Consider the following 72,089-nt stretch of genomic DNA (forward strand, 5'->3'; position numbering starts at 1 on the left):
CGATTGTCTCCTCAAAATTGAAACAAAAATATGCCCCCCTCAAAAGCAATGTTGGAAAAGAAATGAGACTAGAACAAATTTTCCAAAATTAATTTATGTTTGTCATATAATTTAAAAACATTTACCGAGTACGAAATGTAAGAACCTTTGCTGATGATGTTATTGTTTGTTTCTAAAACATTCTTCAGAAAATTGTGAGGATCATTTTTGAGACGATGGGGTTGCAATATATTTCCTGAGACATGTGCCCCCTTAGAAATAATACTCTGGCGATGCCCCTGATCACTTTAGAAGTAGAAATGTACGAGTTTCCCAATTGTATAGGCCATAGACGGTGTAAATATTTGAACCAGAAGAACTAGTATCCCTTAGTCAAACTATTGGAGGCTATATGTGGATATACAAACATCATTAACAACAATCACTCTCTTTGGTAAATAATGAGCTTTTGTCGGTATAAATTAAAGGAATTGTCTACTATTTGCGACGCTTGAACTGGGCTACTGATGAAGGGATTCTTAAACCATTAAATACAAAAACAACTAGACATCTACATCTTTGCATCAGATTTTAAAAAAAATGATATTGGTACATCCATTATTCTTTCTTTCATTTTTTCGAAATGTTGTAATGGAAACACGCGGTGTAGCAGTGTAGCCCATGGAAACGTGCTCCTGTCGATTGGCGAGGAAAAGAAGATAGGGGGAAGGATAGTGAAATGGCAAGATGGTAGGACATCTTAATTACAATCCCTACCGTTGTAGAAATGTAGAAAGTGTACATTTATAGGGATGGCTTTGTTAGTTAGCAATTAACACGACAGCCCAACCCCCCCCCCGTGTTACCAGTGGAAATACGCTACGCCAACGAGATTACGTGCCCCCCCCCCCCCGAAGCTTCCCCACTGGTCATTCCCGTTTTAGGGCTGTAAAGATCTCATTGCTTTCATTTCGGCCACTGTGTCATCATCTTAAAAAGCTTTTCCTCCCTAATAGTTTACGACACCAACGAAAACCCTGGAATGAACAAACATACGTTATAAAGGCGTTACCAGGAGGAAGAAAAACCCGAGTATGACGTCACACAAGGCCTTCGTGCTTTCGTTGCATGCACTTGATTTCCCGGCGTGACGTCATAAGATAGTTTCGCTTTGCTGGAGTCCTTCACGAATACTACTTCGACTGCGAGAGAAAGGGGTCAAGAAAGAGAGAAAGTTAGAGCGATAAGTAGACAGATACACATTAAGCACATAATATTATGCGCACGTCTATATGCTTGAGCCAAGAAAGGTGAAAGTGATTCTGTGGATGGTGGGTATATATAGATGGGAGAGGGAGAAAGAAAGAGAGAGAGAGGGGGAGGGAGAGAGAGAGGGGGAAAGAGAGAGAGAGAAGTGGAGAGAGGGAGAGAGGGGGGTAGAGACAATATTGAGAGAAAGTCACAGAGAGAATGGAAGAGGTAGTGTCAGAGAGAGAAAGAGAGGGGGTATAGAAGGTAGAGACAGATAGGAAAAATCGGGGAGAGATGAAGAGGGAAAAGAGAGAGAGAGAGAGAGAGAGAGAGAGAAAGCAAAAAGGGAATACAGAGAGGGGAGAAGGAAGAGGGAGAGGTAAAGAGAGAGAGAGGGAGAGAGAAGGGGGGGGGCAAAACAAAAAGATATACATTTAAGAACACGATGTTGGCACTAATTCATTACAAATTATGTCGATAGAGAAAATAGAAATATAATATGTGACTAGGGATTACCCCAAGTAAAAAAAAGGAACAAAACAAGAACATGAAACTGTCCTAATACAACAGAAATCAAAATAGTGGAAATAAAGAATAATAAAGAAAGAAAATAAAGTTACTATGGTTACGGAAGCATACACGGATATTGTAGCATATAGGGAAAGAGGAAATGGAGAAAGAAATTAAATATGACGCATAACTAACAAGCAGTAAGACGTATGGCAGACAGATAACAGACCAAAAGAAAGAAAAACATGTTTAAAGATGATTGTGAAGTTTTCAGAAGGAAATGTAACTATTATTGTAAAATGTTAAAACGGTTCAAATACCTGACGAACTTTTGGCAGCTTATAGGGCATCGATGGTAAAGTGTCATTCGCTTCAACAAGTTTTTATATTTGTATTACATTACATTCAGTTTGTCTATGCATAATTATACATGTATTTACATAATGTGTAATTTAAGCCCATCATTTTAAAGAAATTTGGAGAATGAGCACAAATAAAACTTTGAATAATCTCTCGACTTTTTATGCGACAACATTCGCAAAACTAGTTGCTTGCATGAGGCACATTTTGTCATCATTCTCAGCAATTCTAAAGCGCTGTCCAATAGATCAAAAGTCTATGAGACTGACAAAAATGATCATGCACATTGTAATTATCTATCAAAATGTCCATGAGACCGAAACGCTCACTTTTCGCGGGCGTCTGTATTTTTTTCAGGGGAGAGCGGTCTTTTTAATGTGAAATAAGTGACAGTATTTCAAACATACAGAATTCTAATTCATATATCTAATATGAAACTTAAAGTCTTCATAATCAAAACATAAGAAAACAATGCATCTCATGATGTACTACTAGAGAATTGATCTAGGTTTATGTATAATTATAATATAATAATAATGATACTAGTAATAATAATGATAATAATGATAGTCACATTTGTATAGCGTTTAATACTTATAAATGCTTTACATTGCAATTGTTATCATCCTGGTCATTGGATTCAATTGCAAATAAGGCACATGATAGTATGCACGCTCTGCTACATGGGGAGTATTCCGGCCAGGCGCCATTTTACAAGCACACACATGCCAATCCATGACCGCAGGGGCGTTCACATCCTATCGGGTACCCATTTGACAAGAGGGTGGGCAAACAACATTAGTGACGCGGAAGGACTCGAACCGCGAACCATGTGCTTCACAGTCCGGTGACGTATCCCCTACCGCCAGACCATGACGCCTCTGCGAAAATTGCTTCAGATGGTTTTGACATTGGCCATGTGTATCATGCACTAAGTAATGTGCATACTTCAGAATAGTCAAAGGGGACGGGACAGGAGAAACACTGGGGCTCCTAGCAAGTATATAAATAACCCCACCCCCTGCCCCCCCCCATAACAAATAATGATGGATATTTTTATATTTCGTCAGCACACAGAACAAATCTTTCGTAACATTTGATATTCTGTTGTCGAAAAATGATACTAAAATCTTGTTCATTTTGGGGGTACATTCGCTTGGACAGCCCCTATATTTATGCAAATCCTGGCTACGCCAATCAGCTAATGATGACTGCCATTCTTGCAGCTTACTCGTTCATCTGCAAGCTGTTACAGATAAACTCCCGTTATGAGTCACTCTTACGAATTAATTTCAGATGACGACTCTCTCTCTCTCTCTCTCTCTCAATAAAAAAAAAGGAAAACAAAATATGGAGAGAATGTGTTCTTGATTAGACCCATCGAATAATCAGTGAAACATAATATTTCTGATGAGAGCTGACGGAGTTCAAATGCAGTCATGTACCAGCCAAGACATATCACATGCTTGTGACGTCATCATTTCCATCTCAATTTACGTCCGACTTCCCCCGCTCTTTTGAAGCAAAAAAAAAAGGGGGGGGGGAAATGTCGGTCGACGTAATTAATGTACGTCCATGTGTAGCTTCCGCCTCTGTGAATACCAAGGTGAAATTGACTGTTCCGAATAAAATGTAAGACACCTGTAAACTATGTCTGGCCCGTGGACGGTGTGCTTGTTCCTGATAGTGGTGTTCTAGTGGCGTGTTCAGGGATTGGAGAAGGGCGTAGCCCGAGGGGAGGGGGGGGGTGGGCATTCCACTTTGAGCGATTCCATACCATTTACGCTTAAACACAATCGCAAATATTTTCGAAAAATCAACCTCAGGCAATTCGAATAGCCTGGAGCGTCAGCTATTGAAATGTGCGAACATGGCGATGACGTATTACGTAATCTGAAAATTATTTATTTGGGACTTAGAATAGGATATCGGAATTGCCCTAGAGTTGATTTTTCGAAAATATTTTCGATCGTGTTCCAAGAAAAAGAAAAGAAATCGAAGGAGCACTGCTTGTTTGCCGCCGACCCCTAATTCGAAAGTACGGATCATGTTTTTCTACTGGGGTATAGACCTCCCCCCCCCCCCCCATTTGTGATGAATGTGATAATATTTGGTTATGATTTTCTTTTGATTAAATATAGTACCTTAGTGGCTTTGTGCTCTTCATATTTGTTTAACTAGACATTTTTGTCTTCATTTAATTTATGGCAGTAGGCCCTTCTTCAATTGATTTTTATAATTTTATAATAAAATATTATGAAATATAATAACTTAAAATCTTACTTTAAGAGTACGTCATTCCAGAGACAGCAGACATCCATGAAATATATATGACACATTAGAAATAAATATCTTCTTAAATAATGAAAATTCCATGCTCGAATCTAACATTCTACTTATAAAACGTATCTAGGTACTTCCTTTCACGTAAAACAAAAATATATGATTGCAATATTTCATACTTTTCACAAAAATATTACATATTCGAAAATGTTGAAGCTCAGAATAGTGCATTGCCATCTTGTCCATGAATAACATGTATAAACTAAACAAAATACCTGGGTGTTTGTGTTAGTAGACCTTAAGAAAACATCCTAATTCAGCAATTCAGTGTGACATACAATGCATGACGGCCTTGGCGGATTATTGCCTATTGAAATAAGAACGGAGGAAAATATTATTTCACCAAACATTTTGACATATTCATACTTTTTTGTGATTAATTTTCTATGGAGCAGGAATGTTGGTCATGAAAGCAGTGAAATCGACAATAAACAGCGTGCTCATGAATTCCACAAGGCAGCTATTATATTTTTTGACATTTTACATGACCACTGTCAACCGAATATTTAAAGCTCCTATCAGGGTCTTGTAAGCTGTCAAAAAATGTATCTCAAAATTTACCTGTAGAAGCACGATGAGTTGATGAAAGTATGTGCGAAATTTAAGATCTTAAAGCTTATCTGCCATAGTTTACATGAGGGATTAGAGCGCCCTGCAAGGTCACTGGACAGGTGGCTATCTCATCAACTCAGCTCTCAGTTAACATAAGAAAAAGAGGATCATGGGGGACCAATGGTCACCGATTAGGCATTGTTTGTTATATAGAGGGCGCAAGTAGCTACAAGTAGTGCAGTGGGCCTTTAAGACTGAAGGGATTTCTCTCTATATGAGGGAAAATTGATGCCCTGATTTTGCACACAACTAATGGGGTGAATAAAACGCTGTCAGTTGCGAAATTCAAATTGTTAGAAAAAAAAAAGTAATGAATATTTTGTCACCACACTTTTAGAAAAGTTTTCAATTGTGATTTTTAAACAAATTTTTAAGTTTTGAAAATTTTCACCGTGCAAATCCCAACAACGCCCTGTAAAAGTAATATCAACAATCTTTATACAAGTATATGATGAATACATATATATTTTTTACGCATGGCACATTTAAACATTTCCTCTGTGCCAACAAAAATCAGATTATTTCCCTTACAATATTTCCCCAACAAATTTTTGTTATGCACCCTAAATAAATTTTTGCAAAATATGTTTTTATACATTCCATGTATGAAACAAATCTATTCCGCAATCAATAACTAGGAAAATGAAAGTTTATGGAATAACTGTACAGAGCAAATTGGAGAGGACCTCGCAAAATACGTCACAGTGTTGCCAATTTGCGTTTCACTGATGCCAACTTAAAAACTTCATAACTGCTGTACTTTTAAATCAGACATTGCTCAAACTTTTACTCATTTGTTTCTCTTTCTGGTTCTGCTTTTTACCAGCTCATTACCAGGGTGGACTTCCTCTTTAATAACCCGCCTCTTTAGGCAGGATACCGATTTCAGGGCTGCACATCCTTCAAGGAATTACTTCCTACCCGTGGGGAGTGACAAATGTAGATTAATTCTTGTCAATGACACTAGTGCTGCACCAGGAATCGAACCCACGACCTTGGCATCTCCAATCTCCAGTCAAGTGACTAAACCACTCGACTACGTCACCTTTTAAAATTGTATTTTGCCAGTTTAGGAAAGTCATATTTGACTGATTGATTATTTCGAATTTATTCCATTTCATATAACAATTGTTTGCACGATACAGAACATAGTTGAAAAAGTAAGTTCAAAATTATGAAATGAAACAGGAACCTACTGGAAAGCCTAGCTTGTTTTTGTGAAGGTTCCCAAGAATAAATCATTTTAAAGTGTCTGAATTCATCACACTAAAATAGATATAATATAGTAACATATTTTCATAAACCATATTTCGATTGTGATTCGCTGTTTTTTCTCCGTATTCATAAAGAATGTTAAACAATCTTAAAAATACCGTCCTTATAATAGCTTTCACTAATTTTCCTATAATAAAGAAATTCATAATCTGCTAAATCACAGTTCATTGCAGTTCAGTGGACACAATTTGGTAACTTGGAACGCACCGAAAGAAAAATAATAAAAAATCATGTAATTGTATTTTCTACACCTGCTGTCATCCGTGCTAAAATTAGCCAGAAAAATCTACCCGACACTCCGAAACTTTGACAATATCGACTTTCTTTTCTAAAAACAAATACCACAATCGCCCCTATCTGCGAATCTTGGAGGAAACATAAAACGGACACGGGCTATTTCCCCTCCAGTCCTGGAAAAGGATGAGTAGACAAGAAGCGAAAATTCTTCTCATCCTTTTCATTCATTATCGACACCACCGTCATCGAGAAATTCGGATAAAATGGAGAATACTCCCCCCCCCCCCCCCCCCTCCATGAAAAGCGCAACAATATGGGTCATTTTTAAGCGTTCGTTACCCCTTTTACGGGCTTGGTGACGCATTCAAACCGAGTTGACGGAAAGATGAAAAGTGCATGGTAATAATTTTGATTTCTGGTCTACGCATTCTGCTGGTCCCCGCGACCCATTATCAGGGACATTTCCTGTAGTCATCGTAGTCTTAATGAGCAGACATTATCATGTTATAATTATTGCGAGGAAGCTATACTCTGGCACAGTGGCTCCAACGAAGACTTCAAGAGTTGTCTTCATAAGGTGTCCTCGGTCAATTTCAAGTTCTGAAGTATGTCAGAGGTCGTAATCCTCTTTGTCAGCCAACGCAATTTACTGACTGCTTTCTCATTTATGTCTCGGGCGATTTGAAAAAATAGTTTCAGAAACATTCAGGGTTTCTCATTCTGTAAAAGTGCAAGAATATAATACGTTTGTCATGTTCGTACATGAATAGAACAAGCAAATAAACAAACAAACATACAGACTAGCAAACAAGCAAAACAACTTTCTCTGAAGATCATTGCTTGAATTTAAAAATGTAGTGAACATCGCTACCTTACTCCCTAACCCTCCGCCATCTCTCTCTCTCTCTCTCTCTCTCTCTCTCTCTCTCTCTCTCTCTCTCCCTCTCCCTCTCTCTGTCTGTCTGTCTTATTCTTTTTCTCTCTTTCACTCGCTCTCTCTCTCTCTCTCTCTCTCTTTCACCTCCTCCTCCCCATCCTCCTCCTTCTACTCCTCCTCCCTCTCTTCCTTTCTCCCTCCATCTCCTTATTTCCCTCCCTCGCACTCCACCCTATACTCCACCCTTTAATCGGCGTAAAAAATAATTTCCTGCAGTTACACTTAACTTGCAATAACATTTACCTTTAACACGTTGAAGTTCACCCAGGGTTAACTTCTCGAAGACCTATACATGCTCTCCAAACTTGAACGTCACTTAGATTGAAGTTGAAGTCACAGAAAACAGCTCTTCCCCCGAATTCACGAATTAACCTTTCACAATCAGTTCCAATTCCAAACGAATCGGAAATGTTTGACACGTGTTTTAGATTCACCGGGAGGGCATTTTGTTCCCTTCCAGCCCACGGTGGTTACCCGAGATTTGGTTTATCGGCCGCAGTCAGTCAGGTCTTTAAATATGACGATTTCAAGTTTTTTTAAAGAAGAAAATACAGTAGACCAAAGCAAAAGAAAAAAGAAGAGAGTGGCTAGCGCGGTTTAAGACAAATAATTATTCGGGGGGGGGGGGGGCTTTGGGGCTTAGGGGTACTTGCATTCTTTTTTCTACATGTGCGTCGCTTTAATTCAGTTATAATCGATATTTTCTTTCTTTTTGGAGAAGGGGGGGGGGGCTTGAAGAATTTGTTCTCTTTCTTTCTTTAATGGGGAGTGGGGTTGGTGGTGAGCCCCGAGTCCCCCTCTGAAACCGCTTCTAGAGAGAGAGAGAAAAGGAGGGTGAAAATAGCTATAACTTCGTCAAATAGTAAACTACGTGTACTTGATATTTTATTTGATAAGAAATTATTGGTAAAAGTAAAAAATAAGAAAGCGGAAGCCAAAGGAGGGTAAAATAGCTATAACGTCATAAAATAGTAAGCTATTCGATACTTTATTTGATAAGAAGTTATTGAGGTCGACTATGGGTAACAGATGGGGGTATTCTATTGGGGCGCCAAGTTAGGCAGGAAATAGCTGCAGTATGCATGAAGTAAACCCCCTAGCCATGATTACAATACATTCTATTTCAGGAGAAAATCTGTATTTCGTTACAAATATCGAATTACCTGAGGATAAATGCACTCTCTGAAGGAGAAACGTACACCTTAAACTCAGTTCAATATGGTATTGTTACTTCAATATTTGTTTGAAGTGACTATGGTCTAACTTCTTTGTTCGGTTGAGGATTTGAAGAAAGAAACAAAAAATTCAATATGATGATGTATGTTCCGCCACCATTCCTTGATCTAACCGATTTTTAAAATAAATGTCAACACTCTTGACTCAACGCTTTACCTGACCCTAACCCTAACTCAATGATTTCGACGTAAAAAAGCCCGGACAAAAATGACGTCGGAGAAAATATCGGATCTCCGTGAAGGAAATTAGCTTTAATTACTAAGCCCCTAGAATCCCGGGGGCCTGTGTAGCTTCCATGAGCTCCAGGCAAGTACAAATGATTTTTTAGTTTCTTAAAATTGAATGTACAACCTTTCTTGGCAATGATGTAAGCTCCTTGTTTTCTTAAGACCTATGGAAATATTTTTCTCATTCATATATTAAATACTTACTTTCTGAGGGGGTAACGTACATTATTTACTTTCTTAAACAGGCCCACTTTAAAAAAATATACATATTTGTATACTCAAGCAAAATACTCCTTTGCTTTATTGGCATATTTGAAATATTTTTTCTTAAAAGCCTTTCCTCTTCCCACTTCAAACACTCCGATGAAAATTCTTTCTCTCTTTTCACTACGAGTTATATCAACCAGTCGATCTAGGAAAAAGTAGGCGGTTCAGCACGAGTTCAGAACAAAGTTTGAAATGAAGAAAAAAAATGATTTAAAAATATATTAAGCAAATTCACTGCATGACAAAGTTGTACCTTTGATGACATTTGAATGCAATTTTGGCTCGAAGCGGTGAAATTATTACTGATTCAATTCTGGAATATTTTCCCTCCTGACGAAACCTAAAAGTGCGACGTTTTCAGACGTTTTAAATATCTTTTTCGCAATTTGGGCGCCAATAATCCGCTATCTTTCCTCTGTTTCTCTTTATCCCTAACAAATCTTTACATTTATAACTTGTTTAAGTAACACTTTCTGTTTAGTCACGGTATAGCGGTCTAATCATATAGATACATGAGAGGATACGAAATTGATGAATGTCCATAGTCCTGCCAAAAAAACCCACTGCCCTTAAAGATAATTCAAAAACTATGTTTAAAATCATGTTTTTGGAAATGATGCAGTTGTTGAGAGTCTTCATCGTTAGTCTTTGGCGAGACCCTTCCCGGTCAATCATCGCTTGTTAGGTGAAGGGGAAGAAACACGGAAGTGTCAGGATACTATAGCATGGTCTGCGCACCAGACTCGTGACCTTTCACGCATCGGGGAGGGGGCGACGTAGTCTTTGATCGCAGACACAGAATGGTGTATGGCTACAACCCCGAGCGAGACCGACAGTTTCTGGGGCAGAAGTCGGTGGTATGGGGGCGATGAGGTTGCTTGCTTAATAAAAATAAATATTTCAAAAAAGAAAAACAACAACGGCATCTCCATACTTTGTGTAAGACAATAATCCCAAATAACCAAATCCCTCGGACAAGACGTAAAGCCACGTGTGCCCTCTACCTTTGCTTATTTCCAAACTTTATTTTGCTCTCTTAGTAATTAAATGAACTAAAAATCAGCATCAGCTCTTCAAATTTAGTGATTAAATTCATTCAGTATGATTTTATTCACTGACAATAAAGAGCAACATCTTCCCTCGGGAAGGAATGTTGAAGATCATGCAAGAACCCAGATGGCGAAGCGTTGGACCGGTAGGACGGGGAGAGAGAGAGAGAGAGAGAGAGAGAGAGAGAGAGAGAGAGGGGGGGGGGGCAATAGGTGACCAACTAAGTGGATGAGCGACTGGGATCTATGAGGTGGCTAAGTCCTTTTCCCTTAAGAGTTCTTTTCTCTTTCTGAGGCTTTTAAAATCAAGATCATCGATACAAAATAGTGCAGGAACATGACCTGTGAATCATATAGCCTACACCATCATGACGTCATGAATTCTCACTTATTTAGTTTTCCTGTTTATTGTATTTCCCCTATGACTGCTCAAAATATATTCGACAACATAGTACGGGTCTCGTCGGGGTGGTAGGTGGGGGGGGGGGGGGGTAGCACCGGTTTGACTAGATAGTTGAAAATTAGTGTGTGGTAGGGATCATGCAATTTTCTTCTCGGCAAATTTCCTTTTCTCTTTATTTTCCCCTCTTTCCTTCTCTTTTCATATTTTAAAGGGGGTTGCACATGCCCTCGTCTGCCCACATAGCTACACCACCTGGGGGTGTTTCACAAAGATCCTAAGTTGAACTTATCTCTAAGTTAGACTTAACAGTTATGGAAAGCCTTTAGCATCCTTGAAAATATTAAGTAAAAGTTATTTTAAAAGGCATAAAATGTTGATTCAAATCAGTCACATTTTCTATTATCATGGGAGATTTCATGTTCTTGATGTGGAGTTTATGAAAAGTCTAAAATACTTGAATTTTTGCTTTTGAACATATTTCATTATAAGACTACAAATGGCTCTCCATAATATTTAAGTCCAACTTAGAGTTAAGTTCGACTTAAAATCTTTGTGAAACACCCCCTGTATCTTTTTTTTAAAATGAAATGATAGGCCTACATTATATTTATTAAAATACATATAGCCTACATGTTTTCGAGAAATCGCACGAATAAAGTACATGTAGGTGCTACGTTACATAAACTCTGACCTATGTGACATACACACTGTACCTTTCATTGTGAATCAGTTAGTGAAAGCTATTTTTTCTTCAAATGTTACTAGTCTTTACCACGGTAACCATTTTGAATGATCCGGTATTAATATAGAGTCTGTCTATAAAGACTACAATGACCAGGGGCCTGGGACACACGCACGCGCTCGGGAAATCGCCCATTTTCCAATGCGCCCCAAGAGTATCCGAAACACAACTTTTGAATTAGTTGATGCAGGTAATAAATTATTCACATATTGGGCTATTTAAACCGCTGCCATCGGGGAAGTTCAGACACTTAACGTGATGTGAGAGGTGCCATCACTCTTCGTGAAAAATATTTCAGAACAAAACTGATTTGTTAGCATTCAAAATTATTTATAATAAATTCACAACAGCTACTATCATAGTATTAATTTATTCTTTATTTCTAACTATTCTATGAATCAACATAATAATTATCATTGTGTATGATAGAAATATAATTGATCTTTCCTGAGATTTATCTAAATTGTAATAGGAGGTTGACTTCTGGGAAACCTCCCTTCCAAGCTACCATACGATTTCACATAAGTTTTTCTCCTAATAAATAAATAAACCCTCTAAACATACAGGTACACGACGCCCCCTTGTCTATGCCAGATTGACCTAGGTTGAGTTTATCAACCGAGAAGCGTACGGCGTAACGTAACTCGCTGGGCTGGTAAGAAGGCATCAAAGAAAGGACAGGGCCAGCGTGAGTTGGAACTGTGTGCGGATCGTGGTTTAATTTGAAATAATTTTTTGTTTTTTGTTTTTTGTTTTTTGTAGACTATGACTAATATTATATTAAAATGAGATTGGAAAAAGAAAGAAAAATAACAATTTTACCAAGACATTAAAAGAAAGAGATGCGATGAAATTGATAACAATAGTCAAATTTGACTAATAGCCATTATAATACCAAACGAACAACAACAACAAACAAGATTGTTTTATTTGGAAACATCATGAGTAAACTCACAACATTTTGTCATAAAATTCTTTTAAAATATATACAATCTTCTGTTAGTTATGAATTGAAGACCAAGCCATATCTTCAAGATCTTTATTGTTATTTTCAGTGCAGGTAATTGTTCAACTTCATGAGGTATGTGTCAGCTATCAAACTCTAATGTGATCTAATAAGTAATATACATGAACTTTTTTACTTTTAAACAACACTCACAAATCGAAAGAAAGATAAACAAAGTATAACGACACTTGATGACCAAAAGGATGAAACAAAGAGGAGAAGTAGGCCTCTGACTGCTTTTTCCGGGCCAAGATTTTTTTCTTCTCAAAATACTATAATTTTTAAAGTGATGAACCTGCGATGAGAGACGCATGAACCCTCTTTATATGTCATTATGCCTGTGAATGCGAGGATGCAATAGTTCGCTGGAAAAAGTCCCGGATCGGAAATCGGGCCAGACGCTTGTAAATGAAATTGAGATTGACAGCGGACAAATTGAATCAAATCGATCGGTCGAACTTGGAAATTCCCCTCCAATATCAGAAAGGATAATCCGGATTGCATTGTAATTTGGAACAGAAAGAGAGAAAAAATACAAACTTCCTCTCGGTTTTCGTCGTCTTTTCCCCCTTCATTCTTTATGGCAGTCAACCGTGCGTGCGATACAAAAGGACGGAAAAAGGGGATCTTGGTGAACTCTCTCCATTTATCTGGTTCGAGTTTTAGCTGGTTCGAGATTTATCTGGTTCGAGTTGTTCTTAAAACCTCAGAGGAAATATGGAGAGAAGTAAAACGGTGCTAAAAATAGTCAATATTGTTGTTTCGAAGACATTAGTACAATGTAGGCCTATTAAGTGTTAATATATTGAGTGAAGAGTAACCAGTCTGCAGTACTGTTTTAAACGAAATTTAGTATTTTTTGTATGAACAAAAATGAAAAATTGCTCCATTATACAGCAAAAGTACTGTAACGTTTTAAAAAGCCGGGAGCAATTCAAGCATGAAAAGACATAAAACTTATAAATCCTCAAACATTAATTCTGATCTTACATAATCGTAACAATAAATCAGTCAACCAAATAAATCATGCAATTTAATAACCACTCATTTTTTTAAATCCATAATTTATTTTAGTTTTTACCAAGTAGGCCTATACGAGTAATCCACCATGTTACATTAGCTTTTATAATTAGATTAATTATTGGGGTTTGTATTATCATTACTACTATCACTATTGTTAGTTTTGTTATCATTACAGTCATCATTATTAATATTATTATCATTAATATTATTATCATTATCAATATCATTATTATTGTCATCAGCATTGTTTTTGTCGATATTGGTGATAATGATGATGATAATGATGATGATGATATCACATTGCTCGTATGTTCTTATTATCACTCTGTCTTCTCCAGGCACCCCCACTCCTCTTTCCCCATTTTCGCCATTAGTTGGGGGCACTTGCCATATACCCCCATGCCCCGGCCGCCCATGGCTACCCCAATAGCCATCCGTCATTCATATCGACCAGTGTCACTTACATCGCCAATATGGCCATGGACATTGAGTCAATTTGAGTTTTTATTGTCTTCATGACGGTATCCACCTATACTGACGAGATAGTATTAACTCTTTATCTCCGATATCGCAAGCACATAAGCACCATTGACCTGTTGACAATGTGCGTTGCCATAGTGACAACTAAAACAAAATGATAGTGGTCATTCAAACAAATTGACTGACAGGGTATTATGATCTCATAGTTGACAAATATAAGGACATCATTTTGTCTGACCATGCTAAGACATTGCTCGAAGACGCCAAATGTGCTGACAATGGGAGTTGCGCGTGTCAGTTGTTATATTTCAAAATAATAATTTGGTCTTATTCTTCTGCATATTTCTTAATGAATAATTCTTGATAGTGTGTTGTCAGTTACATTTTTGTTTCAATGTCAACATTAATTATTATCATAATTGTGTACACGATCAAAAAAAAGTTGTTATATTTTGTATAAGTTGTAACTCTGTAATGTAATTTGATTTGTATGTTGCATAAGAATATAAATTCAATTAAATCCCCAGGGTAGCCACAGCAGTATTGATAATCATAATATTGCTCTTCCTATGAGTTCTGCAATTACCATAACCCCAGCATTGTCAGGAACCCATTAAATACACCTGGGTCGAGAGAGACAAATGTGGAAAAACGCCGTGTCCATGCTGTGCAAGTGTGTAAGCACCGGACAAGAATCGAACCCATGACGTCCCGTGTTAGGGTTAAGAGACTTCACCCGTAACCCCCCCCCCCCTTCTCTCCGAATTACCAACAGTGAATTATTAAAGAGGGGTCGGTTTTTTTTCTTCAGCTTTAAATATTAAAAAAATAGTATACTTGAGAATTGAGAATTAAAGAAAATACAAGGATTCTTTTCCTATCAAACGAAGTCTTGTGTCATTAGGAGAACTTTACACTTTGAGTGGTATTTCGCTACCTGCCGGTTGACACGTCCAATCTTTCCGATGACGCTAATCACGGTTGAATTACCTTGAGAATCGAAGACACACCGGACTTCAGACTTAAATATTTGATCGATATCATCCCAATTTACCATAGATACGGAGAGGAATGTGGCCTTAACACAATTACACGAAAGGTAAATAACTAGGGAGATAGACCACAATTAGAACGCCGTGGTGTTTGAACTGGACATTGACGTCATACTACCTGAAGTGGATGGCAAATTTTGAATGCGGTGTGCATGATTATATTGTCTGAAGTCTGGGAGCAATTCTTTGATTTGTTAAATCGGCATGACCTGTAAATGTACATATTTCTTTTACACTCCTCCATTTAAAGCATATTCACCCTTCCGATTGTCTTCTGCTTTTCCAATCTCATCTCATCCTTTCCTTCATTTACCACCGTTCCTCTTCCCCCATCTGTTTCTTCTTCTTCCTTTGCTCATGTCTGTCTACTCCTTTCCGGATTCATTCTCATTACTCTTGTCATTATTCTTCTTCCTCTCTTCTTATTCGTCTCCTTCTTCTTCATCTTCTTCTTCCACTTCTTCTTCTACTTCTTCTTCATCTTCTTCTTCTTCTTCTTCTTCTTCTTCTTCATCTTCTTCTTCCATTTCTTCTTCTACTTCTTCTTCTTCTTCTTCTTCTTCTTCTTCTTCTTCTTCTTCTTCTTCTTCTTCTTCTCCTTCTCCTTCTTCTTCTCCTTCTTCTCCATATTCGTCTTTGTCTTCTTCTTCTTCTTCTTCTTCTTCTTCTTCTTCTTCTTCTTCTTCTTCTTCTTCTTCTTCTTCTTCTTCTTCTTCTTCTTCTTCTTCGCCCTTACCTTTAATGATCATATCCCTAATTTTGTGTTTACACTTGCAACGATAAATACCGACTAATATCTGTTATATACTTTTATCTTATATGGACATATTCGATGAAATGTCTTGCAAATCAAATTTTAACCAACTCGTTATTTCGTAAGAATAAAGAATACTAGATATATCTTCGAATATTTTTTTTTTTTTTTTTTTTGGGGGGGGGGGGTTCTCCATTTCCTGTTTATTAATTTTCTGCTCTCCACATTTTAGACTAAACCTGCATCTTCTTCCACTACATTCACCTTTCCTCTAAAACAAATTATTTAATGTACATTGCAAACATTTTCAAAGTAGCACCGCCCATGGAATGAACTTTGGCATACCACAAGTCACGTGATGGATGGGCGTGGCATCTTCTCCTCAATGTGACGTCAAAAACATATGAAGGTGACCGCTGAACCATTCCTCAACACACGACTTCGAGAGGTTTTTACGGAACGCGTTTTTATTGGTTTCATTTTCATTCCGTTCCATATTTCAAAATTACACAGTTCATTTCTTCATGACTATTCGTTTTTATATGAATATATACATATATAAAATATTAAAACAGCAGTAACATGAGCAACAATAAAATGCTAGGAAAGGAATCATAATTTTATGAATATAATTGAGACATCGATGTACAATGTAGTTGAGGTGATGGGAATAACTTGTCCTTCAAATAAAGATATAAAGATCTGTAAACGTTTTATCCCCCGCCCCCCCCCCCCCCCTCCTCTGGGTATATTTTGAATATGCACATTGGGCTTCAAATTCGGTAGGATAGGAAAACAAAAGTGGAAATTAAATACAATGGGCTTGACATTGGACGAACGATAAAGAGAAACTGGGCGGGGAGAAGGCCTATGGAGAGAGAGAGAGAGAGAGAGAGAGAGAGAGAGAGAGAGAGAGAGAGAGAGAGAGAGAGAGAGAGAGAGAGAGAGAGAGAGAGAGAGAGAGAGAGAGAGAGAGAGACGGAGAGAGCGAGAGAGAGAGAGAGAGAGAGAGAAAGGGAGAGATGAGCAAGTAACGAGGGTAATACATAAAAACGGGAATAGTGCAAAAATTGTCATAGATCTAACTAAATTATAATTTTACTATAAGGCGGTAAAGGTTTCCAAAACTGCAATAATTTTAGAGCATCGACACCTTTTTGTGACGCATAATCTTTATTAAACATGTATATTTATGGTTACTTATTTTTCCGAGACCCGTAAAAATGGAAGTAAACTTGATTTGTGAACTTTGTTCCCGGCTTGCTGGAAGTCTTGCCGGGTGTTTTGACAACGGAAGTGTATCTCAGGACTCGGCACATGTTGACACGTCTAAGTTTGGACAACGTTATAAGAGTACTTTATATGAAATAAATGACGTTAATAAAATTTCGTTCAAAGGTATTTTGACCAGGGCGATATACGAAGCCACTGTGCCAACTTAGTCACATTAGTCGTATGAGGCAAAGGGGTTGGTGGTGGTGGGGGGGGGGGGGGGCTTGGTTCTGCAGCCCTCAAGATTTTGGAAGGCCCCAATTGAATTCGGGAAACATAACTAACTACATGTAGGTAGGAAGTGACAGTGGAGTCTTGCAATTCATTAAACAGATGGAGGAGGAGGAGGAAATGAAATTATTTTGTTTGTTGGTTATTTTGAAACTTTGCAGAAATCTTTACAGTAATGGATCATCCATGGAACTAAAGTGATAATATTTATCAAAATCAAAATAATACAATTAGCCTGAAATGCGCCATTTCACGAGGAAGAGATTCTATAACAACATTTTAGAACCGAGTAAGGACAATTTGGTGACTGATTACAAAAAAAAAGCTAAACCAAGACGTGGTTTATACCAAACCTCTTTAATACGAGCATTTGAATGTTTATTGCATGATTATTTATTTCAACGAACACAAATTGATGTTCTGGTGGCTTCCTTGAACTACCCTCTTAACTTTCATGACCTCTACGATGTCAGGATGTTTAATCATGATAAATAATTTCATATCTGTCTATAATTACGTAGTGCAATAACCGCAAACTTCTTGTTTGTATTATTATGACAACTGCGGCCGACATCGCGAATTTCTTGAAATATCATTGAAGAAAGCCGGTGATTTTTGTTTGCAGTCTCACTATCCGTCGTTCGTTTATCACTGACCAAATTTATATTTGATTAAACATATGCATTGTCATCAGGGTTCAGAAGGTGGATTTTGTTGAAGAATGTATTCGAGGAAAAGAAAAGGAAAGACGAACGTAAATGGGAGCTCAAGTGAGGGAAAGAGAGAGCGAGAGAGAGAGAGAGAGAGAGAGAGAGAGAGAGAGAGAGAGAGAGAGAGAGAGAGAAGAGAGACGGAGAGGAGAAGGGGGAGGGAGACGTGGTGAGGAAGGGAAAGCATGCCATAGCAAGGGATAGGCCTATGTGTCAAAACATAGTCCACACTTAGCTGTAAATATTTTGTAAAATGTACCATTTTCTTCAAGCGCCATCGACAGACGACATTTTATAAAAACCAAGGAAGAGACGAGTAGGTCCATGGTACAAAGTAGGTCCATGGTACAACCTACCAGACATAAATCATGAAAACACCAATGAATTACCAGCTGACAACACATACATGAGCAATTAACAAACAAAACACGAGCAGACAGATGCCAATCAACGACTTACATCTCCAGATCAAATACAAAAGCGGAAATGTCCAATGTAAAGAAGAAAAGATAAATTTATTTTGTCAAGACATTAAAATACATGTGACACCCTGATACGGAGGGAGAGGAGCGTGTTGGTCAAGTCTTTTTCCTTTTTTTTTTGTCTTTCGGTTCAGGCAATCATATCACCGATAATCTAAAACTTAAAGGTATATAATTATGCCTGTGACTCAACTAATAACAAAGGTCATGACTTTATTTATTTTAAACAATCAAGTGGTAAAACACGAATTTATTAAAAAGTTTACATATTTTGTGAATTCTGCTAAGGAAACAAGAACTGGGAATGTATGAAAGGAGTGCAGGAGTAACATTTTTTCCTTCCGATTGTCAATTAAAAAAACTTATCTTTCTGCGTAGCATCATTTTTTTTTGAGGGGGGGGGGGGTAAACTATCTGCAATCCAACGATTACAAGACGACCACGCCCCCCCCCCCCCCCCCACGAAACAAAGAGAGAGAGAGAGAGAGAGAGAGAGAGAGAGAGATTAAAATGGCGTTTTGCAAACCAGGGGTTTAATAGTTCATAGGCATGCACAATTATTTACATCTTATATCTTATTTTGAGTGGGGGGGGGGGGGGGGGGGGGGAGTGCCATCACGTTTTATGGCTCAACGAAAGGGATTATGGACTTTGAAAACATAAGGGAACAAAAAACAAACTGAATGACAGCATTGGGTACCTCCGCAAATTATAGGAAAATTATTTTCTGACAGGGGCGCAATTCTTGGAACTGTTTCAGGTATTTTGTGGTACTTTTTCGAGTCACATGTGTAGGTTTATTACAAAAAATATTGTCTAATTATGTGAACAACAATCATGCCTTGTAAGTATCATGGACCTAAGATAAAATCCATACTTGTACGGAAATGGTAGGAGATGGATTTTTCAGAGGAGCGATTCGACCTTTAATGCTGTTGAAGCACTGAAACTCGTGCGGGGGCTTCCATAAAGTCCTTTTATACAATTTGTTTGCCGAAAAGATTTACAACTCGATTATGCGCAATTAGACATACAGCCTTTCTCAATATGTTGTTCTAACCCCTTGTAAAATAGCAATTATGTCTGGTTCTCGATATCACGAGCAGGAGAGATGGCCCTAACATTTTAAAGGTAAAACATGTATATACAAGATGTTGGAATCCCACATCAATGTGTTTATGTTTCTCCGTTACTACGTAGCAACTATACTCAAGTGTATTGATGACATCACGTTTAGTTCATTCACAAAAATTAGCCCAAATAAAATATTTTTCTTGCAGAAACCGCTGTGTGCTGATTGGCTGAAATCACTGCGCACGCGCAAAGGACTTGTACACACTACAGCACCAGCGAGTGTCGAGTGCATACCTCGATGTTCAGCGGAATATGAAATTGTATGACCGCCCACGTCCAGGCGAGAATACAGGTAGTCAGCCGTGCTGAACTCGCCTAGCTCAACTCATTCTAGCTAGCTACTGGGAACTATTGACAAGTATCACAAACCGTCTGCGGTCTTTCATCCACACAGACGGGGTTAAATACCACGCCATGCTTACTTCGCCTCATGTCATCTAACAGGTGTAAATGGTCGAAAACTCACATTGTTGGACACAACCAGGTTTAGAACCAGGTCGCGATTTTACATGGATATTTCTTCTCCTCGACATTGCTTTGGATTTGATAATACATTAGTTGACGACGCTTAATTTCTTCATGCACCCACAGCAGAGCAGCAGTAGTAGCATGGCCGAGACTGGCGGCATCTTACCAGACTTGTCGCTGTTCGGGAACGATGGTCTTCTCAACGAACTGGAGAAGTCTTCGACCTGCAGCGATTCGGACTTCGTGCTTCCAGCCAGTCCCTTCCTGGAGAACGGCTGGCAGGATCAAGAGGTATGCGATGCTTGCTCAATGTATCATGTGGTTTTGTTGTGTTTGCAAAGAGGTAAAGCCAAGTTTCGGTATGGTGTTCTTAATTTTGTTTTGCGGGGGTGGGCGTTGTCGCGTGAAAGGAGCCACAAAGTCACCCATAACTCCCCGCATATAACGGCATCCAATTCTTGCCTGGAATGTTATGACATCTGATCTGGGCGGTGAGCATGCGTGCCAAATTAGCATATACCTAAGTTACATGATGTATATTTGTGACTTACTTCACCTGTACACTTTACCTGTTTACCAATTCATCGCATATGAATTATTTATAAAGATGGTATGGGCCAGATCATTCAGTATTTGACAGTATAGCCTATATACTGATATAGGCTAGTTTCGGGGAATAACGTGGTTTTTACAATTATGACGATTAATCATGAATATGTACGCTTATTATCGATGGTATTAATTTTTCATTTGAATATATTATCATTTATGTAATGGGGTGACTTTCATTGAAATAAACATAAAGGACTGATTCCAAGTTGTTTTGCTGCCCCATATTAAACATTTTATGAATATGAGCCCGCCCTCTCTCTCTCTATCTCTCTTTCTCCATCTCCATCTCTCCTATTGTCTCACCCTAATGTTTCTCTCTATTTCTCCTCTTGTTTCTCATCTTCTCAGTCTCACCCTGCAGGTCAAGCCCACATTTCTGAGTCTATACATTATACATGGCACTCTTTATCACGTTTTAATGTCTTGTTGTCTTGTGCGTTGTGTCCCCGAACATGCCAAAAACCTCACCTGTCTTAATTATTTATTTTTCTTTACTTACGAATTGAAGAATCAATAGTCACCCATTTTCGTTTTCCAGCAGTTTGCATCTTCATTCTCTCAATAAATTTTCTAGAGATTTGAGTGTATAATTCCTCAGTAAAATTTTAAAAGTCAGTTCTTAGGCTATTGGGCGAATTTACATTGCTGATCTAGATCCAGCATGTTCATTGCCTCGAGAAAATATGTTATCGTTTCTTCAAGTTTACTCAACCTTTTCGGATTTGTAAAGATGACACGGACTTGTTCGTATTATTTCATTTCTTTCTGCATTTTCCTTTTCTCAATCGGCCTTGCCATCGCTTAATACATCCTCCCCATTCGTCCTTTTTGTAATTAAAAATTATATTGAAAATCGGTGATCCGGGCCACCTCTTGTCAAACAAGTATGAGTTTGATAACAAAAATGAGCTTGTTTCATAAACCTGTTTTAAGTGATGTTTACACGCGAATATATCCTGTTCAGCTTAAACGTTATGTACAAAGTTCCGTATGGGTTGTGTTGTATTGTCAAAGCTTACGCAGGCATGCATGCACGCTAAGGGTCCCCAAAAGTGCAAAACGGACATGTCGGATTCTGTGAATTGATATTAATAAATCAGCCACAATTTGTCTTCATTTATTTATTCGTTTTATTTAAACAGGGTAACTTTCTCAGTATGAATACTGTTTTTCTGAGAGGCCCGGTACACAAAAAAGGATTACAAATACATGAAATAACAAACAATGTTAAAAGACGTATACATGATTTTATATATCTCAAGTTCTATGACAAATGATAATTTGCAATACATTACTTTGGTATTCAAAAGCTTCTCTTTTCCATGTTAATTAAATCTTTATTTCTCTTTCTCAAATTAAAAAGAAAAGACAAATACAAATGCATTATTAAGATCTTAAAAAACACGGGAGATGGCTCATTTCAGATGGTTTTACAAGATGTAACTGTTATTCCATGCCCTCAATTTGTTTGCAACCACAAAGCCACTGTAAAACAAAATGGCTTGAAAAATGTTGATACATGTAGGCCTATATGAAATTAAAACGTCATGCCGTATATTGCTGTTGGTTTGCACTTCGTGTTGTCATGGACCATGTGTTTGGATCAATGGTGTTGTAAAGATATTTATAGTCAGTCACTCAACCTTTTTTTGATTGTTCCTAATGACTGTGTTTTGGAGCGGCTTATCATGATTTAGGTAGACATTCAGGCAAATTGATTAAGTTATATTCGCTAAAATGTTTTTAAATCAGTTTAAACCATTATCGTTGTAGTTATATGATCAGTTAATCACCACCAAATGGACTGAGAGAAAATACATACACTCTTACCAGAACTGTACCTAACTGAACATTATTATATGATTGTGATTACAGCTGATAACATTGAATACTAAGTTAAACATTTTTTTTAAAAGAATATAATACATAAGTAGTAAATAAAAGAACACACTAATGAAGTAAATAAACCAGTTTTATATATCAATCAACTTCAAATGAAGAATCGTGAATTTTCATCTCTATGAATGTGTAATATCTTTCGTGTTTATTTAAGGACAGGTATAGTATGCGGTTTTTGATTTATTTACTCTTTTGTCAAAAAAAAAAACGACTCTACAAAAGAACGGCATGTTACACTGACCGTGATAAATGTTTGTATTAAAGTTGCATCCTTTATTATAATGGAAATGCCCTTTAGATAGATACGAAAAATCTGAACCCCATTTCACGGATTGAAAGGAAAGAAAAATTACATCGAAATATGAGGAGAATAGAATAAAAAACCGCTATTGATAATTTATTGTCATCTTTGAATAATAACACAAATCATGAAAGAGAGATCATCCGCCCAGAGATGGGTCACCGCCATTAAACTACTTCGTGCTTGACGCGGTGACGGTCGGGTTCAACCGCCCTTTCATCCACCCCCTTTCATCTATCCCTGCTCTAACACGTTCATATCATGTTTTGGAATGCTATAGATTTGTGGGAAATTGATGTGCCCCGATGTATGTTTCTTGAGAATGTAGATGATAACATTTCACATTTCTACAACTATTAAAGATATTTATCTGCCATACTAAAACAAAATATATTGTCCCAAAACAATCCGTATAGTACTGTCAACGAGGATATATTGTTACACGATTTCGGCAAGTTTAAGTTTAAAAGGCTCGTCAATGTATGTAGTTCAGAATGTGAACGTATTTCCAAAGAGATATCTCTTTGGTATTTCAAAGCTTGAATACATCTCAAAGTTTGAATACATCTCAAAGTTTGAATACATCTCAAAGTATTCCATAAAGACACCAATTCAACCAGTCAACCTTTCATTCTTGAGTTGCAAAAAGAAAAAACACTAAATATCATCAAATTTACAAGGGGTTCGAGTAATTTAGTTATTAACTGAACAACATAAGTACGTGGAAAATTGATTTGTACAGATTTATGCATCTTGGGAATCGATATGTATTTCAAAGTTTACATCTAAAAGTATTCCAGTAATTCAACCAGTCCACAAGACTCCATATATCATTCTTGAGTTACGAAAAACACAAAAACATCATCAAATTTACAAGGGTATGAATGATTTAGTTGTCAGCTGAACATAATATTTTTTTTCTTTTTTCTTCACAATCACTGGTTACTAGCGCGTGTGGAACGTACTTCAAAGCCCAAACACATTATGTGGTTTTGTGTAGTCGGGGGAGTTATGGCATGGTTTTAGAGTGGAAAGTTGTAAGTAATACTGCTTCGGTACTATAGATTTATTTAAATACAATTGCAGTGAATTGCAGTGAATTGCCAAACATCAGTTATATTCGTCACTCAAAAACAATATAGGTTAATGAGGTTGTGATTTATTGTGATTTTCAAAAGAGAATTAAGGATTTTTGTTGTTAGAGCAGTCAATATACATGTAATTATGCCCCTCAAAAAGTTCTGCAATTCAAGTTTTAGCGTTGATATCTCTCTTGCCTGTGTATCATCTTACTTGATGTTGGTATCATTGAAAAGCCTGTTTATTTCCCTTTATGATGATGCCCCATTTGTAATGATTATGTAATAATAGAATGTGCAGTTCACCTAAATATGGGGGCCAAGTCAAAAGTAAAATATTGCAAAAAGCATTGGAATAATTAAATAGTAAATAGTGATCTCTTCATTCGTTAATGGATTCTGTTGTCAAGAAATCTCGAAATGCAACACAAAATTATGGGGTTTATTTCATAATTCATACAAATACTTTAATTGGTGTTGGTGTTAACTACGTTTAACGGAAAATCTTACGTATTTAGAAATCAAATTTTGAAGAAGCTAAACATTCGGAGGACATTAGTATACTGCTTTAAAATCTACACGATCTGTGTTGACTTGCCGCGTGGACCTCTGGAGCGAAAAGCTTACTCACTTTTCGTCATAAATAAATGCTTTCAATTTGTTTTTTTTAGGAGATCTTGTCAATCAAATTATGGAAATGATTTGTATCGAATGATTACAGAGCGTTATTAATATGGGCGTAGTCGTTAAAGGTAAAGATCAGTATTGGAAACGCCCCAATTTCAAAAAATGAAATGGAAGCTCTCATTACCAATCATGTGAAAGAATATGTTTTGACTAATACATGATGATAAAAAATTTGCCGGGAAACCGCCTACTAATTCATATATTTGGTAAATTTGTTTCTCTCATGGTCTGTGAGAGATATAGGGTAGTCCCATATACATCTTTCTGTGTATAGTGCTTGTAACTTTACGAAGAATGGGCCAAATTTCTTATCATTTTGATGATTCCAGAACCTTGCAGATGCTAGATGCTAGATGATCAACCTTTTCTGATCGATTCCACGACGATTCTTTCACCATGCAATTGCATGACCATAACTGGTCTTTACCTTTAAATGAGTGTGTTCAGTTTCAACAAGTGGTTTAGAGAAACTTTTGAGAGCTCCTTGATTCCAGCAGCGAATTGCTGGTGTTTCACAGAGTCACAGGTACATGTAATTTGAAACTCTGTTAGAGGTAGATAATTTATACATGTTGAAAAATCGGCCACAAATCTGGAAATCACTATTTATATTGATAGTGACATCGTTATGGAAGTCCTTTGAAATACACGTTTCTGTTTATGATACAGTATCCATATCGTTTATAAGTTATTCGAACCGCGATATAAATGATTAAAAGCTTTTTATTATCATTGAAAACATAATTCAATTGTCCTTGTGGCACGTTGATTGATTATTTTTGTGACAATTCCGGACAAGTTTTCTTATGTAATTTCTGTCTGAAAAAGATTAATGAATCGAATGGACAATTCGACCAAGTGAAGACATTTCGAGCATGTTAAATTACTGTCAAATGTGTTTGGAAATACATTTAGGCCGAGTGTCTTTAGAAAAACCACACCCAATCTGTCAAATTTAAATGCTTTGATTATTAAGCAATATTTAAAGGAGGAATGATATAGGTCTATAACTTGAATATAACGCCAGTGTGATAACTATAATTTGATATACTTTGAGATGAGATGAACATGATAAATGTAAGAGAAATCTTGGACAATTCATCATTGCATTGGACAAGATTGGTCCTTCCCCTATAATGGCTTTCACATAGATTTGAAATAAGCAAGGTCATGGTCGTCATAATCAGTAAAATTTCGTAACCTTGTTGATATTTGCTCGCTTTTCAAGCCTTGCGTCATCTTGGAAAGACCCCGTGTCAGTCAAACTCCAAAAATACCTCTGAAAAGATTAATCATTCACTGTGACAAGTACAATGCGATCTTATACCCATTTGCATCTCGGTATCACTAATAGAGGGTGAAAGGATCTATTGTTTGACAATGACGCGGAAGGTAAATATAATTCCAAGACATCTGAATCCTAAATAACAAAGGAATTCTGGGCGATTAAGTGCCCTTGAAGGCTCCATCATGAATATTAACTCGAGAAGGTCGCCGAATAATCATAATGATTACAATTATGATGCTCAACGCATTATAACCGTTAACTTTATCGACAGTGATTAATATTTTTCTCCGGCGAACTTTTCGTTTATTCAAGACCGTTAATGCCATTGTTTGCCTATATACACACGCAATCCAAATAAGTCAACAAATTGCTTTCAAGATCCTACAATCTTTTTCTTTCAGACCGATTGTTTTTTTATACAATAACCCCAAGACTAGTAGGATAATGAGACATTGTCATAATTGTTAGGGCCATTGTGGTCAAGTATCATTTGATACGCGATGGGTCGTGCAAGAAACTTATACAAACCAGGAATACTGTTACTAATATCTCTCTATACAAACTGAGCCTTAAGAATGTCAATTTTAAGATTTCATAATCTTTATCAAATTGGTAATTTCATTGACCCCTGCTGGAGGAGAAAATACAACGATGAGATGTAGATTTAGATACATTGTGCTCTAAGATCTGGTTGGTTAGCGATTAGATCAGCCGAACAAATATTTCAATTACGAGGATAATTTTCTAGATTAACCTTGGGTTATCCTCCACCAACAAGTTTCATACCACAGGTATGCCATTTTTATTGTAAATATTAGTTGTAATATTGGCAGCGTATCGAAGGATAAGCCTATATATATGTTCAAGAAACCCGATTTCTAAAGGACGGCTTTCTGAACTTGTCATTTTTGGGGTGAATAATCGACATAAATGGAAATAGAGAGAGGATTATGTGAATTACATGTCACGTCAAAAAATGATATACCGTAACTTTTGAAACTGCAAGATTATACTTATAAGGACAAGGCGAGGGAATTTCTCCCAAAGAAATTGTAAGATTAAAGCTGATGAATCATGGTAGTGATAGCCCCTCTTTTTTCAAGTAATCTAAACTATCTTTATAGTGTAGTCTTAAGTTAGATGTCTATCCTTGATTGATAAATTGTTCCGTAGGCTATCAAACTTGATGATTTGTGAAATAAATTAGTGACAGTTTTTATATACATGCAGAGGCCACGATATGATTTTTCTATATTATACACCTTCGTTAATTGTAATGGTTCTAACGATTCCAAGGTATGCCCGAAGTGAAGAGTATACTAAACTCGTAACCGTCAATTTTGTTTGATGGTGATGGTGATGATGATTATCTTTACTTTTCCTGATGGTGATGTTTTTCTTTTACGAAAATGCCAAGAAAGCACACAACTGGTAAAGGCCTATACTTGTAGCAAACAGGATGACAAGGGCTAATAAGTTAGAGTCCTTTCTGTGGGACTTCTTACTCTAGCATAGAAGGGCACTCCTACGTCGCTTTGGTTTCGAGACCCACCACTTTAGCACTGGGCCGTCACTTCTCCTAGATGTATAAATTCATTGTAAGGAAAATTTCATTAGTAAATAGTCACATTCAAATCTTTACTAACTGAAAACGTATTTACACACAAATTTGCGATGCCCTTGCCTTCCTTGTATATATACCAGGGAGTTGGACTGTGTGTATCTCCCTACTTCGGGCTTATTCATCAAAAAAGAAAAGGAAAAAAAGCTAAACCATGTTTTGGAAATGTTGTGGTAAATTGTTTACAACTGGTTCGTTAAACCCATTTGATTTGTACCAACAAACTCCAGAGGGTAATTTTGGTGGAACTGTCCGCATGTTTATGTCTTGGTCATATTCCCCGTAGGTCATCGAACTGGTCATCATTTTCACCGAAAGTTGACCAGCTCATCCGCGATTTCGTAGAATATACGTGATCCTCGGCTTCTTGACCAGGTGGAGCGCATCTCGAAAGCGCGAAATCGAAACAGAACAAAATGCTATGTTTACGTTCGATTATTACTGAATTATACCATTACCAGCTAATCGGCGGACTTCAAAACACTGCAAAGCTCTGATTTCCTCAAACTTCCACTCTCCAAATATTTTCTTCTCTCTCTCTCTCTCTCTCTCTCTCTCTCTTTCTCTCTCTCGATGGCGCCTGTGGTTGTACAAGGATTACATAATAAGATTATTAACACATAACAGATAATAATAACTTATGCTATAATTATTTCCTTGAAAATTGGGATTGCATGATACAATTATTAACGCACGAAGAATGCAAATAACTTGTCCCCCACCGATTTCCCGGGAAAACATGACTGGGGGGGGGGGGGGGGGATTCGGTAGATGGCTACTAGACTTTATGCTACTTTCCGGTATACAAACTTTCAATATTTGTAAATGATCTCATCCTTTCGTAGAATAAGCTGACTTATATATGTTTATATTTATCTGTACCAATAAGTAATTCAACGATTACATTTTCTTGAGAAAAAAAAACAACATATTTTCAGGTAAGCTGTAGAAGTGCTATAAAAATGATAACATTCTAACATTTTCTACAACGATTATAGATATTTATCTGTTTTACTAAAAAAAAAATGGAAAAAAATGAAAAAGTAATAAAAATCCTGTTCCATAAACAATCCTTGTAGTGACGTCAACGAGGATATACTGTTACACGATTTCGGCAAGTTCAGGGTTACAAGGCTCGTCAATGTATGGAGTATCAATTCTGAATGAATGGCGAGTGATTTTGCGATTTTTGTCACAAAATAACACCTCGCAAATTGGGCAATTTGTCTAGTATGTCCTTGGTAGTGACCTATGTCTGACGTGACCTCGTCCAACAACCCAATCTCTCTCTCTCTCCCTCTCTCTTCTCTCTCTCCCTCTCTCTCTCTCTCTATCTCTCTCTCTCGCGTTCTATCCCTCTCCCTTACTCTCTTTTTCTTTCATCCATCCCCTCCTCTCCTCTTGATCCTCCTCCTCCTCCTTCTTCTGCCGCTCCTCTATCTTAAACTCCATTTTCTCTCTCTGTTTTCCTTCTCTTTGTAAATCTTCTCTCTTTCGTTCACTCTGATACTCTTTCTCTCTATTCCCTCCGAGACGTATTGCAGTACAGGCACGCTTCTATAATTCCCCAATATCGCATGTCAGCGAAACAAATGAGTGAAAAAGATTTACACTTTATTTCAGTTCAAATGAAGTAAAGGCCCTAATTCGTCGAAGAAAAAAAATGAAAACACCTCGCTGCCCCAAATAACGGTTATTGCTGATTTCATATTCCCATCGTGCCCATGGTTTCTGCAGAGCCCCTCTCTTTCCATACCGCTAGCTCCACCCCTTCCTCCTCCACCCCATCCCTCCTCTCTCTCTCTCTCTCTCTCTACCTCTCTCTCTCTCTCTCTCTCTCTCTCTCTTTCTCTCTCTCTCTCTTTCATTGTTATCCCCTGTCTGTCCCGTATAGTGTAGGACCAGACAGACAGTTTCCCTACCGTAAAGGAAAATGCAGGGCTAGGAAATGGGTATTTCGTCTGTTATTACCCTCACAAGTAAAATAAAAAAAAGTGCTTGACTTTGGACGAAAGTCAAAATCTGAAGTGTTAATGAGATATTTGTTTACTTGATAGTTTCCAACGTATCAAAACCTCTTAGGAACAGACGACCAAAGGTTATGATGTAGTACTTGTCAAATTATTTTAACAGCTTTTTAGGCGGTTGTCAAGGTTGTGTGCTTGTGCTTCTGTTAAATCCCACGTTGACAAAATGGCAACGAACTGTCACGATTTGAGCCAGCATGTAATATTTGTGAAATAGTATTGTTTTAAGAATATGTAGGTAATTGTTGTTTCAGCTAAGTAAAAGGGGCTAGATACAAAAGTTCAGTTGTCAAACAACTGGCAAGAGCCCTATACTTGCCTTTATTCTGTGCGCGGCGCCAGGATTTTCTCTTTAACTTTAGCTTCAGTGTTGTATTGGGGCTCGAACCGACAACCTTTGCATATCTAGTCAAGTGTTTGAACCACAAGCCTCAAACCCTTTGACACCAATCAACTCCAAGAATTATAAATAGAAACTTTAATAATAAAGCTGAACAACTTGGCAAATTCAAACGAAAGTTGAAGCCTTCTGAAGTTAAGCCTCGTTTTGAATGACTGCATGACACTTCTGGATTATTTCGATTTTGTAATTCTGAATTGCAGCTTTTTTAAAGAGATTATTTTGTTTTTTGTTATTACGATAATACTGACGAGGAAAAAAAAATTAACATTGTGTGTGTTGGGTCACACTAACAACGTACAGGTGTTTCGTACACAAATGCAGGGAATCTATTATTTACCGCTTTCAATCGTTGTGTTTATTTATGGAAGGCTTATTTCACGGGATGTTGTCATATTCTCTGGTACGATTTATGATTCGATCATCCATATAATAAAAGAGAACGACTAACAAAGAAAGTGCCTGGAGCTGTTTGTTGTCACTTCGATGTATGGTCCCAATGTCAAAGCAACAACGTTTAAAAGGAGATTTGTGTTCGAGATTTGATAAGGATCTTGTATATAGTTTAGCAATTGTGATTAATAAAGTACATGTAGAATCACACTTATCAAGAGTGTGCCTAAACTAGATTACGTCTGACTACTTGGATAAAGAGAGCGCGGAATGTATTTCAACTCTTCCTAAATTGGGCTACACGTTACTGGACCGGGCAAATTAAATTTCAAATTTCTTGAAATTATCAAAATCACGTACGTGTACATAAATTCACCAAGTGCCATGAAAAGAACATACGTTCGAAATAAGGCGGTGTCACACAGAGGCCAAAAATCCGGATTTTAGTTATCCGGATTTGAGTTATCCTCTTAATTGCTGTCTGTCATCAATTATCCCATTAAAAATCCTCTAACGAAGGAAGAAAATTCTCCCTTGAAAGGATTCTTCAAGGGATTTTTTAAGGGATTTTTCTGTGTGACACCGCCTATTGGGTCACTTATTGGTTGAATATAAAGTAATGCTGTAACAGGTAAAGCACTCTTCAAGGTAACTTAAATGTATATTTATTATGATGGTTATATTCGATGGACTGCTACCTTATATTTTCGCCCGCCTGACAAATAATTAATCAATTGATGAAGAAACCCTATTGACTTGCGTATGGATTTGTCCTCTAGAATAATTCCCGTGTTCGTTATAGTGGCTGGGAAGTAGACTCTGGTTTGTATACATTTTCCTAAATGATGGCCAGGGGGCTCCGTCTCTTTCGACCCTGTCATCGCAGAGCATTGTTATGAGTATCCATTTGCTCGCAGCGGGTTGTTAAATGGTGCATGGTACAATATTTTAAAGACGTAAGTCGTCAAAAGTCGTTAAAAGATGGCAACATTTGTGTGAGCTAAGCAACGCTCCATTAACGGGCATTTGTTAAATATGATGTTTGTTATCGAATTCAAGTTGATTGAAAAGTGTTTCATTACTGGCAGCATATTGTAAATGAAATCGTGCATCACTGTAAACAAATAAGATCTTTGTAAACCCCATAAAACATTATTGTGATATCTTGCAAACTCCCCCTGAACTCTACCTGAAACTACATACATTACAACATTATGTTCTTTGTGTGTACTTTTCAATAAAATCAGTAGCCGACATAATAGTTCTAACTTAACTGTTGAACGCATTTGTTGTTGATCAATATTTTATACATTTTACACGTTCTCATGGCTTTCCCATCCAATACCATACCCTAAGCCGACATATCTGTTTCACCATGAGAATCATACCATCACCGAAGACCACAACCTGAGATGGATAAAAATGATAGGAAAAAGCGAGGAAATAGCAGCAGCGGCGGCGACAGTGAAAAAATAAAGGGAAAAAACGTATAAAGACGTCATTCTGGTGAACAAAATACATGTACTTGTATTTTGAAATGATGCTAGTTGTGTCGAAAATTGCGCCATCAACAGCGCTTAGCTGACGTGTTTTGTCAGATGAAATCCCCGCGCCAAGTCCCCCTGCACGCTGGGGGGATCGAGCCCCCGTGTACCGGCTAAGATCTCGACGATAGCAGTACACAACAGTACACTACAAGCCAAGCAGCGGCTGTTTCACCATCTCCAAAACCATCGTTTGATGAAGTGTGACTGTGAACAAGTGTCATGAAATGTTGGCGACCTCGTTTTTCTTCCTCGGATGCCTGCATCATCTCATTATATGTATGTAGCTTGCCTGCCACTTTGATTTTTGAAAGTACACCACGTCGAGAGTATACGCATGTGGATACACATTTTGTTTCATCTTCGTGCAATGAATGAAAAGACACAAAATACATTTAAGTTTATCAGGTTTGCAATGTATAGGCAGACTTACACCGTGATAAAGAACACTGAATCGTCTTTATTATTTCCCAATAATATTCCACGAATGTAATTAGACACTATATAACAATTGATGTGATCATGAAATTTCTAGAAATTAAACGCGCTAGGCTCTCCGAAGACATGACAGAGGTCCAGAATATCTGATTAAAAAAAAAAGGCAAACGCACACAAAATTTAATTTGATCTGATCGTTGTCGATTTGAACCGTTTTAAAAGTGAAATATTGTATAAATATTTTTCTTTTAAATTTTCTAATTTGCCATCCAGAGTCAGAAAGGGGTAAGGGTGTTGGATTTGGACGGTAAGCGACATTTTCTTTAATACATGGAGTTTAGGTCTGTACTCCCTTTTTAGTTCCTCCCTTGTTTCTATGAAAAACAGGATATCGAAAGTTCTATAAAGGGAAAATATGTTTTCTCTTATCTTTTCTCGAAATCTTGGCGACATTTGAGGTTTGAAGTAGTGATAGCGATTTGGTTTAATAATCATTACTTCAGCTTTTCTTTAAATGTTTCATCTTAATTTCTACGAAAATAGAACCAATTTCGTTTGGTTTGTTCCAGTGTCGTCTGATCTCCGTTTTATCAAAGTCATTTTCAGAGTTCCCCGCGTCTGGCGATCTCGGCAGAAGACTCGACTCGATTGTAGTATCGCTTTCGTGATCATTGCTAACGATAACAATCTCCTGCTGATTTTCCCGCGTGATTCAGCGGGCAGAAATGACCAACAGTCACGTCTGACATCTTCAATCTCAGAAAATAGAAAATACGAAAAGTAAACGAGTTTGTCTTTCATTTCAAATCTTCTTCCTCAATTTTGTGCATGTCATACCTGCGTATATATTCATTTCCACGTATTATCCTTCCTTCCCTCTTCCCCATCTTTCTCTCTCTATTTCTCTTTCCTTTGCCTCTCTCGTTCTTTCTCACAAAGTCAAAGCTTTGTGGATGTGGTTTTTGCAGAAAGCAGACGGTAAATGTTGACACAGTCTCTTGTTTGTTATTTCTGAAGACAAAGTTCTTCGAAAGTTCGTATTGATTTGAACTATTACCCTCTTGTTCATGTATTGAATGAAAGAAACGTTTTATTTTAGGCCACACAGCCCTGAAGCGGACAGATATATTCATATTGGTGTTGATACCGGACATCTGAAACAGCCGACAGGGAACATGCAGAATTGGGATGATGCAAAATATGTTTTGTAACGATAATGTTTTCGTGACCTACTTATCCCCAAAGCAGGGCAGTGTTTGACATGAAATTGTGAAGAAAATAAGGGTCTAGCTCTGTACATATTTTGCACCATTCACACTCAAAGAGTGTTTTGTTGAACAAGGAATGCAAGATGGCGAATATGTTCAAAGAGTTATACATTTTTATATTGAGCCACGACGCCGTGCAAAAGACGCGCTCACAATTATTAAAAGGTGAAATCACATTAGTTGCTTTTATTACAGCAAAGTAGCTCCTGTATGTTACAAAGGCCTTTCAAGTTTGTGAGTATGCAATAGAATTTCCATTATTTGAATTCTAACGTCAGAGTTTTGGAATTCCGTATCAGCAGTATTCGTTGTACGCCAACAACTACAACGTGGACAAGGTAGTTCATACTTATTCGTACTTTAATCCTGGGATTCGCAATTAATGGGATATTGCTAACGGCATTATGATACATAATAAGAGTAGGCCTAAAATCCAACCTCTTTTCTTTTGTTATTGTTTTATAGGACCAAACTGGACCGGATCCACTTTCCGAGATCTTCTTCAAGAAGGAGCCTTCGAGCCCTTCCTCGACGTCGAGTGACAGCAAAAGCCGACGCGTGAGTGCCTCCATGATGGAGGATTTTTTCTTCGATCCGAAGTCGTCGACATTCGGCGACATCGACAACGGCCATGGCTTGGTCGGCAATGTCCTGATGAACCCTGGTGTGCATCAGTTCCCCCACATCAAGGAGGAAATGGACTGTGATTACCAGGGGAGTGTCCCGTGTGTCCAGTCCGAGTGCGGCCCCATGCGGGTGCCTTCTACTCCGATTCCCTGCAGCAATGGCGCTAACGCCAATGCAACAAGATTGTCCATGAACTTCCAACACAGTATGGACATCGTGAATAATAACAATCAGTGTGGCATGCGTAGGATGTCGGTGTGTAGTCCCGATTCATTGACATTGGGTGGGGTTATGATCAAACAAGAGCCCCTGGACAATCTTCCATCCCCGTGCAATATGCAGTGCAACCCGACCCCCACCAACATGCCCATGGGGGTACCGCCGACGCCCCCTGATATGTGCGCGCTGGCCATGGAGACGAAACCAATGATGCAGCACTCCCCGACGTTTCACCATCACCAGCAGAACCAGGGACCAGTGTCTAATTCGTTCACCTTTAACATCAACTTGCCACCCATGGACCACCACCATCACCACCAGCAGAATAACCAGCACCACCAGAACAACCAGCACCTTCCACCACACCACCACCACCATCACCATCACCACCACCAGCAGCAGCCGCACCACCAGTCCTACAGCGGGTTCCCTCCGACCCCGCCCAACTCTCATCCAGGTTCGCCTGCTGATATTCCCCTGGGTCTGGAGGGGTCGGCCCTCTGTCTGAGACCTCCTCCGCCGCCGTATCCTGTAGCTGTTGCAAAGGGTGGTCAAGTGTCCCCCATGACCAGCTCCACCAGCCACACCCACAACCACGCCCACAACCACACCGGCCAGTCTCTCAAGTACAACAGGAAGAACAACCCCGATCTGGAAAGGAGGAGAATACACCACTGCAATTATCCAGGTGAGTCCAAAATCAAACAAAAAACGAGGTACATAAGTTAACAATGAACAGTTTTTTAAAAGATACCGTACACTCTTGATATCCCAAAGGCAATGCGCCGCAACAGCTTCCACCCCACTTTGTGGAATTCCGAATTAATGTGTGTGCAAATCTTGCACGCAGCGAAACTCGTCGGCCGTTTTGAAATTACTCGGAGCAGTTAGGACATCGTTCAGATATTGGTAATAATGCTATTATGGAACGTTAGATGCAGTTACAGATAAACGATACAGGATTGTTTATACTACCAAGGAAATCAAGTTTTGACATTTAGGCTACGTTTGACCTTTCTTCGGTTGAATTATGATAGAAACCTCGCGTTTATTGTGTTTTCTCACTTGCGCGAAGTGCCTTTAAATCGTCACCCCAATTGAGCTGTCAATTGTCAGGTACACGTGTATATTCCGAGAGCGACATCGTGACCGAAAACGAGGGATGATAGAGAGAGAAAGAAGATAGAGTGTTTGGGTGATAACCTCGGGTTTCTTTTGGAGGGGTTGACCCCAAGAGGGGCTGAGTCGATAACCTTTTTATTTTGGTGGGGTCAGAGCCCAGAGGGGCGGGGTCAAGGCCTGGAGTCATCAATCTTCACTCGACATGCAGAGGGATGGAGGGGGGGGGATGGAGATAGAGAGAGAGAGAGAGCTAGAGAGAGAGAGAGAGAGAGCTAGAGAGAGAGAGAGAGAGAGAGAGAGAGAGGGGGGGGAGATAGAGAGAATGAATGGGAGGGAGCGTTGGGCAGATGAGTATAGGAAAGCATGGAAGTAGAGGGGAAACAGAGAGAGATAGAGAGAGAGAGAGAGAGAGAGAGAGAGAGCGAGAGAGTCGGACCGAGTGAAGATTTTTTGTCCTTGTTAAAATAAATTGCATCAATTACATTTATATTGTCTGTGACTGTGAGTGCGAGTATTATCCTGACAAGTATAGACCCTGGACAATCGAGGATTCATGCAATCAATTTGTTCATGGTTTTCAACACGTGTTTTTTTTATCCACTGACCCCCCCCCCCCCCCCACCAAAAAAGGGAAAAAAAAGCTTCAGAAAGCTTTTTTGTTGGGGGGGGGGGAGGGAGGGGATAAATCTTTTTCGAATAGACCAAGTGGATAAAGTATGGAAAAAACTAAATAGGCCCATGGATTATTAAATGCAAAGCCAAATTAAAGTAAATCATATTCAGGCTTCCTTATCTTGTTTCGTAAACGACATTTAGCGCCCTACATATTTCGTGTGGATCTTATATAGCAGAAGGATAAATATAGCCTGTAGTATAGGTGCGATAGCGTGGAGATCACTGGATGCACAGGAGATCAAGGTCTTCTAATTTTGTAACCCTTTTACGCAAAGAATACCACTGAACTCTCCGAATTCCAAAATTTAATGATTTTATTGTTCTTTGTGTCGCGCCAAGGTAACTCCGTATCCAATCTATTCCATTCAGTATTTTTTTTTGGCTCAGGAAGTACGCTACTGTGGTTTGCAAATATCACACAATAATAATAAACTACCCCTATGGGCGGTCACTCGAAGAATAATGCGTTATGAAAACGTGAATCATAAAGTGCCCGAAGGTTGTATTCAGGAATCTTTATTCGAAAAAAATGAATTGAAAAAAATTAATACGGATCTGTACGTACTAGTGAGGTTGTTTATTGGGTTATTATTTCTTTCTTTAATGGTAACTTGTTTTCCGTTCCACTTCACCTGTTTTTTAGCGTTGAAGGTCAGGCCAATGACAAAAGCCTATCATTAAAGAGCTTCCAAACATGCCATTAGTTTGGGTTGAGTCGTGATTCTGATATAATTAACCTATCTTTATGATTTTTGACTCAGTTCGAAGTGATCTTGTTTTGGGTTTTTATTTAGACTAGCAGATTCGAAGTAGAGATATCCTTGATGAATTGTAAACTGACAAATGAAAATCCACGTCCATCGCCATGATACATTTTATTGCCCTATTTCTAGTTTAGCCGGTGAATTGCCGTTTGGTCTACTACTCATTTCGTCTACTTATCATTTGGTCTACTTATCATTTGGTCTAATGACCATTTAGGCTAATAGCCTGTTAATACAATTTCCATTCGTCTACCATCCATAAGGTCTAATAATCGTTGATGATTATTATTATTATTAACAATTAAATGATAATTAGAAAATGTGGGTAGTAGACTGGCTTGGTGTAGACCATATAGGAATAGACCAATTGGGTATTAGACAAACTGGTTGTAGACCAAACGACTATCAACCTTTCTAGCCAGAGTTTGTGTTTGTTTTCACGACCTTCCCCATGTTTTTGTCAATATCTACATAAACTTGTTTAGTTATATGAATAATTTGGTTTAACGTTTTCAAATTGACAACAAGACTTCAAACTGCATTTAAATCCCAACGGATTCTCCAGCTGTTTTAATTACCCACTAATTAGCAAGAATGTAATCATAATGCACCACGTGTATGCAAATATAGCCAGGATTTTTCGGATGATGATGGTAGCAGGTTTCTCATGTTTGCTTTCGTTTTGTACTGCGTTTGCAAGAGGGGATCGGGGCTTGTAAACAATGATATCATATTCATTGGTTTTCGTTCAGATTACCCAAATAGTAGCATCATGTAAATTGGTTCAGATGGGGGCACATTCATGAACACGATAGTCGTATCAATATTTCGTCACATCTACACGTTCATCTTTGTCCCGCCTTGTCTCGTATGTCAATTACCAAAGTAAATGAATCCGATACGCTAAGTAATTAGCAGACGATCGATCACGGGCAAAGAGGTGATCGGATGAAAATCGATTGACGTATCGCTGAATACGAGACGCTGTTGATGATGTATTGACAATAAGCCACCTGGCCTTCTGCTTTCCTAAAACAAAAGACTTTCCAGAAGTCTTTACTGAAATGAAGACAGTAAACCAGCGCTGTGTGTTCGTGGTTTTGCCTCTCTGCAACCCTTTAAACCTGCCACAGTTATCATCATCTCCTTTCTACTTCAATATTTGTCGATGGGTTTTGGAACTGGAACATGAGAAAGGCGGGAGAAAGAATCAATGATTACGTATTGACTTCCATGTATTGCTCCGACAAACAAACCAACTCTGGGGAATAAAAGACAAAATGGCGAAGACAAAGGAAGGTGTAATAGAGAGATGTGAAGATCAAATTTGGAGAGAAGGTTGTTTGCTTGATAGTGATGTTTTCTTTGCATTATTCTGATCAAGTTCACTTTTCTCAAAATTTGTCTTGTTGACATTTCGACAGTGATAGGCCAAGCCCATGTGGCATGTAAGGTTTATTTAATTTTGTTTTATCTACACGTAGCAGTGTCATTGCAGAGTTGTAGGTCGAGATCGCGGTCCAAAGACCAGGACCAAGACCAAGACCAGGACCTTGTTTCCGTTTTTTTTGTATGGACTGTCACCAAATTCTTAAATTCAGAAATATGAAATTATTAGTGATGATAAATTTTACGATATTTGCAGGAGGGAAACTTTTGATTACTTTCACACTTAGCATTAAATCTGTGCATCGAGACCAAGACCGAGATATAAAGGGAATAAGACGTATATCTGGTCGCTATTTCACTGGTACACGGTTAATTTTAAACACCAAAATGAATACGAGGTGTTGCACCTCATGGACCATATAAGTGTACATGTGTTAACACCTTTGCTGATTGAACCCTTAGAAAATGTTAACACGGTACTCTCTGAAAAGTTTGATAGTAAAATGCACCTTGAACTCAGAATTCAAAAGTGGACTTTATGAGATCCAATATTGAATTATGTGAAGCTATTTAAAGTTCAATGTCAAATCTGTATTTTTTCATTATGTAGTGCAAACAAAAAATAATATTAATTAAGCCGGATGATGAATTACCTGTGCTGTCTCTCCGTCTGCACAACACCACAAACAATGCCTCCCAGTCCTTTCTGAGAATGTATAAAATTAAAACATACCAAAGTTTTATTCAGGAGTTGGCTTACAAATAATACAATAACTCGTACAAAATGAAAAATTCGATTTTGTGGGCGGGGTCACAAAAAAAACATTAATCACGTCTATTGTTGGCGGCGATGACGCATCGTACATAATAATAAATTACAAGAATGAGAAAATAATGCCGCAATTTAATACCACGCGTCGTCTGAAATGAAGTTGTCGATAAACAATTGACAATATATGTAACTTTCCGTGATATCTAATATGAAATCGAGGCTGACAAAATAAATGTTTCCATTCAAACGCGATAATCTATACATAAATCAAGATATTTGGATGTTGATATTATGATAAATAAAATAGATACAGAAATAGAAGCAGGCAGGACAGCTGAAGATAGAGAGAGGATAACAGAAGATAAAGAGATAATTTTGTGGATGAAGAGGGAGAGGCAAATAATAATTACACTACAACAACTAATACTACTACTACTATAACTACTACTACTACTACTACTACTACTACTACTACTACTACTACTACTACTACTACTACTACGACTACTACTTCTCCCACTACTACTACTGCTACTACTACGACTACTACTACTACTACTGTTACTACTACTACTACTACTACTACTACTACTACTACTACTACTACTACTACTACTACTACTTCCACTACTACTACTACTACTACTACTACTATTACTACTTATACTTTTATAAGTCTTAAAGTAATAATAATGATAACACTAGTAATGATGATGATAATAGTAATGATGATGATGATGATGATGATAGCAACATCAGCAATAACAATGATTTCTACTTTTGTATACAGTATAGGTCGAAAAATATTACGTTTATAACCACTTGGTGCTATTGTAATGACATGTTAATGAACTTGGACGGTTCAAAGGCCTGTCAAGGATAGATGAACATGCATTATGAATTTCCAAATATCCTGCATTTTTGTGGTCATTGCTCTCTCTCTCTCTCTCTCTCTCTCATACTGTATCATGTCTATTCCTGTCTTTCTCTTTTTATGTTTGTCTGTCTGTCTGTCTCTGTCTCTATCTCTCTCTCTCTGTTTTCTATCTCTCTATATATATTTCTACTTCTCTCTCTCTCCATCTCTCTGTATATATATATATATATGTCTTTCTATTTGTCTCTCTCTCTCTCTCTCTTTTTCTCCAGCCCTCTGTCCCTCCTTCCCTCTCCATTCCCCTTACTGTCTAATAGCCGTTTGTTTGGAATCCATGAATGATATAGAATTAGAGATTGATGAACATTGTCAGTGGGGTCTATGCATGATCGACGAGACGAGGGGGAAGAAGTTGGCCCCCATTGAATAGTGAATACCCCTAACTCTGGGAATGGTGACTAGAGTCGAGAGAGCTTTTTTTGTGGAGGGGGGGGGGGGGGGCGTTGGGGAGACGCGATGGTCTAATGGTAGGCACGGTACGGGGTCCATGTCAAAAGCAATACACTCGTGCCTTTCGTGAGGGTTTGGAAGGCAGATCCTCGGATAGGACTCGTGGTCATGTTGGTCTGTTGGTTACTATCTCGAAGCATGCATTATCTTTCTTGAACAACATAAAATCTACATGTAAAGTGCAATCTTTTAAAAGAATGTCTCCCAAAAGACACGGAATCAAAATTTTCATAAACCTGGGGCAAGTTTCTCGAAACCGTTTTAAGTCTAAGTTCGCGGACATGTTTGATAATCGTACACATGATTGTATGGAATGACTTAGAAGATAAACTTATGACGGTTTTCGAGAAACGGTCCCCAGCTCACAAAACCAATATTTTCTTCGAAAACGAGGATGATACTCACCCCCCCCCCCCCCCCCCCCTCCGGCCCTCACATCCGATACGGAAACATTCTGTCTATAATTTAGAAATCAACAACTGTAATTTAGGATAATTTAAGCCCTGTGATTGATTTTTTTTCCCACTACGTACATGTTTGCTCTATAAATACAATCATATTCTTATCTCGACTGAATGAATATAGAATTACCAGTGGCATCCCTGGGTAATACTAAACCTTTTTGAACAAATATGTTGACTAACTGACTGAACAGCAGCTGTTAAAGAAAAAGTGATATGGAAATTCCGATATTATTTACGCCACCGTTAGCTTTTGTCATATTACACGCTTTTGTGAAGACGAGATGATATTGAATATCAAGATAACAAAGGAGAAGTTTTACTACCGGATTATATTGTGTGCCATGTTTATATAGTATGGAGTTGCTTTTATCACAGTTTTTTTTACATTCGTCTTTTATATTTTATCTGTTATGAAGTTTCTGCATGTTTGTTATACGCACATGAAAACTGTGTATACAGTGTAGATTCATTGCAAATGGTAAATACGCAGGTGTATATGATATCACTTTACGATCATCGCAGAAAAAGAAACGTAACATTTATTTTCCTTCTAAGTAACTAATTCATAACTTGTTGGGCTGCAATGTACCTGTACACATAGTTCTTGTGCTCATAGTTTCGGAGATGTTGGTGCCAGGAAAATGTCAGTTTGACTGACAAAGGATGCGAAGTGACATTTTGTATTATCATTTATAATAATACTTTTAAAAAATTTAATGATATTATAGCATTAGATCATAAATTATTGAGCGACCTAGAATTACTTATATGGCTTAAGGACGTTATTTCTTCCACTTTATTCACCTGTACGCGTTCAGTTCTTTCCACTGGAAAAAAAAAATTCAATTTTTGTTTGTTTTGTTTAACTGAACACAAAGTCAGAATGCTGCATCTCCACGACTACGTTGACTACGTATAACAATTCATACATGTTGTCGTCATTAATTAGTATTAAATCTTCACGTCCAGTAAACTCATACTTACATCTATTTCTTAATGTACATGTTTGAGAAGGAAATGAAACTTATGATAAGCTAGTTCGATATTTCCTGAACAAGTAAAGCGTTGATGGAGTTTTTCCGATCTCCAGCAGTGAGGGAGAAAACACAATTTCTTATTAATACAAATGATATATTTATTGTTATTGTTTGGTGTGGTGTGGTCGGTCGGGCTGACGTGGTGATGGTGGTAGGGTAGGTGGGTGGAAGTTGGGGTGAGGGGTCTGGAGAGTCCATTGGCGGTTTACTGGACGCTATGATGGTCATCTTAGGTGGTACTCCGTCAAGCCTTGGTCAAGCTCACAGCAGTCTACTTCCAATCCCACGCAATCTACCAACGAGAGACGGCCCAATCCTGGCTTGATCCGAGGGTCCGAGTCGCCTAATTCTTTGGCTAGGACTCCTGGGGTATTAGAAAGTGAAAGTGATGCATGACGGATGGCGGTAGAGGAAGATCGTGGATTGGAAACGAAAGTGATAAAAGTAGGAAGTCTGGTAGGAAACCTCGTTAGGAAGTTTAAGGAGAAAGTTCAGAAAGAAAGGTGACATTTAACGTGTGAGAGAAATAGGGAGAGAGAAAATGAGAGAGAAAGAGAGAGAGAGAGAGACAGGGTGAGAGAGCGGAGGAGGGGGGGGGGGGGGGGGGGGAGTTGGATGAAAGATAGAAAAAGTATGAAATAGCGAGGCGATTTCGAATAATGATTATAGAAAAGGTGACATTGTGAAAGAGAAAGAAGAAAAAGAGATCGATCAGGTAGAGATGAAGAGAGGTGGAAGAAGAGTTGAAAGTGTGTGTGTGAGAGAGGGAAAGAGAAGGGGGAGGGAGGGGTCGTAATTACGGGGAGGGGGTAGTTCTGCATTTATAATTTCAACATTGACATCATCATGATGATGATGACACACGCCACATTCAAGGGTTTTCTAGTGCCCTCTGCCATCTTGGGCGCCATTTTGATGAACAAGAAGGACCCTCGTCTTCACAAACCCTCATGTTTACGTCCCTCAAGGCGATGTGCCTTCTTCTGCACTTGTCATAACTACACAAGTGCTTCTGTGCTTGTATGTGCGAAGGTTATGGAACCTAGTCTTGCTAAGCAGATTTGGCGATATGAATTGGACAAGAGAGGGAATGACCTGCGAATGTTATTGCCGAGGATGGGGAGATGTAATTAAACATTAGTCTCCTATAAAAGTACATTTATATAATAGAAAGCAGATTTTTTAAGCAGTTAACAATGCGAATCACTTAAGCGTCAAGGTTCAAATATTAATCCATTTGATTTTACTTGATAAACATCTATGGATTTGTTTCATTCGGTCGGGAGGAATCAAAACGTCGATCTCACTTCGTATTAAAATGATTCCCTGAATCTATAACGACTATGGATCCATGATTTTTCGGCGGATCCCACTTGACAATCCTTATTGTTTTGACCATCAACTACAGTTTAGAAATGAACGATCGTTCGCCTCGACACCGTCATGTCATGATGCAGGTTTAATAATAATCGTGCTTTTCTATCCGACCTTTTGACATGATTGGCTAATGTTGGCTGACTTGACCCGTCCGGATCAAGTGTAGGAAAGATTTAAAGCCAAGGGATAATTCGAACGATTGAACTGGCTGACGTTTGGCATTGGTAAAGGAATTATTAATGCTCTTCGACTAGGTGCATATAGAATTAGGATAAAATCATCATAAGACTAAATGAATTTCGGTTGGGAAAGAAAGAGAGCGCGGGGGGGGGGGGGGGGGGGGGGAGGGGGGGGGCGGGGATTGCAAATCAAGATGAACATTGATTTTCCGAAACCAATCGGTATTTACCACTCTGATACCTAATTTTGCATCACAGCCCATTCCACACAAAGTTGATTTATGCTAGTATTAGTGATACATGGTGGACGCTCGCAGGGTTTAACATTTACATGAAATATTGTGACAGAAATTATGAATAAAGTACCAAAAAACATAGTCCCACCTTCATAATCGTCAGGATCATTTTCGGTTCCAAGAAGCATCTCTTCATCGTAGATATTTGTTTATCCACCCGTATACTTTAAATCGCAAAGCACAATAGTTACAATTAAACTAATTTTTTATGTCCTTTGGTGCAGAAACCAAGGTCACAGATTGGGCTACGTATAATCACACAAAAGACAGAAAAGGCAACAACCAAAAAACGACAGTTATTTCAAGTGCAAACTTGATTTGCTGGTATTTTGGAAGAGGAACACCTGATCGAAAATAGTTCTGATTTGTGTAACGTGCAGTACATTCTTTACGCATTATGTAAGCGAGTAACTGAGAAAAAGGCCGAATAATGTCATGAAAATTGCTGACAATGAGTAGACCATATACGTGTATTATACTATTGCCAGCAGTTTAGTGGGTAGTGTGGTGTCTTTTCTAGCAATTATTGAGCGTTGACGAAAGAAACAAAATATCGTGTAAATAATTTTGGGGTAAGGAATATTCTTGAATTGTTTTCTAGGTTACTGAACTCCCAAACAATGTAAACATTCACAATTCAGAATGTGGCTGCGAGGCATTGTTCTTCACAAATAGCGTTTACTGAACTGACATTTAAAAATGATCGCTGCGTGCTGCCTCTGCCCCCAACAAACCGGACAAGTTCTACAACCTGCCAGTTTTATTGTTGACAATCCTGCCTGACTATTGAATTATACCTCTTGTAGAGACAAAACACACAAATAATAATAATAAAAATGGCAATCGTTTCTACATCTCGACATGACTTCACACGTACTTCCACATTCCAAACCCACACTCTGGATATATGCGAATGAATACAAAAACATTGAATCTTCCAAATATTGTTTAGTTGCCATGGATTTCTATGAGAGATACCGGAAACTGGTCGAATTGTCTCTTTTTTGACAGAGCAAATTTGCCAGGCATGGTGTATCGTCATATCAGGGGGGATTCACTCGTCTCTATTATTTGACTTCAATTCTGGTCGCCTTTATTGAAAAAATTGACTGGATCACAACACATCAAAGGGAGAAAAAGGTGTCAGATGTGATTGACGTGTAGAGTACACGCAGCGATTGGGACAAAAACGAACTGCCACTTCAATATTTGTAGTTTGTATTTTTGTGCATTGATGAAAAAAGAGCACGCTGTGCTGCTTTCAAATTGTGTCGGAAAAATATTATTCCAAGCAAAACATGGAGATGAGTTGTGATTGTGTGTTCGAGATGAATGAGATATTTATGGTATAGGTCTACTTTTTTTTTTCGGGCTTTCGTTCTTTTTACATAATGTCTGTAACAGAATCTGGGGCTTTTGAGAAATAAAATTAATCAGTACCGGAAAATCTCTCTTTTTGGCTTTTCTCGTTTTGGTCTGGTACATGTATGTACTTGGTCTAACATTTATTATGGGAGGCTTCATCGCAGGACCAAATACGCTGTAGACCTAACCCAACTGGTTATTAGACCAGGGTCCTAATCCTGATAAGACTACATTAAACCTGAACTAAACGGTAATTATAAAACATCATGTGGGTGTAGATAAAACGATATTAGACTCGTCAGATTGCTGACAGATTAGATACTTATGAACCAAAAAAGGCTGGACGAACTTTTCACTAACGACTTGACTTTAGACCAAAATGCAAGAAAAAACTGGAAGTTAGTCACGGCCTTGCTATTTTCTCTCTGTTGACGTTCTCGAATGTGCAAAAAAATGCAAACTGTTCTGAGGCGGTATAATAGAACAGACTAATCGAATGATTCGACCATTGTCAAGTATAGAAAAACATTCGTCATAATTGAGCGATGCAGACGCGATTGTAAACTGCGGTTGTAATGTGCTTCGAAAAAAAATTGTCGAGCAGTAGTCTTTGTAGTGGCAAAAGGAAAAGGTAATCGAACTTATTTTGATTGTAACATGCAAGCCCATATGTGGGGAACTTCTCTTTTTGTAGTTCTTTTGAAAAGAGATTGTCAAAAGTTGAATACCTGATTCGCCTGAAACCTGGAGATAGAAAAAGTGACCTTGGGGTTTTAGGAAATATTTTCTTTTCTTGGTTCACCTAATTCATGTGATATAATGAAGTTGTTTGGAGCGCTTTTGCATTGAATAGTTTATGTTATTCTAGATTAGTTTGAGGGCACTGTGGTGTGTTGTTTAGGGCTCTTGACTCTCATAGAGGAGATCCTAGGTTCAATACTTGATCGGCGCTTACATCCGTGTACAAGGCGTTTTACCCACGTTGGTCCCTCTCGACTCAGGTGCATGCTATTTTCAAATTGAGATAGGAATCTTTAACAAGGTTTATGTTTATTAAAGCTGATGAAATACGGTATTACTCACGTTACTAGAGAATGGCAGATAAAACTGAAAGTTTGGTTTTTGTTGGTATGTTATTAATTTTTTATTTGTTTATTTGGAGCATGTAAGAACGAATATCTATAGCTAGGCATACAGGTAACAGCTAAAGTATTCATATTCTTTCCAAGTTTTGTAATTTTTGAAGTATGTGAAACATTGATTTGTCACGATTTATATTTCTTTCTTGAGAAGGTGACATTTGAAAGCATACATCCAAAAGTTTTCAACAAACGCCCTAATTTAGCCAGTCCACCTCACATTACTGAGTTACTAAAAAACTCACCAACAAGAAACCCATGTCATATTTACAAGGGATATGAATTATTCAGTTGTTAACTACTTAACTGTACCTGTTTTCATTTCCTTTTCTAGCTGCCATAACTTTTCTTCTATTCCAACCAGATTGATGACTCGGTAAACAAGTGTCACATAATTTTTTTTTATAATCCTTTGAAGATTAACAAGCACCTGGAAATCATATTGAATCTCTTTCACCGTGTAGAGTATACGGCCTATAATACAGGCCCCGTGTATTCACTACGTGGGCGAGATATATACAATACACGTAATGGAAACGGTGGCAGATTAACCGAGTTTTGTACTTTGTGATATAAACCTAATTACTGGGGATTTGGGGATGCGCTTTTATTGTCAACCGAAGACGGATTGAGAGGTGCTTTGACGATTGTCTGCTCCGTTATTGTCATCGCTATTAAATACACAGAGCATGATCGATTTGTGTGAAACGATTTTTGAAAACAGATTACAAAATATCAAGGCTTTGCAAGTCCAAGGTCAGTTATGTGTTGCTTTTGAGACTTGCGAGAGAGAGAAAGAGATAAGGAGAGAGAGAGAGACAGAGAGACAGAGAGAGGCAGACAGACAGAGAATATATTTATATATATATATATAGAGAGAGAGAGAGAGAGAGAGAGAAACAGACAGACAGAGGAGATATGTATATACAGTTAGAGAGAGAGAGAGATAGAGAGAGAGAGAGGAGGGACGGAAAGCGACACACATGAGAGGGAGAGAGAGAGGTGGGGGGGGGGGGATTCGGAGAGAAAATCGGACTCGACGAGTTCATTCGAAATGAACAGGAGAGAACGGTTAAGAGACAGACACGAAAAGATTAAGAGTTGGAAAGAAAGGGAGAGAGAGGGAGAGAGAGGAAAGCAGGGGGGGGGGGTAGAGAGGATAACTGCAGCGTGCCATGTGGATATACAAAAAATGAGTAAAATGCTTTACACCTTTTATCTCATCGTAATAAATGACATTTTATGCCCTGGAGCGAAACGCAAAAAAAAAAAAAAAATCAAAAATTATGAAACGACTCTGCTTTTGTCATGTTTGTGGAATGCAAGTTTTAATAAACCTGTCTCTCTCGTCATTAACAATTCGACTGTATAATCTGTGTTTACTTTGACATGTCTGCTCCGCCGGAGAGTTCTTCGATCTTATCTGTTTTGCTCTTCTGTGAGTGGTGGTGGTGAGGTCCTGTCGACGTATGTAATTAATCACCGCTTATAGAAATCTTCCTTTGTTCATTAAAGATTGCGGGAGCTCTGTAATGAGCCGGTATTTTCAGGGTCATTATCTAGCATTGCCATTGGCCATGGCTCATTAACCTTGAGAGTCCAATGTCAATACAGCCATTTTCGTGTTTGTCACTAAATGAAGTTAAAAAAAGAAAAGAAAAACAATTAAAAAATCCTCTCGTGTTTTCCCGACTTTTCCAGGCTTCATATGCTTTGGAGCTGTAAGAACTTGACACAAAAGGCGCTACATTGGGCTTACGAATCGTTTTGAGATATGCCCTAGTTTTCATTCTCTGCGAGTTGAACTGAGCCAGCCCGAGGTCTAATTCGGTACCCAAGTCGGCAAAGTTGTGTGCCAATTTAGTTGCCGAGTTTGACCGCTGATCTCGTTGGGTCACGGTGCTCGTCACCCAACTCGGCACCTAACTCGTCACCCAACCCGTCACTCAACTCGTCACCCAAACGCGGCACCCAATTCGACACCTTATTCGGGACTCAACTCGGCACCCTCATTTTTACCCAGTTATGTACCTAACTCGGCTCTTAACTAGGCATAATGTGTCACAAACCGAGTGCATCTTTTGACCCCGATCTAGCTCGGTACCCGACTCGGCACCCAACTCGGCACCCAACTCGGCCCACAAGTCGTTACACAATTCGGCATCCAGCGCGACAGTTGTGTACCGAATTGGTTACCGAGTTTCACCTTCGACCCAGCTCGATACCTTACTCGGCACTCAACTCGGCAAAGTTGTATGCCGATTTTGAGGTACATAGTTTGAATCCTGATCCAGTTTGGCACCCAACTCTGCACCTATCTTGGCAAAGCGATATACAGAGTTCAGTACTTGTTTTTTGCACTCCGAAGATAGCTTGGTGCCTAACTTAGCAAAACATGAGATGGGTGAAACACAAGTAAAAGTGTTAAAAGTTAAACTTTGTAAGGAGAAGCCATGTACATGTATAATCAAGTTATGATAACACAGCTCGGGAAGATGTTGAATAGAACTCTCCAGATTCATTGCAATGGTTCTAAATAATTAGGACGGGTTCACACAGGAGTTGTACAGTTGCCCCTAGGTAGTAGGCATGGCAATGCCTCATTCTTCAGTAAACTAGACGAGCTAGATAATAACGTAGATGTCACGTACCGTTTTAATTAACATGATCGTGTGTGCAGCTATCACATAATTACATGGCATCACTGTGTATCAGAGCCAGTGTAATCAAGTGATGTAATTTTATGGAGATATGTTTTCTTTCTTCGCGATAGAAATTTATGTTTTATTCGTCTAGCCATGCAATACAGTACGGCGAATTCTTTATTGTTTCGTATTTCGATTAAACCCTTATAGTTTTCTTAATTGCGTGCTTCTATTAAATTCAGAGTCAGGTAATGAACATAAGTGCTTTTCGGAACCTTTTCTTTGCAATAGAATTCCTGTTTTTCTTCGTCTTTTCATCTGTCCATGCCGTACGGCAACCTTTTGGTTGTTCGATGAAACCCTTGTAATATTCCTAATATGTGTGCTGCTATCACAGTATTGCTCAGTTTTCTTTCTCCGTGTATAGTAGAGTAAGCTTAAACAAGTGATGTAACATAACATACATGTAAGTCTTTCTTAGCAACAAAACCCTGTTATCAATCGAGGTACAGTTTTCCTTATTCATGTTTTGATTCTGCACACAGCGACTTATTTACTTTGAACCCTTCGTTTTCCTGTTAGTGTTTGCTCTGTCACATTTATTACTTCATCAATGCGTAGCTGTAGGAAACGTATACTCAAGTAATGTAAGTGTATGTAGAGAAATCCCCTTTTCAATGCCAAAATACCCTTGTCTACCTGGTCAATGGCGGTATAGTTCTTATTTATAACTCTAGTATTTTCATATCAAACGCCTCTTTCATATCTTCGTTATTTCTACGAGAGCCATGTACCCTTGAGTCGTCATTCACTCGTCTGCCTGTTGTCTGAAGCCAAGGTACGCGATCGAGCTATGATCTGGAAAGCTAAAAATACCTGATGGGTTATGAAGAGGGCAATTGAGACGAAATACCTGTAGATAGGAAGTGGCAGGTCCTCTGATTAAGTCGCGATAACTATTTCTTTCCATTTCTTTTCTCCGATGTTCTCGGATCGTGCAGTTGTCGTGATGCGCACCTCTTTCGGCCTTCCCCTTTTTAATATATCTTTCCGAATTTATCAGGTAAAATGTTGTCTAAGGATTGGTGGGTAAAAGGGGATAGGGCGTGGCACTACAGTGCCAGAAGGAAAAGTGGGGGAGAGGGCAAGGCGAGATATGAGGGGGGGGGGGGGTAGGTGCTTGGGTTAAGAATCAGAACGAAATACACTAAAAGAAGTAAGTTAAAAATAATATTTCAAGAAGAAAGATTGTAGCGAGATGAAGAGATTGGATGAAAGGAAGAGAACGAGGAATAGACGGAGACAGAGAGAGAGAGAGAGAGAGGGGGGGGGTGTGAAATGCAGGAGTGTGAAAATGGAAGACAGTAGATGGAGGCGGACTGAACGCACAAATTATGTAGTTTTATTTTGTAGTTTTGTATATCTTTAAATTGTTTGATTCCAGTCAATACTTTCTTTGAACCCATGAACTGGTGAGCTTGAACCGCAACCACAGTTATAATGTGTTGCAGTATATATATTGTGGCTTTGTGGCTACTGTGGTAACTTATAGTCTGCACGCACAGACTTTAATGGGAAACTTAAGCCTTAGATTGAGACTAGCTCTGTCTGTGGCTGCATCAAATAGCTTAAGTACAGAGCCGATGCAGTATGCCGTCAGCATAGTCTTACGTTCCAGCCACTGTTACATACAGCGACTGAAAAGGCGTGCCTGCACACCGGGTAATTCGGACTATGACATAATGCACTTTTATTAGCTGGTTCTTTACTAGCATTAATCATGACTTCGAATAATATTAAATCCATTTTTATTGATATTCCCCTTTTTTATTCTGTGCAGGTTGCACGAAGGTTTACACGAAGAGCTCACATTTAAAGGCCCATCAACGCATCCATACAGGGGAGAAACCATACAGGTGAGTGTGAGGTTGGAAGATATGGAGATGGTGCACATTCACACAAAAGGCTCAGCCTCCCTCCTCCCCCTCCCTCCTCCCCCTCCCTCCTCCCCCTCCCTCCATCCTCTAACTCCAACTATTCCAGACTTTACCTAACACATTTTCGTCGAAGGCGTTCCGGGGCTCCCTTTGCCTCAGTGAATAGCTTATTCCCAATGAAGTACCAACATATTTTCATGATCCTTGTATCGTCAGCAGGCCATGCTGTCTGTATCTCAATGAAAATGCGTCCACTGAGGCAGATATGTGCCATTCATTGTATTATTGAATAATGATTATATTTCCATAGTGTATCTTCGTGGATGTTCACCATTTTCGTTTAAGCAATATAGCTACTTTTATCACAGAAGTTGTTTTTCACTGTCGGTCACGGGTACCGCAGTCAATGAATATACACAAAGTAGAACGGCCAAATAATGTGTACAGTCGCGCTTTGTGAGGACATACATTAGAGTAATGTTTCGGGACGTCGGCCAAGCGTACAAACATGAACGCCAGCAGTAGACAAAAATATGATAACATTAATGCCAGACAATCTAAATCAAAATCATTTTTTAAAGATTAAATCCGTTGTTCTCGTTCTTGTTGCTTTTGCATTTAAGTTGATGCCACTAAAGCAAGTATATTCGCCTAGGTTGATGGCGGCCTTAATATCTCATTTATCATGCTTATGTGCGACTATGCCATCAACTGAAAATCACGATCGTGCTCATTCGTCCCTCATCTGACCCCCCCCCCCCCCCCCCCACCAAAAAAAAAAAAAAAAAAATTACAAACATCTTTTGATTTTGAATGAAGTTTACAAAAACGAAATATGAATATTTAGTAATTTCATAGGAATATATAGGTCCCTACTAAAGTAACGGATTTGTGTTACGTCAGAACTAATTAACCAATCACGAATAACGATATGGGATCCATTGATTGCGTATTTTTTATTAAGGGATTATAAAGATTTTATACGATGAAACAAAAATTATGTTATAGTTGGGATTGCACGCCAAAATAAAATGGTTCACATCAATATAGATGATAAATTCGTTAGCATTAATTAGTAAAATGCATTTTTACCGAATGTATTACAACAAAAAAGATTTGTAATTAAGATAACGCGAAGAGCGTGTGTAATGGCTTTATCTCTAATGTCTCCATGGCAACGCACTGACGATACTAATTGTAAAAAAAATACCTTCATTTGTTCATGGCCATCCACCGAGGCAGTCAAAACAAGGAATTATATTTGGATCGGGAAAAACAATGGGGCATACTTCAAGTTCAATGAAGGTATATCTAGGTCACCTTAAGTCATGCAAATCCAGGGATTTTTGTTTAAAGAGAACGCTCTACAAAAATTGACTTCCTGTTTTGAAAGAAAGAAAATGAAGGGGAAAAATGATTTTGAAAGTCAGTAGACGGTAGTAATTGATAATTCATGGTGTGCACATTCGTTCACAGTCACGCTCAGAGAAAGCTCAACTGTTTTTGTACTGGTATAAGCCGTGTGAAATCGTTTTAAAAAATCATGATTCTTTGACGATTAGTGTACCCCTGTGTAGATACACTCGTGCGGGCGTGAGACATTCCTCAATAGTACATTTCTTCTATCTACTAAGTATCACTCGAAATATAATGATTATATATATATGATTGACACACTTCCTTGACCTGGAATATATATATTATATATAATATGAGAAACATATATATATACTTATATCTGTATAAACCTGTATGCGCATATGGAGGTGTTGTAGCCGTGTGGATATGTCACCGGACCGTGGATCACAAGGTCCGCGGTTCGATTCCCGCCGCGGCATTAATGTCCTTTGGCAAGATATTCATCTACATTTGCCACACTCGACCCAGGTGAGGTAAATGGGTACCCGGTAGGATTATTCCTTAAAATGCACTGTGCGCTGATTACGGCTGCCGGAGCTAAAGCTAGGGTAATAATTTCCAAGCTCTTTGGAAGCGCATAGAGACGTTATATAATGTGATATGCGCTATACAAGAACCGAATATTATTATACCAAAATGAACATGCATACAGTTATGGTCTGAAGCCATTGGCTCTTTTTTTTCGTAGAAGTTATTACGCAATAAATCGGGTTATTACTCATTCAAAACAAAAAGTAGTCTATTGTCATGAGAGCGGCAGGCACCTTTTATTGAGACCGATAAAAACAACATACTGTAAGCCACCGGCATGGGAAATATTTGCTTGGCACATTAATCAACGGTTGAACGATTGTGGACATTCGCCCCCACCTAGTCAATGGGTTACAAAAAAAGTTCTGTTATTCTGTTCATGACTTCCACATTGAAAAATTCATAACTCCTATGGATGTCGGTTTCTCTTGTGTCTGCATTTTTGCTTCATTAAATGCAGTCGTGTACATTTGAAATGATAATCAGACTAGAACTAATACCCTGAATGTTCTTTAACAAATGTCAACGATATCTATCAGATGTTATTGGTAGAAATGTATGCAAGCTGCCTAAGCTGCGTAATGGTTAATAAACAAGAACATACGTGATACATCTAATAAGAATAATACTAGTGGGTTCTTGTATAGCGCTCATGTCTGTCAGATTTGACACTCCTGGTGCTCCTTGATAATATTATTTCCCAGAATTTAGCGCCAGTTCTCCCTACCATTAGACTACATAGTCTTCATAGTTGCATGTTTGCATTTGTTTTTAAATAATTTTTAGGTTAATTGATTTTTCAGGTCATTTTCGTAAGTTTTTCTGGTCCAAACAAATTATTCCACTCAAGATGCTCTTAAATGGAACTAACAAATCCAGCGCAACTTTATTTTCAACCAATCGGTATTAAATGAGTATTTTAACCTTGCATTCATTTATATATTTGAGTTGCTTTAAAATCTAACTGTTATGCAAGGTGACCCATCAGGGGATGACGTACGACTCAGAAAGACTTTAAGCCAGTCTCTTTTTTTTTAAATCGTTACCATAACAATACTCAAAACAAATACTAGTACATCCAGAACTGACTCCTGAATCAGTTTGCTCCTTTTGTTCTATATTCCGTGGAGAGCCGAACTTGTTTAATTATCTATGTACTTTATCACCTAATCATTGTGTTATAATCAATGCAAACTTATGCATTGCCCTTGAAAGAACTTAGGGGTGTATTCAATTCATGTGAAGAATGGAAAATAAATAGAGGAGAAAATATGTGGGCAAGTTGGCATGGTTGGCTAGGCTGAATTCAGGACATTGTCGTATGTGCTTTTTGATCGAGGTTGTTTAAACAAAAATAGAACAGATTTTGATGGCTCCATGTTATGCCGAGGTAAATCCTCGTTTTCTAAACGGTATCATTTGTCGTTTAAACCTACAATGAAAGGCTCATTTAAAAGCTAAATCGTAGCATTACAGATGTTAAACGACAGAGGTTTAGCTGGAGCCCGATGAATAGAGGTAAACGGGGTGAGCCATGGGATAGGGATTATATGGACGCGCGGCTTACGAGTTGTAGAAGTAAATTTGGTTCGGATATCTAGAGCATATCTCCATGATTCCAAATCGAATCTTTTCACTCCCTCCTGATTCATATCTAGCCCATGATCATTCTTTGTTAGCTATTTTGAAGAGAGACCATAGTTTACAGGAGTAGTGCAGAGTATTTTAATTATAAATATCATTGAAGTTGTTCATTCTTGCACTTGCAAGTAGGTTGAATTCTTTAAAAACAAATTTATTTTGTCAAAACGCATGTTGAAACTTGAAAGTGATAAATGTGGAAATGAAATGAAATGAAATGTTAGACAATGAGCTCACTCCCCGTTTTGTTTTTCTTTTCTTTCCTTTTCTTTTTTTCTGCAGGTGTACGTGGAACTCGTGCCAGTGGCGTTTTGCCCGGTCCGACGAGCTCACGAGACATTTCCGCAAGCACACGGGGGCAAAGCCATTCAAGTGCAAGGTCTGTGAGCGCTGCTTCTCACGGTCAGACCACCTGTCACTGCACATGAAGCGACACCAGGACAAGATGAATCACCAGCGAAATGACGCGTCACAAACGGCGGCAACGCAGCATCTCTAACGGCGACGCCTGACGCGTCTGACGTCATGCTGGTTGAACTCTAATAATGCCGTCGACGACGTTACAGGAACGTTTTTTTTAACAACAATGGACACTATGTTGTTAGTCCGTCTACATTTGTGGATAGAGACGATGCAACGACGACAACGTTCGTGACGTCGTCATGCTTTTTCTCGCGTGTGAAATGAAATCGCAATCGGCAGAGACGATGACCGCATGGTATACAAGTGTAAGAGGGAGAGACACAGCGAGAGGGAAGGAGAGACGGTGAGAGGGAGAACGTTAACAAATAAAGAACAATGACGCGAAAGGAACGTTGCAAACAACGCCGACGTCGGAGTTAAGTTTGAGACAATAGTGAACGTTTGGGAAGTTTTCGCGTTGTTTGGTCTGCCCATAGAAGATGACATAATGGCAACGAGACACGAACCACGAAGCCAACTTTGTTTAGGTGACAAAAATATTACCATGCTAGGCAGATGACAATGACATCATAAAATAAGTATGTAGCAAAGTGGAGAAAAAATAAAGAACAACTATGAACCTTGACCAAATCTGTCTTAGATTGGCAACGTGTAGAAGTAGATAGTAAATGTATATTATGTATTTTCTTTATTATATTTGACATATCCTGTCTATATCGGAAACGGCAGATCAAGAAATAGTCATTGTTAATTTGTCTATCCATCTACGTATTTCTTTATTTATATATTGTGAGCCTCTCAATCCTCTCTCTTCTCTTCTATTCTCTCTCTGTCTCTCTCTTTTTTCCCCCTCTCTCTCCCCCTCTCTCCCCCTCTCTCTCCATCTATCTCTCCCCTCCCTCTCTTCCCCTCCCTCTCTCTCCCTCACCCCACACCCTCTCCCTCCCCTCTCTCTCCCTCCCTCCCTCTCTCTCCATATCTCTCTCTATCTTGCCCCCTCTCTCTCTCCCTCTCCTAATCTTCTGCTTCTCTTTCTCTCTCGCCACTTCTTGAAGGCTGTGTGCTGAAAATACGAACTATAGGTGTCTTCTTTTATTTTTGCATCTCACCAATATAGCGAATAAATCCAGTTCGTCTAGTTATCGCATAAGATTTTCACGTGGCTATACTCGACTGCAATATTGAATCCAAAACATGTATATGCATTGAATTTATTCCGTATCTCGAAAAGACGGTTACCGACCGTACTACATATTTCCTCTCATGAAATATCATATCTCAAATGAACCCCCTGTAATAATTTACAATTTTATAAAGAAAAAAAAATCATCTTTTGATTCGGAAAGTGACGTATAATTCCAGTCGACATCATTCAGTTACTTCCTCCCCCATTACTGAGCTGTGTAAAGCTGATAGAGTAAAAACTTCAGCAGTTATTGCGCCGGGGGTAAACACCTCCGAGGAAATTGCTCGAGGCAAGACCGGGGTGCTCGCGGACAGGTGTGTGTATGTGTGTGTCGGTAGAGTCTGGAAGGGGGCACGCTATTACCCCTCTCTCTCTCTACCGATCCTACCTATACCTCACCTGTTGGTGTTCTTTAAGTCCAAGGGGGAGTATTGCATTACCGAATGCTGGAATCGTTTAAAGTCGAAGTGCTGATTTGGTTAGGTTCGGCGTTCGTGGCATCCTTTCTCCGCGGGTTCACAACATGATGCTAATGATCATGCTTAAAAATGTGTTTTTATTTTATTTTAATCCTCCTTGGGTTTTTTTTTTAAAGAGAAGGGGTTGTGCGTGCACTGAGAAATATCAAGAAAATGCTTTATAGACCCATCTGTTGAAATTATTTTATAGAATTTGAAACAGTTATTTGTTGTGTTCTTTTATAATCTCATCGAATAGAATATAAAGATGTGAATGCAATTTTTTTTCCTCAAAGCTTTTAGAATCGTCTTTCCAAGAATAAAAAAACAAAATTTTAGTGTTTTGGTCTTTTCATGTTATTCTGTTGTAGACGGTCTGAAAACTATACGTTTGTGCTTTAAAAATGCGTAAAATGAAACAAGTACATGTTAATGTTTCAATGAGTGACAACGTTCAACATTTTCTTTATACAAACTTGTAGATATTCTTGAAAATCTTTTTGTAAATTAATATCTTTGTATTTATTACTTTTCATATTTCATCCCTCGCCGTGCCTTCTTAAAAGAATAATAGATTTATATTATAGAAATATATATATTTCACTTGGAAATATATGAAGATATTTTACAGACAAACAAACTTTTCATATTGAACTTCTGATGCAATGAAACAACGCAGTGGAATGTGTTTCCATACATATCACTATTAGCCCCATTATATTCGTTATCAATGTATAAAACCAACAAATATTGACGTCACAGATTGACCTATGGAATTTGCTCAAAAACGGTTTAATTGCTTGTGTACCAGCAGTTGTCTTAGCACCGTGAAAACATACCCAACAAAATGTCAATATCGAAAGAAAAAGAGAGCAAAACTTGAAAATTATGTTGGTATCTCGAGTTTTTATGCTGAAGGTCACACGAGCGCAGAAAAGGTCATCTCTATGAGGTATTAGAGGATAAGGGGTATTCTTTGACTTGAGTCTCTAGGGAAAACGCCTACTCGGTTTGATCCAACAAACTGATGACAATAATTTATTTCATTTTTTTCTTTTTCTGATATTGAGGAGCAAGCCTGGCTTGAATCTATTTTCGCTGTCAACATGAGTAGGTCATATTCAATTACTCTTTTTTTTTTTAAAGAGAAAACTTTATTACAGATGTGTGTATGCTAGTTGAAAGACAAGTGTGTTCACTGTTGACAACGTACAAATATGTGCTGTATCTATAAGTGTACATCGCTTTTATACTTCTCTTTCTCTTTCTTTTCAATGAAATTATATTCTTGTTGATTTACATGTGTACAATTCTGACAAAGATCTTTCTTCTGCTTTCGTAGTATGATTTTCATAGAATGATTGACAATATCGGGTACGTGTTTGTTCATAGGGGATGTGTTATCCGGATTTTGCAGTGGGATTTAATATGGAAGGCGACTCGTGCCATAATTTCTAGAAGTGATCTTGTTGCGACATGGGACGTCTTCCACTAGGTCCGCATTTTGCTTCTCCGTGTGGATATAAACACATCTACTCGATAACAAAAGAACTTACAGACGATGTGATTTAAACTGTATACAATACAAAGTGAAACATTAGATTCACCTTTTTGGAGGATTTCTCGCAACTTATGAAATTGTGTCTTACAGGTCGGAATTTAGGTGATAAAGTACTGAAAGTATGAACGAACTATCACTCGGCTTAGTTGTGTTTTATACTCCGTGTAATGATGTCTAACATTATGTGAACTTCTTTCAAATCGACTTCAAAATTATCTTTCCATGCAGCTTACATCACGAATTATATTATGTACAGATTACAAAATTAGAATATTCTTTGATATTTGTGTCATACTTTGATTTTGTATAATTATGACTAATGGCTTTGATAAGTCAGGGTAAATTATGTTGATTTTTATTCCGCTGTGCAAATAGTCATAGAACGTGCGAGATATGTTGCTCATTGAATTTTCTACTTCTCGATAAACCAAGATTTATTTGACCATGATTTTTGTTTAACACACAAGAATAACCAAAGAAATGAAATAATAATATTGTGCCTTAACTCATTTTTTAACAGCATTCGCAGACGCCTTCACAATATGTATTCCATTTTTTTTTTTGAAAGTACGAACAAACTTATCTTTATTTAATATATTTGTTCATACCGGGCAATGACCTAGATAATCATCTGTCCACTCACCGAACATTTTAACGGCATCTTGTCCCAGACGTTCTCAGAATAGTCGTTGGGATTGTGTTAAAGCACTATATGGCATTACCTGGTGAAATATTGATTCATGCTTTACGGTGGCTACTATGATAAAGAGTTTAGCACATAAGAAAAACGGGCAATGCACCAGCGATCGGTGATACCTCCGTCACACCGCCATCGCGACTCCATAACGATTCCACAACGACAGTGACCAAATGAGTCTTATCCTTTCCGGGGGGTAATGCAATCTTCTATTCGGTCTGTTGTCGCTCGGGTGTCGTTCTGGTGTCGCTCCGGTGTCGCTAAGGTGACGCTCCTGTGTCGCTCCGGTGTCGCTCTGGTGACGCTCTGGTGTCGCACTGGTGACGCTCTGGTATCGGTCTCGTTGGTGTGCCTGTGATATAAGTGATGATGATAATAAATATAAGCACACGCTTTCTAGTTCTCTACCAAGTTAGGGCGGGGAATCACGATTCACTCGCTCTATTTTATACCACTGTTTTCTTATCGCACCATTTACATTCGATTGTTATCATGTTTATTATGAAATTATAAGATTATCTGCCTTTAACTCTAACCATCTCCTTGATAAACGTTGATGTATTTGTCTGTATATATATTTCTATGATAGATGATAAACTTATTGACGTGTACATTTTTTGTATGTCTTCCATTACTTATTGTTATCTTCGAAGAGAGAGAATAAAACTTCTAAAGAATAGAAAAATACGTGATTTTGGAGTTGAACTGATTTGAATGCGTTGTCAGAAGAGAATTTATAGTTGTGCGACGCGTTGGAATTTCCGTTTAAAGATACAGTTAAGTTCTGGGTCCGTCTTATAAAGAGCTGCGATTGATCCATATACAGTCCTCCAATCAATCACAAGTTTGTAGCCCTCTATCTTGTATGTACATAATTGCGATTAATCGCAATTGTTTATAAGACGGGGCCCTGGTCGTGCAATTACATAGTGAAAGATAATTAAATAGTACATAATAGCTGTTGTAAACTGCGAGGTTTTAAAATCAAGAAATTGGGAAATCGTTGGGAAAGTAAGTCACATATATTGCGCACAGAAATGTATATACGGGACTACCCACACAGGTGACATGGAAGTTTGGTCCAAACGTTTCAACTCTTTTACGTCATATTTTGAATAAAAGGTCGTTTGAACTTTGAAGAGCATCCCCTTTTTCAAGAGACATTCCTGTTATATTCTTTCAAAGTGACAATTAAAAACGAGAAAGCTCACTAATTATTTTCACCATTAACCGAACTCGGGGCGGCCTCTTTAATGATGTTAGATAATGCAGATTCACGAAGTGAGACCCATCCAGACTGTAAAGTCGAAAAGAAAAATAATCACGCTTTTTGGATGGCATGAATGTTCCAATGTTGATTAATGGAGTGAAACGGCAACACTGTTTCATTCCAAAAATAGACTGAATGCAAGAAAACAATTACAAGTTACAGCGATGGCAATGCTAGGCATTATTAAGCATTATGGTAGGATTGAACATAGGGCATTATAAAAAGCGGCGATATCTGACAGTGGGGGAATAGCGTCCAACCAAATGATAGTTTCTTTTACTCATGAAATGTTGAAAAGGAGATTATAATGATGACATTTAAAATAAGAATTTCTAAACAAATATAGATTTAATTCGCAATATTATGGTAAAATAAAAGATAAAAACAGCAACCTGGATGACTTAATCTGAAAACTTGCTCTCGCCAAACGGATAGGGGATCTAATATACAGTTTTCTCACAAGTTTTTTGCTCATTGATTATTGTTTGTTAGTGAATTGTAATAAATGCAAAATAAAAAAATTATGAGGATCATCGACAACGCGATGTCATTGCTTTGTGAGTAGGAATATTAGAGTAGGGTATGAACGGTGATAATAACAAATGCACACCGCGTAAGTTTCTTAAAAACTTTTGCAAAACTGTGGACATAGTGAGCATGGTGAGATGGTAAAGAGAGAGAGAGAGAGAGAGAGAGAGAGAGAGAGAGAGAGAGAGAGAGAGAGAGAGAGAGAGAGGGGGGGGGGTAAAGAGGGTGTGGCAAAGAGTTTATTTATAAGTATAAGTATAAAATGTATTGCCCATATCAACAATAAATTCGATTTCCACTGGTTGGTACATGTACTACAATATAAGCATACACATAAAGTTATTACATACATAGTTTTACATAACATAACAAAAATAACTGAGTTATATCGTCCTTCTTACAATCAACTCCATCAGAAAGAGGAACAATTGTGTGTGATTGAGAGATAGAGAGAGAGAGGGAGGGACATACGCCGCACGCATTTACAGCTTTGATGATTCGATTGTGTCTTTTTTATCCTGTATAAATATGTCAAATAAAAGAAATAAAAGATATAAATAAAAACATGCACAAGGGAGTTCAAAGATACAATTGATCATTTTCCCCATGATGCCTGGAAAGGGACCCCACACACCCCACGGCTTAATGAATCATCACTGTTTACATTGCACCTCAGAGTCTTTTATTCTTATAAATCGTCAAAGAAATAATGTTCCTCTGTCTGACGTGCTTCTCGGCTTTTATTGTTGGATATCATTCATGTGAGCACGGACCCTAGAAATCATTCAAACGTTTTATTTTTGTTGAGTTGTCAGGCGTTTGGGTAAAGTGAGATGAAGGAGCTAGGGCCTGGGGGGGGGGGGAGGGGGAATTACTCTGATGTGGTGCAGCTACAGAAATCCAGACATTTATCGTAAGAAAATCATAATTGTAAAAGGGGGTTCACCCCATCTCTCTCTCTCTCTCTCTCTCTCTCTCTCTCTCTCTCTCTCTTTCTCTCTCTCTCTCATACACACACATTCACACACTCTGTCTCCCCCTTCCCAATCCTGCTATCTCTGTTTCCCCCCCTTCCTCCCACGCCCTGTCTCTTTCTTTCCATCTCCCATCTCGTTTACCTTTATACTAAATTAATCCCACTCGATCACCATTATCACTTATCTCAACATTATACAAATCTGGAATGAATTGACTTACAAACTTCATATAAAAACATTTAAATGATTGATTATATGACGTTAAACATTTCACATTTTTCTATGACCACCCTTTTATTCCTTTGTCAATCCTTGCCTGTCAGAATTTACAATTTGTTATCACCACTGCAGTAGTAACCATTACAATACCTGATTAGATATGCTCTTCATTATTAATGTAATTTACTGTTTTGCCCCCTCCAGAAGATATCTGTATATTTACACATTTTATATATCTTGTTCTTCCTTTACTCAATACTAAGTGTGTGTGTGTGTGTGTGTGTGTGTGTGTGTGTGTGTGTGTGTGGGGGGGGGGGGTACCTTCACTCGGGGGGGGGGGAGCCTTTGCCCATGCAGGACCTTCCCTGTGGCATGTTCTACCTTGAGAGATTTGTTAGAGCAGATCTGTTGAAGTGTTTAAAAACTAATCTTAAAACGCATATAATTAATTGTTCTGTCATTTGGGTACGTTCTATCTTACTTACCATTGATGGTAACTTTACCATGGAAACCTCGATGTTGATTGGCTGATGAGCCCTGTTACTATATGATAGTTACCATTAATGGTAAAGTTACCATCAACATCAATGGTACGTTTTATGCAACGGTGCCCTGTTCCTTTGTTTATAATGCAGATGCTTTTTTCCCCACAAGTGTGCCTCGAGTAATAAATTTCCAGGTGATTCGGCGCCTTACAAATCTCACATATTATTATCTTTATTATTATTATTATTATTGTTATTATTACAGGAAATTTTACATGGCGCTTGCGGTCTTTATAGGGGGTTATAGTTATCAAGGGCAAGGTTTTCCTTCAGTACACCAAATAATTACCAATTTGCTCGGATTTCATAACATGTTTGAACAGCAAACTATGTGGGAGGGTAAATAGAAAGGAAGAAAGAAAGAAAAAAAAATGTTAAGCGAACAAATCACAGTAGATCAGTGCTCTATTCTTCTTCAGAAAAAGAAAGAAATTGCTTTTAAAATGATAGATATTAATTTAATGACCGAGGGCGACCTTTTGTTATAACTCAACTGGTTATTGAAATTGAACATTCGTGTTTTGAATTCATTTATACATTATTGTCACGGTATTGACATGCGTATGGAAACCGACTATCAAGGCCGCGTTATTGAGACTCGGGGGCAAATGCGCATCCATTTATCAACCGATTTTTCTTTTATGTAGATGGTGATTACAGTTGAATTGATTTCTCTAATATGTGAACTCGTGCTTATCATAATGTTATGAGATGCAAACACACTGCTATGCATATTCCTGCTTTTGTAAGGGTATGTAAATATGAATATGCAACATACATGCTTTGAATATTCATTTTTTTTTTGAGAGTGGAGAGATCGTCACGGATTGACTAAAACCCCAGACTTGGGGGCTAATTCTAACCAATTACTTTTATGATTTATGCTTTTATTTATGCTGACAGGGGAAAAATTGAAGTAATAATTATTTAATCTTCACAAACTATGAAGACGACATTGCCCGAATAATTTTGTTACTTGTTTATTTCAATCTCCTTTGTTGATCGAATAATTGGCTGATAAAAAAAGCTTTGTTATAATTATGTTGTAGTTTGGTATAAACTATGTTATGTACGAAAAAGAATTGGAATTTTGAAAAATAAAATCAATGAATACAAAAAAAAATAATCGGTTGATTGACTGATCGGTTGGTTGATTTATTTGTTGATTGATTGATTGACTGATTGGTTGATTGATTGATTGATTGGTTGACAGATTGGTTGATTAATTGATGGCTGATTGATTAGTCCGTTTGTTGGTTGATTGATTGATTGTTCGTTTGTTTGCTTTATTGAGTGGTTAGTGTTTAGTTAGTTTTGTTGATCATCGGTAATGAGCTTGGCTGGTTTAGTTGATTGATTTGAGAAAGACAGTGCATTTTAATTTAATTTGATTGGCCGTATAGAGTTAGCGGTATGTTGACGGGTTGGTTTGACTAGTTGGTCACTGGTAATTGGCTTAATAGTCGGTTACAGTTTGTCTCGTTGGTTGATAATGTGAATAGTGATTTTCCTAATTGATTAGCAAGATTGTTATTTTGTTAATTGATTCGGAAGGTCATTCTTATGTCGACCGGTCCAGTAATATTGCATAGTAGATCATTTTTATTTGGGTTGCCTGAATGTGTGTCCTTAGATTTGTTTTTCTTTATTTGTTAGATTGTGTGTGTACGTGTGTGTGTGTGTGGGGGGTGTGTTGGGGGGGGGGAGGGGTCAATAGTTGCTCGGTCGATCTGCTTTTGGTTTCGGCCTATTTGTTGTAAGTATGGATCCATCATTTAGCTTGTTTGTAAATTAATGGATTCTTCATTTGGTTAGTTGATTGATTGGTAGTTATTGGGTAGTTGGTAGGTTAGCTATTTCAATTTGATATTACTGTTGGTTGGATAGCTTTGATTTTTTCGGATATTTGATTGATAGGTTTGTTTTATTTACAACTGATTTCTTTATCTTTAATTTTCATTCGTTTGCACAACTCCAATGCGATTGAAGGTGATTTTACCTGAAACCTCATTTATCATGTCCAAATAAATCAATATGCCCATGATCTCGTGTAAAATGAAAAGAAAAGCCTATATTTTGGAAGAAATTCTTCTAATTCTTCTAAAAACTTGTTATGGGTATCGCTCAGGCTAGAGCGATGATCCGGCATGCATCAGCAACAACCCACCGCCCACCTTCAACCCCAAACGATAATTACAGCGTACACCGCGAGTACGTGTCGCCATGACAACCGTCAACTTCACAAATTAACCATCTCGCAATTCCCCTCTCGTCTGTCTCCCGCCATCCATCGCGGGTTCCATCGCAGCCCGCGATAACGTCACTCCGCATCCAACTTAATTGCCGCCACCGTATTTTAATCTCAAACAAATATCTGCAGATTACATTAATATCTCCTCAAAGTTCAGTTGAGAGTAGGGAGACGAGGGGGGAACTTACAGGAGGAGTAAATTGATGAAAAAAGGATCGTGTATTCTGGTGAGCAAACTTTTTGAAGAATGCGTCAAGCTCTAGATATCCTCGCCTACATGATTCCGATTTGAGAGTGTTTGTGGATCGCAGATAAATCCCAGACGAATAGCTAAGGTGAAGGGGGAATACCTTGGCTTGTCTTTCACGTGTCGAGAGCGACTGGTGATATCACAGGAGATACATAAACATGTTAATAATCCATGTATGCATACATTTTATATCCACCTTCTTTCTCATATAAGGATGTATGAAAATTAAGATAACCAACCTGCTGGCTTTGAAGGCATTCTTTATTATTGTAATGATCTTAACCAAGTTTGATAAACCCTTAAAGGTCGTCTGTACTAGTGTGGACAGGAGGGATTTGACCACCCAGTGATGTCACTGACAGGCTATCTCTTCAACTCAGCTCTCAATTAACATAAGAAAAGAGGACCAACAGTCACCGATTAGGCATTGTTTTCTATATAGAGGGACCAAGTAGCTACAAGTAGTACAGTAGGGCTTTAATTTTGTAGGAAGGTATAATGTTTGAAAAGCTGACATGGCATATGCACGAATGTCAAAGTTCAAACCTGTCTTAGTGGCCACCTCTCTATGAAGGCCACATACTATAGTGATCACATAAATTGTCACCCTCTTCAGGAAGAAATACAGTATTGTAGAACCTCTTTATAAAGGCCACCTGTCTACAGTGGCCACCTACATCGTCTCTCTTTAGAAAGAAATATGTGTTGTAGAACCAATATATATGGAGGCCACTTGTCTACAAAATGCCACTTACTTTTTCGATCTTTGTATGGCCTTATAGACATGTTTTACTGTTCGGTTGATGCTTATTTAAAGGGAAAGTCCACCCCCAAAATAAGTTTGTTTCGATAGAGGCAGAATAATAAGAAAATCAGGTGAGTGAAAGTTTGAGCAAATTCTGAATGAAAATAAGAAAGTTATGAATTATTGAAGTTGTGATCAATCAAATACAAATTGGCAACTCTGTGACTTATTATACGAGCTCTCCTTCATTTGCTTTGTGCATAATATTCCATAAAATCATGTTTTCTTCGTTATCGATGACGGAATATATATTTGTTCCTTGCAGGGGGAGTATAGAAACATATTTGCAATTATTATATTTAGGGTGCATGTATGGTTGAAATTTTTCTTGAGGGAAAATGACAATTTTAGATTTTTTTAGTACTGAGCAAATGGAAGTTGAGCTCGCATGATACGTCATAGAGTTGCCAATTTGTGTTTGATTGATCACAACTTCAAAAATCCTAACTTCCTTATTTTTAATCGGAATTTGCTCAAACTTTCACTGACTTGTTTCTCTCATTTTTCTACTCCTATTAAAACTAACTTAATTTCAGGGTGGACTTCCCCTTTAAAAGTGCACATAAGATTTGTATAAGTTATACTACTGCTGAACTATAAAATATACCCTAAAGGTATTGACCAGTTTTGGAAACGCCCCCCTCTCAAAAAAATGAAATGGAAGCTCTTATACCAATCATGTGAAAGAATATGTTTTGACTAATACGCGATGATACAAATTTTGCCGGGACACCGCATTCTAATTGATATATTTGGTATATTATCATATCGATCCGGCCTGGATAGATATCGCGAATGCACTTCACCATTGAACCTTTAGGCACACATTTCTGTTTTTTGCGAATTTAGGTTGAAGTATTGCCCTCTAAACCTCTGAAGGCAATATTTAAACAATATTGAATGGATATTTTGCACCCAAAAGCCTAGAACCTCAATTTTAACACTACCGGTTTATATCTTCAATATTAATGTGCAGCTTCTGCTTGCTCAGTGTGAAGCAAAAAAGGTTGTTTTTCCCCTTGGATTACATACTTCACAAAAATCCAATTTCCCACTGCCTTGAGCATGAAATATTTTAAATTTGAAGAAAAAAAAACTAAATGAGTTTTTGAAATGTTTTAATGTTAAGGGCTTGAACCTTGTACCAGATTGCGTGGGCACATTCAGCTCATTTTTCAGTGGATAAAGCCGTCTGTACTTCACTCATGTTGGTTTTGAGTGGGTGGTGAATGGCGTGGGCCCCCTTGTGTGCAGTGGCGTAGCCTCAAGGGGGTAAATGGGGGAGCATATCCCCACTTCCTACAGATAAATACATGAAATGAAATGACACGAATTAGAAATCAAGTGACCAGAAGGGGAGGGGGGAGGAAAAAAAGGAGTGAAAAAATGATAAAATGCCGAAAATAACCTTCATGGTTTAAAAAAAAATCTAAATACTACCAAGCAGGTCCAGACCGCTCCCCCCCCCCCCCCCCCCCCCCCCCGGTTGGCCCACGCTACCTCACTGCTTAATATATGCGTTTCCCACATTATCACTTGGAATATAAAACCACTAGCACAGTAAGTGTCTTTTGTGTACTGATCCCGTCTGTATGGCATTGGGCAAAGGGAAAAAAATCACTACAAAAATACACGAATTTATGGATTTCGAGAAGCGCTGTATGGCTTATAAAGATTTTAACAGGGTAGTAAATACCTTTAAATAAACATAATATAATAATAATAATACGTTGTTGTTTTATAGCGCATTTCATGTCTGTTGATATTTCAATGCGCTTTACAATATACATGATTTCATATAAAATATAACAAGATCATAAAAGGATGACGAGTAAACAAAAGCATGATATAGAAAACAATGCAGTTCTTACTAAGAGAAAAGAGAGAAAAATTACAACATGTAAACATGAACCACAGATAGAAAACGTCGTATAAAAATTCTGATTTTATATGTTTACCATGCGTTCGGCAGAGCTGGGGTTTTTTTTTGTCTCAATGTGGGCGTTGGTGGGTATGGGGTGGAGGGATAGTATGCTAGAGAGCCTAGAAGACCTCAAGAAACTAGAGAAGGCAAATAACGGCAGACACCCAAACATGAAGAGAGAAGAGTAGGAAACAACACAGAATAGTTGTGATAGAAAGTTAGAAACAGTGAGAACAGATGGAAATATAAAACAAGGAAAGAGAATGATGCAGAGCTGGGGTATACACAAACAAATAAACAGACATAACCTGGCAGGAATTAATTCCTTGAAATGCTAGAGCACCGTAATGGCAGCTATGCTGAAGCCGGGGTAATCATAGCGCATAGAAATTATGCGAATATCATTAATATTATTATAATATACAGGTTGCTTACAGACAGAAACATATGAGTATAATCAGTTGTCAAGAAAGTAGACTGCAGCAGAAAAGTTCTTTTAAAATTGAAAATCAAAGCTGATCATATGATAGCTTCTGATCAATGGTAGCTTCAGTTATACCGCCAAAATCTTACAATAAAAATGTAAAACAAGAAGTATGAAAAAGGTTTCAAAAGTTCGCAACCGTTAGCAGAATTTGTTTTTTTATTGAAAGGCAAAGCTGACTTTATCAAAGTTTTTTTTTACCATGCACGCAGCGCGTCTGCGGGCTCTTTTTTCTTCTTGAGTGGATCGTCAATGGCGATTTGTTTGTCCGGACAAACTCAAATCAGAGAAGTTAGACAAATAGTTTGTGTTTGGTTAATGATTATTTGATGAAGTGTTATGATAAGATTACATTATTGACCGTTGCTATGGGTGTTCGTTGCCATTCATTGTTTACGAAGGGAAGAAGATGGATGGGAGGAGGGAGGGGGGGGGGGGGGGGGGGGTGGAGGAAATAAATAGCAAAAATGGAGGGTCGTTAAACTCGTTATAGTAATAAGGATGACTGTTTCTTACGAAGCACTTTACCAGTCAACCGACCAAAGCGTTTAGTATCGTTATGTAAGAATTCTAAAAAGCAAAATTGTTTATTCGAGACTTTATTTTATCTAAACATCTTGTTCACGTTCACACCAGGAATCATGTATATGGTACATTTGCAGGCACATGTCAAATCAAAGTACACGCACAGTTGTTACATCACGATACACGATACACCACCGTGGAAATATAATAGTCATAGAAGTAAAAAAAAAAAAAAAAAAAAAAAAAAAAAAAAAAAAAAAAAAAAAAAAGCACGTGCTTGATAAAGAGTATGCATAAATATAGCGAAATATAAAGGAAAAAGAAAGGGTAGTTTCGTGATGTGTTTTGCACAAGAATACCCAGGAGGGGCGTTACAAGGATTGAGGAGGCGTGGTGGAGAAGAGGGGCGGAGGGGAAGGAGGTAGAGAATCAGGGGGAAGGCGGGGGAGGGGGTGGACGTGTGGAGAATATAGGGAATGGGCAATTTTCCCTATTAATACCTTACATCCCCCCTCCTTGAAACTATTTTTCTGCTGGTACAATGTTGTAAGCTATACTTTTACACATTTCTTCTTTATACGTTTTAATGTCAAAACTTTTTCTAAGTGCTCATTGGAAATGTAAGGGGCTTTCTCAAAAATACCATGCACCAGCAGCCCTTATCGTACTGTTACATGTATCGATGACGTGTTCGGAGAACCAAGATTTCTGCCATTGATACAGTTTATTCTGATGATGTAATAAGAAACGGAATCTGCTTAGGACACGGATAATCTGCCCTAATACGATTGTCATAGCACGGTGTAATCTATTGCTATCTCTTGTTCCCTCCTTTATCCATTAATCAATGTTAAGGGTAAATTGATGTTATCTATTTGTGGCTGTACTCGTGCTCGCCGTATCTTTTTTAATAAATTCTCATTTCAATATTAAGCAAGAGGTAGAAATGATGCCCTCAAAATGGTCAAGCAAAAGTATAATGATTGATTATTTTTGCCCGGTCTCAATTGTTTATTTTATACACTTATATTTACATTCTGCTTGAGGAAGTTGAAAGAATTAGTGTTTTGCACATTACCACAGCAGCATCAAAAATGGTTGTCTGGTGAAGCAAGTACTTTAATTTATTTAACGCAATACCGCTTGAATTGCAAAACTGATATGATATTTCTTTCAGAAGGCAAAGGAGAGTGGCATAAGAGTTAAAAGTGTGAAGAGAGAGAGAGAGAGAGAGAGAGAGAGAGAGAGAGAGAGAGAGAGAGAGAGAGAGAGAGAGAGAGAGAGAGAGGGGGAGAGGGGGGGGGAGTGGGAAGGAGAGTGGTCAAAATAACAGCTTTAATATAGGATGATTTTCTATCATTATGCATTGTATAAACAATTATGAATGGTGAAATACCTAAAAAGGCATTGTTACAATCATGAAAATCAATATTACGTTTTACACAAGATGAAAACACCCTGGTTATAACATAAGCTTACAAAGTTTTGGCGCAATATTAAAAGAAACCAGAAATCAGAAGCCGTTTCAGGTACAGAGAAATCAAAAAATCCAGAAGCGATTGTGTGTGTTTTAAGGGCCGGTGATATTACAGATGTTTAATTTACACCACCCGGGGGATGCCCTCTCGACATATCTCACGGTTCATTTATCTTTTTAACCCCTTTGATATCGAGCTTACACATCATTACAATAAGAGGTCGGCTTTTGATGTAGAAGGACGCAAGTCCCAATGTTTCAAAATAACAATTAAAAAAGGACAGGAATAATGGGGTCAGATTCCAGCCCTTTGCAATATACAGAATAAATTATGAAAGTATGGATGATATTTTGGGTGAGCATAGCGCTCCGATGTCTCTTAGCGCTTTACAGGAACATTGTTACCCTGGTCATCGGATTCAGGCTTGCCCGCATACAATGCATGCACATTATCCACTCCTTGGGGAGCATTCCAGCCAGATGCCATTTTATAACCTGCTTACACCGCCTCGTTAACGACAATGGCCTTTCTTATCGTACCAGGTACCTATTTAACACCTGGATGGGGGAAAGCAATGTAGGTAAAAGACATAACACTAATACATAAATCATTCGACTACGACTATATGAACACATTTTTCGTCTGGAATTTGAAAGAAACAATGGCATTTTTTAAATGTGAGAGTTGCAGGTCGGATTGCAATTTATCACGGAGCAACGGAGCAACATGTTATGCCAACTAAGTGTTGGAATGCCCTGATAAACTTGACACACTAGGTGTCAAATTTAACACTGTCGAGTCTACATTGAAATCGGAATCTGTACATTGCAGTCAAAAGTGATACTCTTTCATGCGCTTGCGCAGTATCTCCAAGGTCGTGCATTATGTGTTGTATTTATTGAAATACATTAGTACATACGAAAATATCGGTTCATCAATTTCAAGCCATGGGCATTGCCAAATTATAAAGCGCCGATTAACATTCCAGGCTTCTCATAACTGTCAATACTCCTCGCCAGATGGCGCCCTTTAGGATAAACGGACGACCGTGAGCAATTTAGTTAACAACAGACAATTTATTTTATCCTGATTGTAGGAATGGTAAATCATATACAATATATGAACTACCATCAAATTACAAGATTTCAGGGAATTAGTTAGAATGCAGAATAAACCCATTGGTTACGAATTCCTCTGATCATGACTTTACGTAAAAAATAATGGTTGTTAGTATCTGTTGCTGGTCTACCCTAGGATTTAAAAATAAATTTCATAATAAAAAAGCAAAAGCACCGTTTCTTCACGGTGGAGTAAATGCTTTCTTGCAGTGAAAAGATAACTCACCGATTGCTGGACAGTAAATTATGTTCATCGGCTAGGATTCCAAAAGGGTATAATTTGAGTATCTCGGTCACGGGTTCTGTTGATAGCTTGCAAACAAATGCTCAGGAAATTGAAGAACTATCAAATATTTTCATTGACCTCTCTTTGTGCAAAGCCTATTCTATTTTACCCCATTTATAGAATGGACAGAGAAGGAGGGAGAAGCGAATGGATGGGTGGATGGATAATTGGGTGGATAGATAGACAGATAGCTAAATACAGATTATGGTGAAAGAGAGAGAGAGAGGAAGAGAGAGAGAGAGAGAGAGGGGGGCGGGGAGAAAGAGAGCGAAAAAAGGAGAGAAGGGGAGTAAAAAAAAAAAAAGAGAGAGAGAGAGATAAATATATTTAGAAAGAGAGAGAAAGAGAGAGAGAGGGAGAAAGAGAGGAGAGAGAGAGAGAGATAAAGAGAGTTAGTAAGAAAGAGACAGACAGAGAGAGAGAGAGATACAGAGAGTTAGGAAGAAAGAGAGAGAGAGAGAAAGAGAAGAGGGGAGTGCGAGAGATATACAAAAAAGAGAAAGGGTATGGAGAGAGAGGGGG

At 38.2% G+C, this 72,089-nt stretch overlaps 1 protein-coding gene across 1 annotated transcript; it reads left to right on the top strand.

The window, feature by feature from the left end:
- The first annotated feature begins 20,147 nt into the window (after positions 1 to 20,147).
- Positions 20,148 to 55,826, top strand: LOC115922113 (Krueppel-like factor 3). The gene is made up of 4 exons (XM_030980193.1): positions 20,148 to 20,331; positions 34,063 to 35,131; positions 50,895 to 50,970; positions 54,865 to 55,826. The coding sequence occupies exons 1-4, from the start codon at positions 20,152 to 20,154 to the stop codon at positions 55,079 to 55,081; spliced, it is 1,542 nt and encodes a 513-aa protein (XP_030836053.1). The 5' UTR covers positions 20,148 to 20,151; the 3' UTR covers positions 55,082 to 55,826.
- The last annotated feature ends 16,263 nt before the right edge of the window (positions 55,827 to 72,089 follow it).

Source organism: Strongylocentrotus purpuratus, unplaced genomic scaffold, assembly GCF_000002235.5.
Source record: "Strongylocentrotus purpuratus isolate Spur 01 unplaced genomic scaffold, Spur_5.0 spur5_scaffold_11, whole genome shotgun sequence".
NCBI classification, from domain to species: domain Eukaryota; kingdom Metazoa; phylum Echinodermata; class Echinoidea; order Camarodonta; family Strongylocentrotidae; genus Strongylocentrotus; species Strongylocentrotus purpuratus.

Excerpts from the sequence above, each read along its gene's own strand:
- LOC115922113 (XM_030980193.1), top strand. The coding sequence starts at position 20,152 with ATGCACCCACAGCAGAGCAGCAGTAGTAGCATGGCCGAGACTGGCGGC. Across the intron at positions 20,332-34,062 it reads ACGGCTGGCAGGATCAAGAG|GACCAAACTGGACCGGATCC; the intron begins GTATGCGATGCT and ends ATTGTTTTATAG. Across the intron at positions 50,971-54,864 it reads ACAGGGGAGAAACCATACAG|GTGTACGTGGAACTCGTGCC; the intron begins GTGAGTGTGAGG and ends TTTTTTCTGCAG.